We start from the raw sequence: 71,520 nt of genomic DNA, 5'->3' as shown, positions 1-71,520 counted from the left end.
TGCCTTAACAACAGACTCTAGCATTGTCAAAAAACTCTGTGTGCCCAGCTAGAAAATGATATTTCCCAGCATCCTTTGCAGTAGGGTTGGCTAATGGGATGCAAATGGAAGTTGCTGAATGAGACTTCTAAAAAAGCCCTCCAACAGGGGCTGACTCATCAAAAAGGCATGGGTCCTTTTGCTCTTCTACCTTCCTTTATTTTCTCCCTGGGGCTTGGGCCTGATGGCTGGAGATACAGTGGCCACCTTAGACCATGAGGTAATCTTGAAGATAGAAGCCACACACAAAAAGGGTGGTGGGATGGACAGAAAAAATAGTTCCTTAGTCTCTGATGACTGCAGAGCTACCACTCCAGTCTGGGTGATTTCCAGGTTTCTTTGATGGGAAATAGAAAATGAACCTCTACATTGCATAAACTACTAATATTTGGATTTTGTGATTTATGCCATCAAACATAATCTAACTGGTAGATCATGTATGTGATACTCAGACAAGACAGTGAATTAAAGACCATGTAGAAATGCGCAGGAAAGAAAAAGCAGGTTAGACTGCTGCATGAAGGAACGAAATGCTCTTTCATAAATATCATCAGGGAAATTTTCCACGTTTCTTTCAATGTCTTGAACTGGCAGTACAGGAGCCAAAGTAGATCAGCGCAGATACCACCCCTTGGGAGTCTATTAGCAATTGAACATCTCTGAATCGCACGGGAATGTTAATTCTGTGTGCTGAAGAGAAATATAAAAATAGTGCTCATTGTGATTAAGATCTAACAACTATAATTGAATAATTGTGAAGTTTAGAATATTTCAGGCAATTCAAAGAGTGTAATGTCTCAGCTACACAGATGCACACCCATTCTGTACAAAATACCCCCACAAAATTGCTGGAAAATAAATTTTTAAAAAATATATATTTAAAGCTCATGGTAGTCTCCATTCCTTTTGGTTCCTTAATTCTTCTAGAATTCTGTCCCCAGGTTGCCTGGCCAAAGAAGGGAGTGAGGGCTGAAATCCAGCTTGAATTTAATTCCAAAAGACTGCCCTGGGGTCAGGTGGGGTCAGCCTGGAAGCAGCGGCATGTTTCCCATTTGTTCACCCATAAGAGGCTTCCTTTAGAAATTGACACAATGATATTTGATGTACTAGCTGGTTCTCTGGTGGATACATGGGCCCACCTTATTCCTCTCGCCTGAAAACCACATGGATTTAGATGGCGTTGAAGAAGTTGAAGAACAGGAAAGCATCCTAGCAGTCCCTCCAAACAGCAGAGAAGACGGAGGAAGTACTTGGATGGATGGAAATAAAGACAAGAGGTACCGCAAGAAGACAAATATGGGTAACCCAGGCAGAGCCATATCCACTATATAAATATAATCCCCAATAGAAGAAAACATCTCACTTCCAAAAGAGACTAAGGAAATGAGGATGTGGCCAAAAGGGGAATACTGGGTTTCTTTAGAGCATCTCTTACTTTCTAGCAGCCCCTTGTGGTACTTGAAACAATCTACAGCTCTGGGCCTCTGTTCCAGGACCCACTCCCTGCTCTTGACCTTGAATACACTAGAACCCTGTCCTAGGCACAAGAATCTTAAAGACCTTGCAAGAAAAAGTTAATGGTAACCAAAATAAAACTAGCAGTGAGACTATTTCCTACATACCAGTGAAACTCAGTTCTGTAAGAGAACCAGTTAAGACTCTCTCTCCCCATCTTCCTCTCTAGCTCTCTAGCTCTTTTGCTATCTCTCTCTCTTCTTTCTCCAAACATTAATAAAATCCTACTGTGTACCAACCCTGTGACTGTGACTTAAGTAAGTAGATGATTACAACCATACCATACATTTGTAGGGCAGAGAGGTAGCCCATAGACAAGGGTCAAATCATGAAAGACTCTTCATATTCTGCTAAGAAATTTGAAGGAGATAGGGAGGCATGCAGTAGTCAGCAAAGATGTGATGTCATCAAATCTGTCACTTAGCTGTGCTCATTCTGGGAACAGGGTGAAGCTGGGTTAGCATGGATATAGGGGAGAATGACATATTAGGAGAGAGCAAAGCCAAGAGAGTCTGACCCAAGGCAAAGGTAGCAGACATAAAGAAAGAAGAGAACACACTGAAGAGATACTTACTAGTAGAACTGAAGGGCTTAGCAGATGGCTTAGCTTTCTACCTAAAGCAACCAAGCAGCTGGTAGTACCAGTAGCTGATGTTACCAAGGTAGGAGGTTTGGAGAAGAGTAGGGGTATAGAGATTGCAAGAGGGAGAATTTGATGAGGGCTCAAAATGGTTTACATGGGAAGAGCTTGGCATCTGGAGTCACTCCTGCACTGATGCCACATGATTCTAACTGTATTTTCTTAGACTGTATTCATCCATTAATCACACGGCCAAACTAACGACCAAAGCTATCTATATCTTCCCCCATAATCCAAATTTCAAAGGTACACAAAAATCACATTACAAACCCTCCAACCAGTCCCAAGTCCATATCCCCAGCCCCTCCTTTATCTAACTCACACATATGATGTCGGTTTCCCCCATCTTAAAGCAGCCCAAACAACCAGGGACAGCCCTTAAGTCCCAAAGCCTGCTAGAATTATTCAAACTAGTGGGTCCTATGACATCTACCTTGCCCTGCCTTGCCTTTATGGTAGAAATCCCAATAAGGTTGTATCTGTTCTACCTGTATTTTCTCCTTTTTATCTGCTTTCTGACCGACTCCGGTGCTTCCCATGTGGCCCTGCACAGTGTGCCCCCCCTCCTCTCAGGAAATGTAAGAAATAAGAATCTTCTTTCAATGGCATTTGACTTCATGTCATCACTCAGTCCTCTTTATATTTATAAATTAAGGGGAAAAATAATCACACATCTTCCTTTGTAATTCTAGACATGCTACTTTCTTTGAACTTTCTTTCATTTATCTAAAATATAAGAATAATAATAATGAGTTACTTCGTATGGTCGTCATGAGATTTACTTCAGATAGGTGATAACAGTCTTTGCACATTATGAACATGTTCATTATTATAATTAGCCCTCAAAAAACTGATCTGCTAGTGTGTTCTCAGCAAAATCAGCTTCTGACTTTTTTTTCCCCTGACAATATAGTCAACGAATCATTTTCATGAAGCATCATCCCTGTCCAGGTGAAGAATATATTCTCAGAACCAGGTAAATTCAAGCAACAGATACAGAGCTACAAGAAGTTGTTGAATTGTTTGGACTTACTTGATGCAGCATCACATACAAAACTGATTAATTTAGAAAGGGAAGATAAAAAGTGCTCCCTAGAATATAAAAGGATAGCTGGATTTGTGATCATTCTAGTTAGACCTTCTCAGGAGTCCAACTAAACAGAACTTGGCCATTAAGCCTTTGTTAAATGCAATTGCTAGTTTATAAAAATTTCCCACCAGATTCTTAATTGTTGCTCTAAACACAATAAATGGAATAAATAATGTTTCAGGAAGGAAGGGGAGACAATCTATGTAGAGAGGGAATAAACAGAACGAAAGAAAATAGAAATAGAGAAAGATATAGAGAAAAAAATAGAAATAGAAAAGAAAGAATAAATGGCCTTTTCCGTAAGCAAAATGGCATTATTGTTGTTCCAGGAAATAACAAACTTTCCACAGAGAGCTCTCCATAGTTTCAAGATGCTAACAGGAAAGGGTTTGTCCAAGACTGTTCAGAGAGTATTACAACCAAGATGGCGGAAATCTAGATTTCCTGAAACATTTAGTGCTAATTCCACTTGGTTCAGAACAAGAACAGATCATAGCAGGACAATGACCCGGGTGAGGTAAGTGAGATGCCAAGGGTGCAAAGTTTAAGGAGGCACTTGAGATTTCTGACTGTTAGTGCCCCCGATCCCCACCCCACAGCACAGCTACCAAAGATAAAGAATTTCCTTTCTAGCATCATTAACATAGAGAAGTTCCATCAAGTGGCTAGCCCTCAGCTGTAGCATAATCATAATGCAGACTATTGTGTGCTATACTCCACGCTGAAACATGCCTCTATGGATAGACTGGGTTCTTTGCCAAGTAGCCTCCATCAAAACCTAACGAGCGCCCTGAATTTGAAGAGGAATTGAGACTAAACAATGTTTGCTTATTCATACCAGAAGCGGAATAAATTCTCAATCTTAGTGAGGTGAAAGTCAATGTTTCTGAGAAATTCACCTCCACGTCTACAAATACAAATGTTGTCCTTATGACAGTAGCCACTACCCAACACCACCCATGTACTTAATTCCTATAATAAATAAAGCACTAGCTCAGGATTTTGCCACTATTTTCCTCCCCTGTTGCCTCACTCCAAGCTTGGACAGCTTGCCAGTAAAGCTCTGGGTTTCCCATGCATATATGGTCAATTAATTTACAATGAAGGCCACAAGAATATACAATGGGAAAAGGATAGTCTTCAATAAATGGCTCTGGGAATACTGGACAGACATACAAAAGAATAAAACTGAACCACTGTCTTACACCTTACACAAAAAGAACTCAAAATGGATTAAGAACTTGAATGTAAGACCTAAAACAAGAAAACACAGGCAGAGTGTGCCTGGGTGGCTCAGTGGGTTAAGCCTCTGCCTTTGGCTCAGGTCATGATCTCAGGGTCCTGGGAGCCCCACAGCCCTGCCCCCCTCTGCCTACTTGTGACCTCTGTCAAATAAATAAATAAATAAAATCTTTAAAAAAAAAAAAAAGAAAAGAAAACACAAGCAGTAAGTTCCTTTGACATAGGTCTTAGAGACTTTTTTTTTTTTAATCTGTCTTCAAAGGCAAGGGCAACAAAAGCAAAAATAAATAAGGGAGACTACAAACTAAAAAGTTTCTGGGGGTACCTGGGTGGTTCACTGGGTTAAGGCCTCTGCCTTCGGCTCAGGTCATGGTCTCGGGGTCCTGGGATAGAGTATCACATCAGGCTCTCTGCTCAGCAGGGATCCTGCTTCCCCCTCTCTCTCTGCCTGCCTCTCTGCCTACTTGTGAACTCTCTGCCAAATATATAAAGTCTTAAAAAAAAAAGTTTCTGCAAATCAACAGAAACCATCAACAAAATGAAAAAGAAACCTGCCTAATGGGAGAAGTTACTCGCAAATCATATATCTGGTAAAGAGCTAATATACAAAATATACAAAGAACTCAAAAAACTCAATAACAACAACAAAAACATCAGATTTTAAAATGGGCAGAGTATCTGTATGGATACATAAAAAGACATCTAGATGGCCACTGGGCACATGAAAAGATGCTCAACATCACTAATCATCAGGGAAATGCAAGTCAGTATCACTCTGGGATCTCCCTTACACCTGTCAAAATGCTATTACCAAAAAGACAAGAAATAGGGGCACCTGGGTGGCTCAGTAGGTTAAAGCCTCTGCCTTCCGCTTGGGTCATGATCCCAGGGGTCTTGGGATCAAGCCCCACATCGGGCTCTCTGCTCAGTGGGGAGCCTGCTTCCTCCTCTCTCTCTGCCTGCCTCTCTGCCTACTTGTGATCTCTGTCTGTCAAACAAATAAATAAAATCTTAAAAAAAAAAAGACAAGAAATAACAAATGTTGGTAAAGATGAAAAGGAAATCCTCTGTGCCTCATTGGTGAGAATGTAAAGGTGCAGCCAGCATGGAAAACAGTATGGAAGTTCCACAAAAAAATTAAAAATAGGCTGCCTGGGTGGCTCAGTGGGTTAAGCCTCTGCCTTCAGCTCAGGTCATGATCTCAGGGTCCTGAGATCAAGCCCCACATCGGGCTCTCTGCTCAGCAAGGAACCTGCTTCCTCCTCTCTCTCTGCCTGCTTCTCTGCCTACTTGTGATGTCTGTCTGTCAAATAGATAAATAAAATCTTTTTTAAAAAAATTAAAGATAGAAATACCGTATGAGGAGTGTTTTGTGGCTCAGTCGGTTAAGTGATCAGGTAGTGATCTTGGGGTTCTAGGATTGAGCAGCACGTCAGGCTCCCTGCTCAACGAGAAGTCTACTTCTCCCTCTCCCTCTGCCCCTCCCCTCACTCATGCTCTCTCTCTCAAATAAATAAATAAAATATTTTTTAAAACTCTTAATAAAGAAAGAATAAGAAATACCATATGATCAAACAATGCCATTTCTGGGTATCTATCCAAAGAAAACAGAACACTAACTCAAAAAGATATATGTACACTTAGGTTCACTACAGCATTTTTAATAATAGTTGAGATACAGAAACACCTAAGATGATGAATAAAGATATGGTGTGTGTGTGTGTGTGTGTGTGTGTGTATATATATATATATATATATATATATATATGAATGAAATCTTGCCATTTGTGACAGCATAGGTGGACCTTGAAGGTATTATGCTAGGTGAAATAAGTCAGAGAAAGACATACAGCACATGAGGGCACCTGGGTGGCTCAGTGGGTTAAAGCCTCTGCTTTCGGCTCAGGTCATGATCCCAGGGTCCTGGGATCGAGCCCCGCATCAGGCTCTCTGCTCAGCAGGGAGCCTGCTTCCTCCTCTCTCTCTGCCTGCCTCTCTGCCCACTTGTGATCTTCATCTGTCAAATAAATAAATAAAATCTTTAAAAAAAAACATATAGCACATGATCTCACTTACACATGGAATATAAAAAACAAAATAAACAAACTCATAGATACAAAGAATAGACTTGTGGTTACCAGAAGGAAGGAAAGTGGGGAAGGGATAAAATGAGTGAAGGGGATACAAACTGAAATAAGTGAAGAAGTACAAACTTTCAGTTATAAAATAAGCAAGTTATGTGAATGTAATGTATAGCACAGGGAGTAGAGTCAGTGATATTGTAGTAACCTTGTATGGGGACAGATAGACACTAGACTTACGGAGGTGATCATTATGCAATGTATACAAAGACTGAATCACTGTTGTACACTTGAAACTAATACAACATTGTATGTCAATTATACTTCAATTATTTAAAAAATTGGGGGTATTCAAAATAAGTAATGTAATTCTTCCCATAAGTCTGAAAGGAATGTTATGATAAATGAGGGCATTCAACAGAAGGTTTGATTTGGGGGGATTTAAGAAAAGCTCTATTTAAACACTTCCCAGTACTTCGCAAATGTGTCCTACTAAATACCTCCCATACAGAGACGTCTGGGTTGATTAGTCAGTTAAGCAGCTGCCTTCAGCTCAGGTCTTGATCCCTGGGTCCTGGGATCAAGTCCCACATAGGGCCCCTTGCTCAGCAGGGAGTCTGCTTCTCCCTCCGCCCGCCACTCCCCCTGATGGTAGGCTCTCTCTGACAAATAAATAAATAAAATCATTTTTTAAAAAAACCCTCTACAATCACTGTCATGATTGTTTTTCTTTTTCACTAGAGAAAAAAACAGCCATTATGTAATAGGCATTTTAGATTGGTGCACATAGGCGGGAGCTTTGGGATCAACACTGAATTTGGCCTCCAGAATTGCCAGAGACTTAAGTGCTGCTTTCTCAATTCTTCTGCTGCCTGCAACAAATATTTACTAGGCTTTTACTCTGAACTAGGCACTATTCTAGGAACCAGGATATATCAGTGAAGAAAACAGATATATATCTTGTAAGCATACAGCTTACATTCTAGCAGAGGAGACAAAAAATAACAATGAATATATCAATAAATTATATATGAGATACTTGTAAGTAAAGGAAAAAAGAAAAAGTAGAGCAGAGTAGGTGGAAAAGGAAGTGCTGGAGATAAGGGTAAGGGGCAGTGTCGGGGGACCAGGGGGCGGGTGGTACCAATGTCCACATTAAACAGGAGGTCAGGTTTGGCCTCGTGGGAAGAGTGAAATTGCAAAGACACATGGAAGAAATGAGGGAACTATCCAAGCATAGCTGGGGACGAGGATTCAAATTCAAAAGCTATAACATGAGTGGGTCCTTGTGTTCCAGCAACAGCAATGAGGCCAGTGAGGTTGGAAAGGAGTGAACAAAGGGAAGAGGAGAAGAAGTCAGAGAGATGGCAGAGACCAGACCTTGAAGGGCCTTGACTCCTATTTTCAACACTTGATGTTTTACTCTGAGTAAAATGGAGAACCATTATAGGGTTTTGAGCCGAGGGGGTAACTGCGATCTGACTTCATTTTAAAAAGATCACTCGGGCTGCAGTCTTGAAAACAGTCTACTGTGGGAGAGAAGAGAGCAGAGAAAGGTAGACCTAAGAGTAACCCGATGGGGCCTTGGTCCATGGTGGCAGCAAGGCAGGTGGTGAGAAGTGGCCAGATTATGAATCCATCTGGTTAGGCTTCAGGTAGAACCAAAGTCTTGGCAGATTAATTTCAGAGTGTGAGAAAAAGAGAGTTGTCAAGAATGACTCCAAGATTTGGAGCATAAGCAACTGGAAGGTTAGAGCTGTCAACACACAGATGAGGGAGACTGAAGACAGATCAAGCTTGAGGGAAGAAGTGAGAGTCAAGTTTTCAAGTTAAGAGGTCGGGGCACCTGGGTGGCTCAGTGGGTTAAGCCTCTGCCTTCAGCTCAGGTCAAGATCCCAGGGTCCTAGGATCGAGCCCCACATCTGGCTCTCTGCTCAGCAGGGAACCTACTGCCCCCTGCCATCCCCCTCCCACCTGCCTCTCTGCCTACTTGTGATCTCTGTCTGTCAAATAAATAAATTAAAAAATACATAATAAAGTTAAGAGGTCAACTATTTGACATTCACATGAAGATGCTGAGGATGCAGTTGGACACATGAATCTGTAGTTTAGGAAAAAGGACTGGCTTGGAAATATGCATTTAGAAATTGCCAGCACATAGATGGTATTTGATGCCATGAACTTAGATAAGACCAGGAAAAAAATGAGGTTCAGAATTTGCCTGGGGCACTCCAATATAAACAGAGTCCGGGAGAAGAGAAGGATTAGTAGAGAGACTGATTAAAATCAACCAGTAGGGATGTCTGGGTGGCTCAGTCAGTTAAGCATCTGCCTTCTGCTCCGGTCATGATCTCAACTTCCTGGGACCAAACCCTGCATCCAGCCCCACACTGGGCTCCCTGCTCCATGTGAAGCCTGCTTCTCCTTCTCCCTCTCCTCCCACTCATGCTCGCTCTCTCAAATAAATAAATAAATAAATAAACTCAACCAGTAGTGCAGGATGAAAATGAAGAGACGTTGATATCTTGGAAGCCCAGTTAAGAAAGTTGTTACAGGTTGGAATTATAGAGATCCCCGTACAACTTTTTTACTTGTTACAAAAAGGTTGCAACACTTATGAATGAATTTATTGTAAGTGATGGAAAACATGAAAATAGTCGCTTGAACTTGTGCTTTTTTAACAATGAAAAAAGGGGGATTAGATAGGTCAGAGCTAATGTACTTGTTCAAGAATGTCATCAGGAAGCCTGTTGCAGTGTCCTCGACTGCCATTTTTAGGACGTGATTTTGAATGTCATGGTCAAAAATGACTGCCGCCACCCTAGGAATTGTCTTCAAGTTCCAGGAAGGAAAAAATGGGAATCCTGGACAATGTAAGAAAGATAAAAACTTTTTCTCATCTTTGCCTTTTTTTTTTTTAAAGATTTTATTTATTTATTTGACAGAGAGAAATCACAAGTAGGCAGAGAGGCAGGCAGAGAGAGAGAGGAGGAAGCAGGCTCCCTGCTGAGCAGAGAGCCCGATGTGGGACTCGATCCCAGGACCCTGAGATCATGACCTGAGCCGAAGGCAGCGGCTTAACCCACTGAGCCACCCAGGCGCCCCATCATCTTTGCCTTTTTAATGCAATAAGGAAGTCCTCCCTAGAAACTACACCCACATCTGATTGGCCAGGATCATGTCACATGGCCAAACTCTAGCTGCAAGGGAATTTGAGTGCTTTGCCTTCCAACCTTGGTATTTTTAAAAAGCAACAAAAGCATACAGAAAGATGTTGAGTGAGCCAATCTATAATATCTGCTACAGAGATTAAGAAACCATGCAGAGATAAAGGTCTCATGACTGTAGAAGTAGATGGGAAGTCGGGAGATTCCAAGGCAGTATCTCTCTAATAAATGAGTGTTTCTTAATGAACTATATCTAAGAGTTATAACCAGATACTGCACTCCTGTTTCCATGTGCACCTTATTTTGCCTTTGTTTTGATCAATATCCAAGAATTTCACACATGACAGTACTTTCTTTTCTTTTCTTTCTTTTTTTTCTTTTAAACTCTCTTGGACCAATACTATTCTCACTTAAAATGCTATCAGCTAAAAGGATAACTTCAAGACCCAAACCAACTTTTAGCCTTAATACCACTTTTGGTTTATGGGAATGACTGGCCCTGTCCCTGCCTTTCAAAGATCTTCTATCTGTGGACTACAGCTATTAAATATTCATGAGCATGCTTTAAAAGGAAATGTCAATTCATGAGCCCTGGCTTATCGTTCTTTTGGCTTAGAATGCTCTTACCTTCTTCTCTCTCTGGAAAAAAGTCATTCAAAGGCCAGCTCTAACACTTCTCTGCAACACCCCCTTCATTGATTAAAGGCTCTTTTCTCTATACTCTGGTAATACTTTGAATTACATATCATACTACACTTTACCAACATTTGTAGGATGCATCTAAATTAACTCTTATAAGAAAACGTAAAGCATTAAAACTACATTAGAAGTATAAATGTCTCACAAAAATTATCTAAGCTTCTATCTTAAGAAACTAGAAAAGAACAAATTAAGCCTAAAGTAAGCAGAAGGAAAAAAGTAATAGAGTAGAAGTCAATAAAATAGAAGCAGGACAACAATAGAGAACAGATAAACAATGAAACCAAAAGCTGATTTTTTTGAAATTATTTTTAAAATTAACACACAACTGTGACTATCCTCAATTAAAAAAGTAAGAAGACACAAATTATCAATATCATGAATGAACAAGGAGAAAACACTACAGATCTTATAATAAAGAATAATAAGAATGTTATCAATAACTTCATGTTAATAAAGTCAAAAACTTTCTCCTAATACATTCATAACTGATACAGACAAATTCCTTCAAACACAAACTACCCAACTTACTCAAAAAGAATCAGACAGATTGAAGAGCCCTGTATTTATTAAAGAAATTGAATTCATAATTTGCAACGCTCCAACAAAGAAACTTCCAGGACCAGGTGGCTTCTATGGTGAATTATATAATATCAATTCTACACAAACTCTTCTAGAATATAGAGGAGAAGGAAACATGTCACAACTCATTATATAAAGCCACTTATTACCTTTATACAAACCAAGACAAAGAAATGACAAGAGTAGAAAATTACAATTATAGAAAACAGAAAAAAGTCAATATTCATCATGAACAAGGATGGAGTGTTATATATATACAGATATATATATATATATATCTTTTAGAACAGTGTATTCTGACTGTGCTTCAAGTAAAAAATGTTCTTGTTGAAAAAAAATAACTTTAACTGAGGGTACTTGTTTAAAATAAAGCATATCAGAGGGGAGGTAGGTGGATAGATGAGTGAAATAGGTGAAGGGGAATAGAGTACACTTAAAATGATGAGCACTGAGTAATATAAAGAATTGTTGGATCACTATATTGTACACCTGGAACTGAAAACACTGAATGTTATCTATACTATAATTAAAATTAAAAACAATAAAAAATAAAAATTTAAAAATTAGAATAAAAAATAAAAGACCCCTAGAACAAAAACAGACCCCAGCCATTAAGTACCTGAGGGGGGAACATTTTGATAAAGACACCTGAGGATTCTATAAGCAACCAGGACATTAGCTAAGTGACTGTACTATGCTGGCTAAGAGTCTTATTTTTTAATTTTTTAATTTTAAATTTTTTAAATTTTTTTTCAGTGTTCCAAGATTGTTTATGCACCACAGCCAGGGCTCCATGCAATACATGCCCTCCTTAATATCCACCACGAGACTCACCCTAACTCCCACCTCCCTCCCCTCCAAAACCCTCAATTTGTTTCTCAGTGTTCACAGTCTCTCATGGTTTGTCTCCCTCTCCGATTTCCCCCAACCACTTCTCCTCTCCTTCTCCCAGTGTCCTCCGTGTTATTCCTTATACTCCACAAGTAAATGAAACCTTGTGATAATTGACTTTCTCTGCTAGACTTATTTCACTCAGCATAATCTCCTGCAGTCATCCATGCTGATACAAAAGTTGGGTATTCATCCTTTCTGTTGGAGGCATAATACTCCATGTATATATGGACCATATCCTCTTTATCCATTCGCCTGTTGAAGGGCATCTTGGCTCAAGGAAATGTTGAAAAAGAAAAACAAAACTGGGAGCATCATGCTGCCTGATTTCAAGCTTTACTATAAAGCTGTGATCATTGCTGCTATAAATATTGGGGTACAGATGGCCCTTATTTTCACTACATCTGTATCTTTGGGGTCAATACCCAGTAGTGCAATTGCAGGGTCATAGGGAAGTTCTATTTTTAATTTCTTAAGGAATCTCCACACTTCTCCAAAGAGGCTGCACCAACATGCATTCCCACCAACAGTGTGAGAGGGTTCCCTTTTCTCCACATCCCCTCCAACACATGTTGTTTCCTGTCTTGCTAATTTTGGCCATTCTAACTGGTGTAAGGGGATATCTCAATGTGGTTTTATTTTTTTATTTTTTTTAAAGATTTTATTTATTTATTTGACAGACAGAGATCACAAGTAGGCAGAGAGGCAGGCAGAGAGAGAGGAGGAAGCAGGCTCCCCGCTGAGCAGAGAGCCCGATGTGGGGCTCGATCCCAGGACCCCTGGATCATGACCCGAGCCGAAGGCAGAGGCTTTAACCCACTGAGCCACCCAGGCTCCCCCTCAATGTGGTTTTAATTTGAATCTCCCTGAGGGCTAGTGATGATGAACATTTTTTCATGTGTCTGATAGCCATTTGTATGTCTTCATTGGAGAAGTGTCTGTTCATATCTTCTGCCCATTTTTTGATATGATTGTCTGTTTTGTGTGTGTTGAGTTTGAGAAGTTCTTTATAGATCCCGGATATCAATCTTTTGTCTGTACTGTCATTTGCAAATATCTTCTCCCATTCTATGGGTTGCCTCTTTGTTTTCTTGACTGTTTCCTTTGCTGTGCAGAAGCTTTTGATTTTGATGAAGTCCCAAAAGTTTATTTTCGCTTTTGTTTCCTTTGCCTTTGGAGACATATCTTGAAAGAAGTTGCTGTGGCTGATATCAAAGAGATTACTGCCTATGTTCTCCTCTAGGATTCTGATGGATTCCTATCTCATGTTGAGGTCTTTTATCCAAAAGAACCAAGATGCCCTTCAATGGATGAATGGCTAAGGAAGATGTGGTCCATATAAACCATGGAGTATCATGCCTCCATCAGAAAGGACGAATACCCAGCTTTTGTAGCAACATGGATGGGACTCGAAGAGATTATGCTGAGTGAAATAAATCAAGCAGAGATAGTCAATTATCATATGGTTTCACTTATTTGTGGAGCATAACAAATAGCATGGAGGACATGGGGAGTTAGAGAGGAGAAGGGAGTTGGGGGAAATTGGAAGGGGAGGTGAACCATGAGAGACTATGGACTCTGAAAAACAATCTGAGGGTTTTGAAGGGGCAGGGGGTGGGAGGTCGGGGTACCAGGTGGTGGGTATTAGAGAGGGCACAGATTGCATGGAGCACTGGGTGTGGTGCAAAAATAATGAATACTGTTCTGCTGAATATAAATAAAAAATAAATTTTAAAAAAGAAAAAAGCTGTGATCACCAAGACAGCATGGTACTGGCACAAAAAGACACAAAGACCAGTGGAACAGAGTAGAGAGACCAGATATGGACCTGCAACTCTATGGTCAACTAATGTTGTACAAAGCAGGAAAAAATATAACAGTGGAAAAAAGACAGCCTCTTCAATGAACTGTGCTGGGAAAATTGGACAGCTATGTATAGAAGAATGAAACTCGACCATTCTCTCACACTATACACAAAAATAAACTCAAAATGGTTAAAAGATCTCAGTGTGAGGCAGGAATCTATCAAAATCCAAGAGAACATAGTAACCTGTTTGACATCAGCCACAGCAACTTCTTTCAAGATATATCCCCAGAGGCAAAGGAAACAAAAGCGAAAATGAACTTTGGGACTTCATCAAGATCAAAAGTTTCTGCATAGCAAAGGAAACAGTCAACAAAACAAGGAGGCCCATTCCCATGGAATGGGAGAAGATATTGTCAAATGACACTACAGACAAAGGGCTGATATCCAAGATCTATAAGGAGAACTCCTCAAACTCAACACACATAAAACAGATAATCATATCAAAAAAATGGGCAGAAGACTCACAGACCTGTACCTCTGGGGCTAATAATACATTATATGTTTATTAAAAAATTAAAATATTTTTTAAAAAATGGGCAGAAGACACAGACACTTCTCCAAAGAGGGCATACAAATGGCTAACAGACACATGAAAAAATGTTCATCATCATTAGCCATCAGGGAGATTCAAATCAAAACCACATTAAGATACCACCTTACACCAGTTAAAATGGCCAAAATCAACAGGTCAGTAAACAACAAGAGTTGGAGAGGATGTGGAGAAAGGGGAACCCTCTTACACTGTTGATGGGAATGCAAGTTGGTGCAGCCTCTTTGGAGAAGTGTGGAGATTCCTTAAGAAATTAAAAATAGAGCTTCCCTATGACCCTGCAATTGCGCTACTGGGTATTGACCCCAAAGATACAGATGTAGTAAAAATAAGGGCCATCTGTACCCCAATGTTCATAGCAGCAATGGCCACAGTCTCCAAACTGTGGCAAAGAATCTTGTGGGGTAAAATCAAGTTGGTGATCAATAAAGCTGTTTCGAGAAGGAAAAGAACAATTCTTAACAAAATATTAGCATACTGAATCCAGCAATATATAAAAAGAATAATAAATTATAGTTAAGGGTATTTAACCCAGGAATGTAAGAATCCTTGACTTTTGGAAAGCAGTCAATGTAACTAACCAAACTAACAAATGAAAAAAGAGAAAGTATATGATAATCTCAAAAGATGCAGAAAAAAGCTTTCCTAATAAATTGTTTTCATTCAACTTTGTACTGGAATTCCTAACCAGCGCAATAAGGCAAGTAAAACAAAAAGGCATCCAAATTGGAAAGGAAGAAGTATAATTGTCTTTACTTATACATAACATCATTTTCTATGTAAAAAAAAAAATATGTTGAGTTAGTGTCAAGAACTATGAAGGGTCTAAGATTTTATTGTACTTGGAAGCTTACAGGTTGGACCACCACAGTTTCATGGATGCTTCCAGAAAATAAAAGAGACTCCTGGATCAGAAACAAGGGACTTTACTACCCACAATCCAGTAAACAGCATGAGCTTGATATTTATGTCAGTTTTCCCTGCATCCTGAACCCTGTAAGGGTAATGCAAAGTGGCCTGGGTGGGTGCTCAGAGGCAACGGTCCTCACAGGCAAGAACCTTGAGCTTAGGAAGCACCAGTGTTTTACGATAGGCTGCAAGCACATCTGACCAACATCTGTGCCAGAAGGGGACACCATCAAATAAATCTGCTTTCTGCTCTCGAGAGAAACTATTTCCAACTTCCGTGATGTAGAGATCTTATGTACTGTGTTACTTCTGAATCCCAGGGCCTGTAACAGCGCCTAGCTCAATAACATCTAAGGATGGGGGGTAAAATTGGGGGAGCATGGATGTGAAGGTGGCTATGAAGTGTGTGGAATCAAGCTAGGATAGGGGCTGGAAGAAGCAAGTCCACAGGTCTCGCTACCCCAGCCCTACCTTCCCATTCTCAAATGTTCCGACAACACTTTGTGTCCTCTAGTTGCAGGAAAGCTTTAGTTTTACCAGAAGTCTCCATTAAGCTATACTCATATCGTATAGATTATTCACGATATACTACTCCAGCTTTTTGTTACCCCCAAGTATAGACTGTGGCCCTCCACCCACCACCTTTTCTGCTAGGTGCTGCTCTGCTCTGTGATACCATGTTCCCCTCAGGTAATTAGCCAGTTGGAATCAACTCTGCCAGCTGCCTCAGTGAGGCTTAAATATTCTAGAGATCAACTAAACAAAGAAGAGGCTGTTCTCTAGTAGTATTTGTTGAGGAGATTAATTAAAAAATGACTTTCTGTGGCCAGATCATTACCATCATGTTCCTCATGCATTTTCCATATTTAGAAAACCGACCCTAACCCCTCTAGGGAAAAAAGAAAGGATTTCTAATAATCTCAGGCTAACGCAGGATACTTTGGAACTGTCTTCATACATGCCAGGTATTACATGCAACCCTGTGGGATGTTAAGCTCAGCCAAATGAAAAGTGTAATGGAATACTCAAGTCAGAGAAGAAAAAGGTTTTCTTCATTTCAAAGAGTTACTTAATTTCTAATCAAGTCTAAAACTTTGACCAACCCAACAATCTGCAGCTCGAGCACCACACAGAAAATTCTGGATCCAATTCTGTTTGGAGCAGTCAGCATGAAATGTAATGAAATTCAAAATAGACAGGATACACATGCTCCAGAGGGAAGTCATTAATACCCATGAATAATGATAAAGCAAAATACCATCTGCCAGGATAATGTGGCAAATCTTTTTAAAATTCCAATTAGCCTTTAAACCAGAAAAAGGGAGCAAATATGCTCCCCCTGCCATGTGAAACCATGTGTCCTTGATAACTCCATTGCTTTACATGTAGACTAAAATGTGGTTGATGGAAACATTACCCACATAGGAAGAGATTTTGGAAGATGCGTTCATTATTCCTTAGGACATTGGTGCTATTTATGTAGCTGGGTAGAACAGAACATTAAAATCTGCTAATAAGGCTATATTATACATATATTCACATATATTAAATTGTAGGGGTGAAAAAAATTGTGTTATTAGCACAGTATATTAATTTTGCTATAACAACGTGGTTGGGTTTAATCCTTGTATGTATTTGGAGTCAGAGATAATGAAGCATTTCTATTGCCATTATCCTGGGGGAAATTGCCTAGTTTATGATGGATTCAGGTATTTTAAGTCATTTTTTTGAGCTGCATTTTATGAGGCATATAACTATTAGAGTCATAATATTCATTATTAGAGCTATTGTAGTATAGCCTAAAAAGAAATTATTATAAACGTGTGAAATGCTTCTACACGCCAACTAGTCCATCACTTGTCTTTTGAAGTATCTCAAGAAGCAAAGCAACCTACTTCTGAACACGAACCCTTTCTCCGGATCTCTTGCTTTCCCATGGTCCCGTACGGTATAAACACTGGAATTAGTATATTCAGAATTTCTAGCCTTGGTGCTCTCATTACTCAGCTGTATGGTTTTTGCAAGTCACTTGGTTTCCTCCTCAAATGTCTTCCCTGCCTCAACGTGCTATCTTAAGAATCAAAAAAAGTAAATGTGAAAAGGATCTTTGACAGAGTTTTAAAACCATCTAATAGTCGTAACTGGGTGATGGGCATTAAGGAGGGCATGTGACATGACGGGTGCCGGGTGTTACACGCAACTGATGAATCACTCAAGGATATACATCTGAAACTAATGACATGGGCTAATAGGTGCGCTAATTGAATTCAAATAAAAAAACAAACCCTCCAAGAGTGAAAGTTGTTCTTACTGGCATGAGGAGATAAAATAGGCCACATTGTATTATATTAAGAGGTAGACTTATACATTAAAAAGGAGAATAGAAAGATCACTCTGCAGGCTGAGCGCCTTGTGTGGATGCTAGATCACGTCTCCTTCTTGGGGCTGGAATGGAAGCAGAGTCAATACCCAGCCTGCAATCCACATCTTCCAACTGAACTCCATGGAGGTGAACTTTGATCTTCAGGCTAATAGAATATGGGTATTAAGTTGGAATTATATTGGAGTAGGGTGCTACATTCCAATTACTAGTAACAATCATTTCCATCATCCAGAAATTGAAAATAAGTTAAAATGTTATCGTTTTTGTGGTTTTTATTTTATTTATTGGACAGAAGAGTGGGAGAGCCCAAGCAGGGTGAACAATAGAGGGACAGGGAGAAGCAGGCTTCCCGCTGAGCAGGGAGCCCGATGCAGGGCTTAATACCAGGACCCTGGGATCATGACCTGAGCCTAAGGAAGATGCTTAACCATCTGAGCCACCGAGGTGCCCCTCTAATTTTTGTTCAAGTCCTCAAGTCATTTAATTCAGCATGCTTTAGAACACAAAAACCAACATCTTCCCAACACTTAATATATTGCAGTGAGCAATGAAAGGCAGAGAAAACCCTAGAAAACTAGGGTTCCTAAAATAATGTGCAAATCAGGTGATTCAAAAATTTACTGGGACAATCATACAGGAAGACTTGGGCTTAATATCAACTTATTCCTGCATACCCTTTGGCCTTGCAAAACTTCATTTCTAGAATTCTGTCCTAGTGAAACACTACAATGTGTGCACAAGGACGTGTATGCAAAGAGCTTCATGAAGTCATTCCATAGCAAAGCCTGGGAACCATAAAGGCACCTAGGAACATGATCGCATTGATTCTAGAACCATTGATTCCCACCGCATTGACTCATGGGAACCATAAAGACACCTAGAGGAACATGATCGCATTGATTACATTCACATGTGGAACTGTAAAACATGAGGGAAGCCTGTCTACAGGGACTTCTCACAGAGATCTCTAAAACATAGCATTGAGAGAGAAGAGCAGCATCAAGTCTGATAAGGCTGTGTCAGTACAGTTTCATCAACTGTAACAGATGTGCCACTCTGGGAGATGCTGATGATGGGAAAGGCAAGAGGTAGAAGGGAACCTCTGTGCCTCCCGTTCAATTTGCTGTGAACCTAAAACTGCTCTAGGAAATAAAGTCTGTGGTTTTTTTAAAAAAAAAAAAAAAGGTCGGGGGAAGCACTTTAGAAAGCATTATGGAGGCATCTGGGTGACTCAGTTGGTTAAGCGTCTGACTCTTGGTTTCAGCTCAGGTCATGGTCTCAAGGTCATGGGATAGAGCCTTGCATTGGGCTCTGCACTCAGTGAGGAGTCTGCCGGAGGGTCTGTCCATCCCTCTCTCCCCCTCCAACCCAGTTCATGTGCACATGCTCTCTCCCATGCTCATGCTCTAAAATAAAAATAAATAACACCTTTTCCTAAAAACAGAAGTAAATCTCATTTAGGTAAAATACAAAGCAAAAATAGAGGTATCTGTATGTTATTATAAAAACAGATGCACAGAAGGGGAACTGGAAAGATAGAAGATGCGTTTCTGCTTCTGGGAACCAGCATGGGGACAGGGAAGAGGTTAGAATGAAAAAACTGTCATCTTTTGTATTACAACTATGTACCATGTTTGAAGGTTGTAGACAGTAAACGCAGTCGTGTACTCCTTCTGCAGGGGAGAAAAATACCATGCAATACGACGCTATTAAAATAAATAGTAGATCAGAGATGTAACCACGTACCCGTCATCTTTAAGACAAATCCTGGGTCTGAAAACTAACCAGCTCAAATAATGTTTCAATCTTAAATTTCCTATTGGTTTCATCGAAACCCTATTATGGAGTCCCACTGAAATGTTGCTAACAAAGCAAATTGCACAGGATGGCTTTAATTTCCGGGATTCAGCTAAAGACCAAAATGCTAGAACCTCAGCATAACTTTAAATTATATATATCATTTATTGAAATATAAAGATCTTCATTTACACGTTTTAAAACAAAAGCACAAATGGGGCATTTATTTTGTAATACATTTTTTTTTTTTTTTTTTATCAGTAGACCCTATTATGTCTCACACATTCGCCACACCACTATTTTGGAAACACTGACGTTATTTTTCTCTTTATTTTTCTAAAATATAAATTTTGGACATTCAAAAGTGCAACAGTCAATGTGCCTATGGGGAATATCACAGTCAAAAAAATATAAACCAAGGCAGTGATACAGCTCTGTCATAAATGTTTTGGCAGTATTCTCCAAGTCTACATAGAAATACATATATACATATTGATGTATAACATCATTTTATCTCACGTCCCTCTTCACAAAAATAGGACCATTTGTACAGATCGGCAGACCACATTTTAAGGACATCATCGACCATTCAAAAAAGTCACAAATTGTGTTTCTCAGGCCAGCTTTGATTGTCTTCATAAAAATAGGAAGCAGGGAGGATTGGCCAATTTTCATCTGGGGACTTTGCAGGAGGCCAAAAAGGAAAACAAATCTGTAATACACTGAATACACAGTAAAAAAATTTTTTTAAAAATGCAGTCACACATAAGCTCAGGTGGAGTATTCATTAGGACTGGAACGTACTCATCTGAGAATTTTCATCCAGCCTCATGATGTCATGCAGAACTCCAAGGAACATCAAAATGCAAAGCACCGGCAAAAGAAGGTTGTACAACAGACAGGGAGCGATCAACAGAATGCTTGAGCTGTGATTCTAGAAACACGAATGTATTTCAAGTCTAATTGGCTCTACAGAACCTAGTCAGATTTTGTGTTTTTAATTGGCCAATCTGGCTCAGTCTTCACACTCAGTATGAAAACGGGGGAGAAGAAAGTTGGGGCTTGCATTGAGACTGCACCCGTGGGGAGTCAAGGACCTTGTTTGTTACCGCTGCTGCGTCTTCCAACGCCATCACCTGCCAGGAACACACGCCGTGATTGCACTAATCACAGCCCAGGTTTTTTTCACACGGTGTCAGCAATTAAGCGCTACTGCAAAGAATGCCAATGCACCCACACCAATCAGTTTGACAGTTTGGATGATGTGACAATTTGTCCTGCTGTCTCACCCCACAATTTCGGCAAAACTTAAAAAATCATTTTTTCACCCAAATATCAACCTGGTGACACAGAGACTTGGGATACTGAATTGCATCATTTTCATGCATGCCTCAGGGGGCAAGTCCAGTGCCTCAATGCAGCTGGAAGCAGCGTCTTTACTCCTAGAGGACCTGCCAAACCAAGGTTTGACTCTCTCAGCCTCAGCTAAGACTGGAAAGTTAAACGAAAGGCAGCAATTGCTGGATGGAGGGCACTGAATGTCACTGACCCAGAGACAAGGATTTAAATAGTAGGCTTCTGGCATGGCTGACTTCTAGCCCAGTTCCAAATTTCAAATGATGTGTTTCCCATGGCAACTTCCTGGAACCTAAGCAGGAGTTTCCCAAACCTGGCTCATCAGAACAGCCAAGCAATTTATAAAAATACAAGGTTCCTGCTCCTGCCAGACTCGGTAATTCAGAGGCTCTAAGGTGGGGATCTAGAATTTGGTGATCCTGGTTACATTTGGGAACCAAGGACCTAAGCTAACACATACACCTGTGTGTTCTCCCAGCTGAACCAAAGGGGGCCATAGTCAAGGCATCCTTCTGACTCTTCTAGGGTTTGTAAAATTTTTAAAAAATACAGATGCTGGGATGCACCAGAGTCACCAGACATAAAAATGGCCTCTGCAAATTCAGTCTATTTTGCTGATGATTGTATTTTCCACTGGGTAATAACATGAGAAGTCACATTAGGCATGGGCTTATGCCTTCATATTGAGAACATTTCGGATTTAGGGGTTTTGTTTCTTTCAAATCCCATCACTTCAGAGGGCGATTAATTGTTTTTAGTACAATGGATTAGGGAACCTATTCAGTCCACAGTTTAAAACACTTGACTTCCTGGAAGACGCTACTTTTACTCTGTTCTCTATGTTCAACTAAATTTAATCCACTAAAGCTATTACCGTATTTTCTAGAGAAACATCGGTTATTTGATATAAATGTCAAAAACTGTCAAACTTGTCGCCTACTTAGTAAGAATTTTTTTTTTAATTGTGCTTTCTCTATAGGGAAAATGTGTTACACATTTAGCATTACCGATAACAGTAGTATTATAAACATAGATTACTATATGAAAATGAGCTGGTGGGCTTCTAAATGACCCAAATCTAGTAAACGAGATTGGTTAATTGTTATTCTTTATCTCTTTAACACTAAAAAAAAAAAAAAAGTGAAATACTATAGTACCAGTACCTTTTAAGGTTCAAAAGTGGTTTTGCATGTACTTCACAGAGGAGCTCAACAGCAGCTGATACCAGTTTTCAAGCAGAAGTACATGGATGGGACGAGTGGTCTCTTCAGAAGTCCAGAGAAGACAGTTAATACAAACCTGAACACATCCTCCATTAGACCTATTTACATAATTACAATACTGGAGTTTTCTCACAATTGAAGTTGTTGTGTCTGCTGGAATCTCACCAAATGCCCTTGACACACGGAGTTCACCGTCCGTGGCCTATCGCTTCCTTGTCCATCCAACTCCAGAGTTCACACGCTGCTGAGATGCTACTGAATCACAGCCAAGAGGTTAGGCGACAAAGTCCATCTCGAAATCTCCCATTCAGCCGTAGTGAGCAGGCTCCCTGAGGCCCTCGGCTGGGAACTTCTCCTGACGCCTCATCCAAGTCCTCCTCCCAAACTTCTGCACTGCAATAAAGTGGTTTGCTTAAAGGGATCCAAAGTGGCTCCAGGAGTGGAAGGTCCCCGCCGAAATCTCCCAGTCACAGGAAGCTGTCCTCTACCAGGTCTGAGGAGTCTATGCCAATGTCGTCCATCATGTCGATGTCCTCGATGGTTTCGTCCTCTCTCTTGATGAAGGTAGAGCTGCTGGAACCTGTCTCGATAGCGCTCTCTTCGGAGGTCTGCGAGCTGGATGAGGGAGAGGATGGGAAAGGTTAGGCCCAGGTGCAGACCCATGAGACTGGGATTGGGTGGGTAGCATGGGTCCCCCAAAGGCAAAGGAGCTCTTCCTGCACGATCTTTTGGCTTTCAACCTCGGGCCATCCGATCTGGCAGGATTCTGCTGCCAAGCCAGGAGGCTACTCATCACACATCACACCACAGTGGGCCCCGGGGCAAAACCCAGATCCCCAGGTCATCTCCACACGTCGGCCCTCCTCCTGTCAAATCTTCCAGCAGAGCTGTGACCATTTCTACGCTCCCTACTCAGTCCTAGTGGAAAAGAAAGCAAGCAGGGCCTGATCAGAAGACAATGAGGGAAGGAAAAGCACAGAGGGAAGAAATCAGCTGCAAACTATAGCCAGGCCAGTCACCTGCTGTCCCTGAAATTTCCCCAGTGTCCAAACAGTTCAGGATCTGAACCCATGCCCTGGGAATGCCTTCCTCCCTTTCCTCTTTACACCCTCTCCCCACCTCCCCCAGCCCTAGTCTGGAAGTCCCCGTGAAGGTTCTTTACCCTCTAGAGCAGAGGCTGAAAAGGAGTTGGAAAGCCGTAGGTCTGGAATCGTCCACCCCGCAGCAGCTGTCGAGAGTCCCACCAGTCACTTAACCCCGAGCTTGTTGTTCCCTGGCCTACAGAAAGGGATGTCAACAATACCTGATGCTATTCCTGTTGTCGGGGCAAATGAAGGTAATAACCATAAAGCACTGAGAACAGTACCTAGAACATACTACGTCTCAATAAATATTAGCTATTATTATTACTGTTATCACTCGAACTCCTACCTGAAAAGACCCTGAATAGAAGATATCATGGAGGGTGGCTGGGCAGCTCATTCGTTAGGTTGTCTGCCTTCAGCTCGGGTCATGATCCTAGGGTTCTGGGATCCAGCCTCGCACTGACCTCCCTGCTCGGAGGAAAACCTGCTTCTCCTTCTCCCATTCCCCGCCCCCTGCTGTGTTCCCTCTCTGTGTCTGTCAAATCAGTAATACCTTAAAAAAAAAAAAAAAGATATCAGGAAATAGTTAATTTTTCTTACATGTGATCATGCTGTTATGCTTAGAGTATCCTTATTTGTTTAAGATTTTAGTTATCTATCTGATGGAGTACATGTAGGTATAAGTGTGGGGGTGGGTGGGACAGAGGCAGAGAGGGAGAAGCAGGCCCCCCACTGAGCAGGGAGCCCAACATGGGGCTCGATCCCAGGACCGTGGGATCATGGACCTGAGCTGAAGGCACACGCTTAACCCAATGAGCCACCCAGGCACCCTGAGAGTATCCTTCTTCTCAGGGAGGTGTTTGCTGGAGTTTCTAATGCTTGAGCAAGAAAAGAGAAAGTATAGGTATATACGTGTCTGTGGTACACATACATCACATATATACGTAGTATAGATTAGATATATACATACAATAGGCATTAAGTATACATTATATACTTAGAGAAACCAAATGTTAACAACTACTAAAGCTGAGCGATAGATGTAATCTCTCAATTTTTCTGGACATTTACAATTGGTCATTAAGAGTTTTCGAAAAATAATGCTCCCTAGTCTCCAGCCTGTCATGGTTCCCTATCTGTGTTCCTGTCTCTGAACCCCTACTGCCTTATCATTTTCTTGCCTGGGATTGCAACAGATCTACATTGTCTTTTTGCCCCCCCACTCCACCCCCGACAGGTTATATGCTGACAGGCAGGCCCATCCGCTCTCCCCGCCAGGCTCCAGCAGCATGCTGGACACATCACGTAAGCCTCACTATGGACTGGCCAGCCAGAGCAGGGAGGCGCATGCGCGCGCGCGCACACACACACACACACACACCCCCACACACCCCTGCAGTGGCTCTCAATCCTGCCTGCTGTTTTCTTCCATGAGGACCAGGCTTGACAATCTCTGCCTCGTACCCCTCCTCTCCAGGTCAGTTCCATTTCCAAACAGAGAACTGAGCCTGGCCGGTAGGGGCCCATGGTAAAACAGTCTGCTGCCCTCCACCCCAAGGCCACTGCAGCCCAGAGAGCTCTTAGAGCCTGTGGGGTCCCCAAACTGAGGTTTCCTTTCACAACCCCACAGACTGGGCCCTTCCTCTGTCTCTGTTCTTCATTTGTATGCCACCCCCATCCCCAACTGATACCCTGGTCCGGGAGCCTCCTACCGAACCCCAGTCCACTGGGCTGGTCTCGATAATCCCATTGTCCTGACAGCCCTTCTCCGTGAGAGGCCAGACAGATCTACTTCCTAGAGCCCCCGCCAGTAGCTGGAGGCCTGAGTCAACCTTTGGATACGGACCCCAACCGAATGAGGACCTGCCTTTGTAAGACTTCTTTGGACACTGTGATTTGGACTAATGGTTCTTTGGACACTGTGATTTGGACTAATGGTTCTTTGGACACTGTGATTTGGACTAATGGCCCCTCCAGGGGGGACTCGACAGCTGAGTCCCGCAGTGGAGTCACCACACCGAGCACTGACACTCCTGGGCTTAGCCTGCTCCTCTCTGCCGCTGCATCTCACAGCCAGAATTCAGGGATGACCATGGAGGATCCTAATGCCAGGCTTCGTGGCGGACCCAGATCTGATGACTGGGCTTACTTCTGATTCCCTTCTTACCGACGGAGCACCCCAACACCCTCTACAGCAAGCAAGGCCCAGTCTTTCTCATGCCCACTCCCCTCCCAAGGACAAGCCTCCTGAGCCCAAGGAGGGGATTCCACAGGACCACTATGCCTTCCTAGACCCAGAACATCCCAACTCTGGCATCCCTACCCCCATGATGGACGGAACTGTATACTCCACCCCCCAAATTTACATGTTGAAGCCCTAATCCCCATTGTGATTTTATTTGGAGATAAGGCTTTTTTAGGAATTAAGGTTAAATGAGGTCATTAAAGTGGAGCCCTCACCCAAATGGAGTGGGGTCCTTGTAAGAGGAAGAGACACCTGCAAACCGCAAACAGAGAAAGACCACGTGAAGACACATTAAGACAACGGCCATCTGCAAGCCAAGGAGAGAGGCTTCAGGAAAAACCAAACCTGCCAACACCTTGATCCTGGACTTCCAGCCTCCAGAACAGTGAGAAAACAGATTTCTATTGTTTAAGCCCCCAAATCTATGATAGTGTGTAACAGCAGTCCAAGCTGACCAAGACGCTCCCCAAGCTCAGCCCACCTGTCAGAGCCACAGTTTCACCTGACCTGGGGTAGTCACTTGGGACATACTTTTTACAATTCAAAAATCAAACGTTACCACCCTCGCCAAAGTTCTGATAATCTAAGATGACAACTAGCTATCAGCTAAAATTAGTCTCTCCATGTAATAATAGATGTCAAATTCTGTAGTGCAGTCTCGTGCACCCCCAGAAAAGTTCTGGGCAATTTACCTATGTTACTTATTAATACAACTTCTTAACCCAACTTAGAAGCAAGACCTTTATATAACTGAAATATTATTCAGAATCCCTGACATACAAAATAACCAAAATGGATGGCAGATCCGGGGTCAAGTGCTACCACAGATAACCCAAAGCTCAGAGAAACACTTTGCTAGAAGAATATGAATGTATTTTTGTTATTGTCCTCAGCGAAGGTAAATCAGGGCACTCTGCTCAACCTCTCCTATTCTCATAGCACATTTCAAAAACCAAAGAACCCAACTATACTTCTTAAATTACCTGATTCATACCAATAGCAAAGGATGCTAAAATCACAAGGCTCCAAACTAATGATGCCTCATGCTTCTAAGTAACTGTACGTAGCAAACCAAATGACAGAGGAAGAAGGGACAAGAGTCTCCTGAATGAAGAGGGGGGGAAAGAAGGGAGAGAGAGACTCATACGAAACTTGGACCTGGAACCAAGGACCAGTATGATCACTTTCTCCTGCCTCTGTTCAAGGGCTATGCAAAGACCATGAGGAACTGGGACGCGGTTCTCTATTTCAGACTGTGTAAACTAATGGCTTTAGTCCTAGCTGGGTGTTAGCATCACCTTGTTAATTAATCAGTGGATCCAGGTGATGATCACTGGTGGCCATTCATGTCACAGAAGGGAAGACAGCTGGACAGTACATAGTTCCCAATGGCCGTACACACCAGCAGCTTTGAAGCACGCTTGCCCAAACTATGACCTGATCCACATCAAGGCTCTAGACTACCAGCTGACCCCAAATACAAAAGACAAAGCATGTGACAAGACACACTACAGGATGCACTCAGCGACATTCAGAATGTGGGAACATTACAGGCAGATGCTCCAGTTTCTTCACAAATACCATGCAAGGGGGTAAGAAGGGGCAGGACAAACATACAGAAACATAGCAACTAAATGCCATGTGTCACTTTTGTTTGGTTCTCAGAACAAAACAAATGCAAAACCGTATTTATGAGAGAATCGGGGAAATTTGAAGACCTGTGATCCTCTTAACAATTCATTGTCAACGGGGGGGGGGGGGCAAGATAATGATACTGCAGTTCTTTTTAATAACTTAGTAACTCCAGCTGTTTTTTTTAAAATAGAGCCTGTATCTTTTAGAGGCACCATAATGGAGTATTTATGGAGGAAATGATAGGATGTCTGGGATTTCCTTCAAGACAATCAGGAAGAGGAGAAACAGCTCCTTCGGGTAGTCTGGCCATGAGATCATAGATGCTCAAGCTGAGTGAGAGAACTGACAGTTCGCTAGTCGTCTGGAATGGGGCAGGTCAGAATCTTCCATGATGAGTTAAAAAGAAGGAAGAAATCAGCCAGGAGGCGCCTGGGCCGGGTTCCCAGAGATTCTAATAACCTGCTGGTCTGGGTGAAGTATGCAGATCAGTTTTCAAGTCTCCCCAGGTGCAGCTGGGGTTCAGATGATGCTAAGATGATGGTAACCATCAGTATCAAACTGCCCAGTCTAGCCTCCCTCGGCTCTCTCCCCCGTCCCAGGATCCATGCAGGAAACATCGGAGGCTTCCAGTATCTTGAGAATCAGGGCTGCAGTGGCTGATCAAACTACCTGGGGACTCGGGTTAGAGACTCTCCTCCTGCCCACTCTCACCTGGCCCAGCCCCATAGGGCCGCATTAGGACTGTCTAGGAGGCGTTTACAAGAGGAAGCCGACCCCTGGGGCCTCTGCAGCAGGGGGCGAGCCTCACCAGCAGGTGCCCTGGGGAGGGGAGCAGGGGCGGGGCTCTGCTGGAAGCCCTACCTGTGTCTGTTCCTCTTGCCCAGGTCTTCCTCCTCAGGGACGGGGTCGATGTCGGGCAGGGGGATGATGTAGCCGCTGTCCGCACTCAGCCGCTGCTCGTCCAGGCTGCCCTCCCAGTCCTTCAGCTTGTCTTCCTCGTTTTTGTAGGTGACGCCGATGTAGGCATTGTCGGCGTCCACGCGCATGCGCGCCACGGCGGGGTGGTCGCTCTTCAGGAAATCCAGGTGAATCTTCTCGTAACTCTGCAGACATGCATTTCACACGGTTAGCCACGTGTCACGGACCGAACTGCAGAAAGGACACTCAGACCTTAACTCCCACTTAACCAGGTGTGTCTCCAACTCGACCTTAACTCCCACTTAACCAGGTGTGTCTCCAACTCCCTCAAAGATACAGGATTTAGACAACTGAGAGTCTGATGTCAACCCATCTGCAGGTGTGGGCCATGGAGAAAGAGCCATCAATGACAGGGTCATCCTGCAGGAGAGATGTCTCATCCACCTGAAGATACAATGAGCCCGTTCTCTGAATCGGTAGCTAGGACTGTGTCCCCCACCATCCCCCGACGCACACACCCACTCCCTTCTCTGAGACTAGCAGGGCCCCTTCTGGTCCCCATTACAGTCTCTCTCCAGGGTTTCGATGCATCCCAGTAAGAGGTGACAAGGACTTCCACGGGGAGCACCATCCCTGGAAACTTCCTGATCCTAAATGCTGGAGAAAGGTATCTAACTCCAAACTCACAGACCTTTGATTGAAAAAGACCCCATTTTCAACAACAGTTCTAGTCTCTTCCCACCAACACGTCTTAGGAACCCCAGACAGAACTCCTTTGACGGACCTATCCTAATCTCCTTCTGCCTCCTCATTGCCTCACTTCTCGGCGTTGTAACAGGCGATGAAATAATCAAAAGATGGAAGTATTTAACTCTGTTCAGCACGCAACCTCCTAACACGGCTCCTCTTTGAGGAGCAGCAACAAATATGAAAACTACACAGAGTGACTCGGCTGACTTGCAGAAATGCAGTTTATAATGCAACTGCGTCTGTGGTTCCCTCCCAGCATCTCAGCAGAAGTTGTTTCATTCATTCATATATCCTGCTTGGTTCCATGAAATTACGTTTGTTCCTCTGAACAATGCTTCCTATTGCACCAAAAAAAAAAAAAAGAAAAAGAAAAAAAATAACAAAAATAACAAAAAAAAAACCCACACACAAACAGCTGGAGCCCCAGATAACAGCTGAGGTTGTTCCTTCTAGTCAGCTGGTAAAAGCTGGTAAAATCCAATTTCACATGGATTTAAGTACATTCAAATGAGCGACAGAATGGCTATGGATGCCCCGAGACTGCACGGTAGCTTCTGAGACTTCTAACTGCTCGGTAGCATCTGGAGAATCAAGTGCTTACAGGTGTGCACACTTAAGATGAAAGGGGAGCCCTGCAGAAAGGAAGGGTTTTCAGACGTCACTGCTACCAGGGGCCTGGGGAGCGCGCCACGATAAGCCAGGCCACAGGGTCAAACAATCTTTTTCCTCCTCTGAAAATGTCCCTTTAGAACAGTGCTGAGGGGTGCCCGGGTGGCTTAGTGGGTTAAGCCTCTGCCTTTGGCTCAGGTCATGATCTCAGGGTCCTGGGATCGAGTCCCGCATCGGGCTCTCTGCTCCGCAGGGAGCCTGCTTCCTCCTCTCTCTGCCTGCCTCTCTGCCTACTTGTGATCTCTGTCTGTCAAATAAATAAATAAAATATTTAAAACAGTGCTGAAAACAAACTGAGGGTTTTGGAAGGGAGAGGCATGGGGGGTGGGGTGAGCCTGGTGATCGGTATTAAGGAGCACACATGCATGGAGCACTGGGTGTGGTGCATTAACAATGAATCCCATAACAATGAACAAATACTAAATTTTTTAAAAATATACACATAAAATCTTTTGAAAATAAAATAAATAAAAATAAAATAAAAACAAAACAGTGCTGAACAGCGCGACTTGCCACAGAACCACCAGCTACAGACGTCTTCCCTCTGCCGGTTCCTTTCCACCCAACGTGAAGGGGCCCAGACCCACCTTCTTGTACTGTCCAGGCAGCAGATTCTCCACAATCTCACTCAGGTGATAGAAGGAGGGTCTCTTCTCTGGCTCACTGTGCCAGCACTTCACCATGATCTCGTAGCTGCAGGAGCACACAACCCGAGTGGGCTCGCGGAGCAGTGTCAGGGCACCCCTGCCCCCCACAGACCTCCCCCACCCCCCGGGCATGAACACAAGGCCCCCAAACGAGGGAGGGGGCTCACACTTCACTGGTGGCATGGTCGGGCTTGGCCATCCGGTAGCCGCTCTTGATCTTATTGTAGAAAGTCGAATCCACCATCATGCCAGGGTAGGGGGTGCCTCCTGAAAACCGAGGGAAACCACCTGGGTTAGCCAGCACGTGGGACACTGCTGAAACTCTCAGGGTGACACAGAACCTACAGAGAACGCCTGGGGATCCCCCCTTGGAAGTTCTGGTTCTTTCAAGGAAATTAAGCGTGATCGTCCCTTTGACTTCACAGGCTTTCGCAAACCTTGAACGTAACTAGGACTGAACGTTGGTCGAGTCCAGACACCTGAGGCACAAATTCTACATCTTTAGAAAGAGCACAAAAGTGTTTTTCAATGTATCGGACTACTGGATCTACAGACACAAAGCAAAATAGAGAATCAAGAGAAAATTCGGAACCATGGAAGGAAAAATTCTTTTCACCAAAATATTCAAGTAACTAGAGCCAAAGTCAAAGTGGGGGCTTAAAATATCTAGATAATTTTCTGCTTTTAATAGACTCTAAGACTCCGTGAAGCCCCCCACTGGGATGACCCACAGGGGCATCCGATCAGGGAGAACGGGGATCAAAAAAGGAGACGAAGAAGAGAGAAAATCCTTTCCTACAGTTCAGGAAACATTTCACTGTGTATGGCCAAGGTCAGATCAAGCTCAGCTTCCTCTCTAAAGCCTTCCAAAACTACCACAGGGCTCCCTTCTTTCTTCCAAGTTGAAACTGTTTATTGCCACATGGAGGTTTTGCCTCTCCAAAGGAGCTAAGGTCAGTGTCACAAATCACTCCTCCCTCCTCCCTCAGGGCCCTCGCCTGGCAGCGCGGGGTACCTGTATTATTTGGGACCTGGTGACCGGCTCACTAAATGACCAGATGGTCCCTCTCCTCTTCCAGAGCGATGACCAGGAAGGCTAGTCACTCCCATGCCCTCAGCATACTCCTTTTCACCTGAGTCTCGATCACCATGAAGCGACAGAGGCGACTCTCCGCCAGTGAACCTACTTAACCCACAGTCCCACTCAAAAACCAGCTGGGGAGTGGGTGTTCTAAGGAACACTTCCAGTGGGAGAAAGTCACTCTGACACAGCCCAAAGGAGAGGAGGGGCACAGCCCAGGGGTGAAGGTGCAGTCCTCCAAGACTCCCGGCTCAGTCCGCGTGGGTGTACACCAGCCACCGCAACCGTGCAATTCGTCATTCAAAGCAGCCATCGCACCCTTGACTCACAGCGGGCATCTTAGCATCATTTACACCCTGGAGCTCAGAAAACAGCGTTTCCCTTCCAGGGCTGTTGCAAAACCACCCAAATGAGCAGAGATGTCAGGCCCGTACCAAGAGAAAAGATCTCCCAGAGCAGAATGCCGTAAGACCAGACGTCACTCAGCGTGGTGTAGAGATTATCGAAGATGCTCTCGGGGGCCATCCACTTCACAGGGAGGAAGGTCTGCATGGGGAGAGGGAGGAAGTTAAACCCAGCGTCCCCGCTGATGACCCACAGCAGCAGAAATAATAGGGCTTCTCTTTGGACTAATAATAACTTGCACTAACAACCTAGCCCAGGAAATCTTTGTTTCTTGTTTGGCACTCCGCTCCCCACACTATTCTGAGCCTGGCATCTAGTAGGTGCTCAATAAATTATCTAATGAAGGACAGATGGTCAATGTCACCTCTTATGTCCTCCCAACGGAAAGCACCCAAAAATATTAACACTGAATGTTCACCCAAAGCGTAGGAGCCCTGAATGCCATCTGCAGATCTGACACAAGTCAGAGCAGTTCTCTCTGGAAATGAATGCATGTACACAGGCACGTAGGAGCAGTAGCTAACACTTGCTGAGTGCTTGTTGTGTACCAGGCACAGTTCTAAGCATCTGACATTTAAGTCACTGAATCACCTCGGCAATCCAGGAGACAGGTAGTGTTATCAGGTCACTGCTGACAGGGAAAACCACGGTAAACCAGGGTACAGAACAGGCAAGAAACTTCCCCCCCATCTCCAGGCTACTAAGTGCTCAAGCCAGTAGTCACGCCCAGGCCATCTGGCTACAGAGCCTACGCTTTGCATACTGATTCCCTGGAGCCCGTTCCTGGGTTTCATGGACTCCATGTTAAAAATGCGGACCCTGAGTGGCCAGAAGCGACATCTAGGTCTGGAGACTGAGTGAGGAAAGACGAGCATGCCCAGTGAGCGGAGGGATCACGTACGCTGCCTTTAGACACGTAGTTGGAATCATGCATGATGTCTCTGGCCAGACCAAAGTCACAGATCTTCACGATTTTCCCTTGCGCCAGGAGGACATTTCGGGCAGCCAGGTCCCGGTGGACGCACTGCATGGGAAGGGAAAACAACAGTCTGTCCGTCTGTCACTAGACAATGTCAGCCCTATGTGACTGGCCACCTACAGTGGTGCCAGGAGCTGCGTGGCACACTTCACAGAGGGTGTCCCAGCACAGAGCTCACCTCCTCCAGGCTCTCCCCCCAGCCACTCGCAAGATGGAGAAAGTTCTAGAACAGGGTAGATACCTGATGATACCAGACTCCCCACTATGCTTCAGGGAAAAGGAAGAGAGAAGCAGCCATTGCCACCAGCCTCTTGGAGATCAACACAGAACTCTGTTCCACGAACACACTCACGTTTTTCGAAGCCAAAAATTCCATTCCTCGCGCAACTTGATAGGTAAAACTCAACAAATCCAACAAAGTAAGGCCTTCTGAGTTATCGTCCGAAAGGAGGTTTTTGACTTCTGAGTCTGCAGAAAGGGAATGAAGGAAGTTGGCCTTAGAGGGCGGCGTGAAACATCCCCCACGGGTGCGCTCCCATGGTGCTGGGCTACTTGTCAGTGTGCGAAGGCTTGTCCAGAGAACAGACCTAAGATTTTTTTTCCTATAGCATTTCTGGACCTCATGGGCGGGTATGCAAGCCACGCCAAGGTTCTACCATTAAAAAGAAATCTGCAGAAATCTCTGGTTTACATACACATGTATCCATAAGGACCAGTCTAGTGGGTTCTCACACATCTTGTTGTTTGCCTCCCAAATTTCTTTTTTCAGCCTTAGTTAGCAAGTTACCTCAGCCACCTCACACACACACACACACATGCAAAATCTTCCATGATGAATATACATGAGGGCCCTTTGAAAAGGTAGTTTCTAGGAATCCCCCCCCACTTTTTTTTCCCTCTTTTTAAAGCCACCTTCACAGCGTTTGGCTCATTTCCTGAATAAAATCCAGCCCCCGTCAGACCAGAGGTAACAATCTTCAAAGGTCAGTGCCAAGGACTTTGCCTTTAGCACCTTTTGTAACTTGTCCACTTTCCCCAGTCAGTCCCATCTGGAGGAGTCCCAGGGTTTTCGAGGAAGGAGGTAATCTAGGCCAGCCGTTCTCATTTCTTTTTAAAAAATTTTCAGGCGAGTGAAGAGTAGCTGTAGCCATTCATGTTTTCCCAGCCAGCTAGGAGAAGGCCAGCAAGCCGAGGTCTGCCTGCCAGCGGGGCCCGGGCCGAGTATGAATCAGGTTCCCCCGACATCTGGAGCCAGGTCCAGCCTGGGAAGCAATGTCAACTATTTTTAACAACACGGGAGGGGAGAGGAAGCACTGGTTCCGACAGCTCCCATTGGCTCATCTTTTAAAAGGGCTTGGAAGTGTACCCACTTGGCAAAAACAAGTGAGTGGAACTTGGAACCGCGGCAATGGAAAATACTCTTGTGTACCGAGCTTTGCAAAACAAGCACATTCTTTTTTAACAGATTGTACCTTTCACTTAAGAACCCTACAAGCATTCAGAGCATATCGGTGATTTTCAAAATCATTTCCATGGCAGCTCAACACTTTTGTGAATTGACTAATGGGAGGGCTCAGGCCCATAACACTGAATCACAAGATATGTCAACATCAGACCCAATAGCAGCGTCCTCCCAGCTCCAAGCCCGGGATTAGACAGGAACCCGGGGTGGGGGGGGGGGGGGGCTATGCCCCGCCTCCCCTGCACAAGTGGGGTGGTCCATCTGCTTTGGGCATCGGCTAGACTCCCTGGAGTTTATTAATCAATGCAATCCTGCCACATGTTCATCTGTTTCGAAAGACGAGACAGACCTTCCTTCAAACAACAACAGACATACCCAACATCCTCAGCAGAAAAATACAACCTCCAATTGTCTACTTTCCAGTGTCTATCACAAAGTGGGTATTAACACAGCTCACAGCAAGGGCTACTGAACTCCTAGGTACTAGAGACTTAGAGAACTTGAAATTTTAAAAATAGTTACTAGGAACCAACAGAGGATAGCTAGCTTTCAATTTTGCAAACGGGGGGGGGGGGGAGGGGGGTAGAATCAGTGATCACCATACTTTCATTAAGAAAAAAAATAAAAAATAAAAAGACACATTAACACCAGGAAAAAAAAAAAGCTAATTATATCAGGATAAACCATTCTTTAAGAGGATTATGTTTAAAGTGTGAAAATACACTGCATTAATTGTTTATTCTTTTTGTCAAGTCACAGGCCATGAACTTCTGCAAGCACATCACAGATCCCTCCCACAGACACGCAGTTAGGGACCACAGGATGGCAGTTCCGCTCACCTTGTCTAATCACCTTCCTCTGAGGTTTCCGTTTGTTTTTTAGGGGTTTTTTGTTTTGTTTTGTTTTGTTTTTGTTTTTTTAAGCAGACTCCACACCCAGCCTGGAGCCCAACACAGGGCTTGATGACAGCTCAGAGATCAAGACCAGGACTGAGATCAAGAATCAGAGGCTTAACCGACTAAGCCACCCCCCGGCACCCCTTCCTCTGAGTATTTTAAGTGCAGGTTTCCCACGGCTATCTGAAAAGAGCGCACTCCTATGAGCAAAGAAGCAATTACTATTTTGTAAAACCCAAAAATCCTTTCCAAACTTCAGCATTATGAGAACACATACCAGTGCAGGTCTTTCTATAAAAGCAAAGTGGCAGAAGCCCAGTTTGTGGAGAGCAGGGGAAATCTGGATCGTATTAAACCACCGGCAGACCCAAGAATGAACAGTGACCATTTACCTAACACAGATTTCTTCTTGTAGGAGGCTGGGCGATCATACAGCGATCTCTGGATGTCCGAGTACTTAGAGACCTCCTTCCTCTCCAGCATGGGGACGTACTGTGTGGTGTCAGCCTGCTTCATGTCCATGTAGTCCCCGTTGTTTTCAAAAGATAAAATAACGTAACTGGAACAACAGAAGAAGAAACCTTGTTCAGGGTGCTGCCCCCCAGGGAGTGGCCATTTGACCTTGAAGCAGATGAGGCTGATGGTAACCAAGGCAGTGCAGTAGGTAAGGGGGCAGGCTCAGGGGCAGGGGGTGGGGAGTGGCGTCAAGCAAAAGCAAAAGCAAAACCAACATGTACCTCCCTCGTGAGGCAGTCCAGTGGGTGAGACGTGACCAGTAATCACACACACACTTGGGTCATCTCCACTCAGTGTGCCTGTCTTTATTCTCACTCCGTTTTTCAACTCACCTACCACAAAACCCGGGCTATGCAATCCCGGGACTTGGGCAGATGTTTCCTGCCCTCAATAAATTCAGTGCCAATTTGGGGTTCATCGAGTAACTCAGTATCAAGTGAACTTGCGCTTTCTGATCTTACAGAACTGGAAATCCACACACAACTTGACAGCTCCTTGTACGTTCCTGCGCGTGGGATTACTACCACCGGCTTGACCTCTAGGCCCAGGCTCAGTTAAGGGGCAGAATCTCGAAACGTGGGGGTCCTCGGGCAGTTTCTCACAAGATATCAGCAGGCAGCCTCCCTGGCCGGAGCCACGTCTTACAGGCCTGAAGTGGACCGAACCTTAACAGCCAAATAGCTCCCAGAATGAGTCCAATGACTCCAACTCTTGCTTCCATTCAAACCTCTCAGCAAGGCCTCCCACACCTACAGGCAGGGATGTCCGGGCTGTGTCAGGGGGTGACGGGCAGGGTAGTGGGGCTCTAAGTCTTGCTGGGTCTGCAGACATGGATTCTATGGGGACACGGGCTGTCTCCAGCGGTGAGGCTTGTGACTCTCAGCAACGCGTAACTCTGCACCCACCTCCGTGTGCTGTCATCCGCAGGGTTCAATCCGAAAATGTCCAGCTCCTTCTTCGGCTTCTCCGGGTGGCGGCTCAGGAAGCTATCCCTGTTCTTATGCAAATAGTTGACCAAATCCCCATAGAAGCAGTACTCCGTGATGATGTAAATAGGGCCTGTGGGAACCGAAAGCAGTTAAGCAATAGGCATAAAAATGAAGAACAGAAATGCCACGAAATGCTATGTTTGCCCCGACACGAGATGATTCTCAAAACGAGGAGCTTCCAACGATTCAGTGGACGTCAGGCAACTCCGTTCAGGGGACTTGTATTTGCTGGCATGTTCGGAGGCAGAGAGTTAAGGTCTTACATCCTCCCTCCCAGGTCGGGAAGCCTACCTGACTTGGTACAGGCTCCCAGCAAGTTCACAATGTTCAAATGTGGCCCCAGGTGAGTCATTATCTTCAGTTCCGACATGAGAGCTTGCTTCTCACTGGATCTGGCTGTGGCTGTTGAAGAATCAATCTCCCATCATTTCAAGCCCTTTACCTCCCAAAAAAACCCAGTAACGCGGCCAACCCCACGACCGGATAGCTTTTATTTACCGAAAGTCTAAAAGAGAAACACAGAGTAACTTGGTCTAATAACCCCTAGTCTTCAAGGTAAAAAGAAGTCACCAAAAATAACTCCTGATTTTCCAACATACAGGCAACGAGAATCATCTAAATGACCCGGAAGAAAAAAGAGCCTAAAGACACAGAAAACCTGGAATCGGAAAAAACCAAGATCTGGTCCTTAATGTGGCACACACTGGACTCACTTTGATTTAAAAAAAAAATCCCAGGAAAGGGCACTTACGTTTTAGCATCTTCACGGCTACTTTCATGACAGGCTGGGAACGGCTTAACCCATAGGCAGTTCCTTCAACCACTTTCCCAAACGCACCAGATCCCAGGATCCGACCTGCGAGCAATCAGAACCATTAACACGGGTGAAATGTAGCGCCATCCCCTTGGTTTTATTCAGCACAGTCAGCGGTAGGCTTGCCCCAAAGCGCAGGGGGCCAGTGGGGAGGCGGGGCAGGGGGGGAGGCTGTTCCTCCAGGATGGAGTAACCGTCATGATTCCTGCATGTCAGCAAGTTTGAGACCAGAACAGAGCCCACAGAAGGAAATCAGTGCAACTGCTTTCATCAAATACCATTTGCAAGGGAAAGGGATCCTCGGGCAGAAGTGAGGGTGGCGCATCATTCCCTGATGTGAGCTTTCTCCCAGCTCTAGTGCGGGGCCAGTCCGCAGGCTCCAAGGACCCCGTTCCTGTGGCTCTCTCGCCCAAAACCCCTGCTTCTCTACCCTTCAGTTCTCCACATGCGAACAGACACATCTTTTGCAGCAGTTAAGACCTTATCCACTGGAAATCCCTCCGAGACCTCACTGATTCCGAGGCGTGAAGAAGTGAACCTCAGGCTGGTGTCCTTGCCGCTGCTTGTCGGAAGGACCAGGAATGTCACAGGCTACTGCACCCCGGGAGCCACGCTTGGCTCCACGCTGGTGGTGACGTAAGTAAACAGCCGAGGGAAGACTTGGCTCATAAGGGACTAGCAACCAGCAGTGCGTGTGTGCACGTGTCCATGTGGGAGACTGTACCCAGAAACGTATGGCTGCCTTAGGGGAACACATAGGAGCAGAGACACACAGAAATGCCTCTCAGCATGTTAGGGGTGTCACCCTTTTCCCCCACATTTTACTACTTTAAGTCCTCTGCTCTTTCTGTAAAATTGACAGGGGGTAGGGGTGGTAGGGGTCCAATTGGTGGGAGGAAGAGATGATCGAGCTTCATTTCCAGGTACAAGTAGTTGACATTGAAGTAACTAGGACATCGTGTTTGATTTCAGTTAAGACGACCTAAACTTGCTGCACTTGGGAATAAGACAAGTGGGTCTAGTGTGTTCCCATGGACACAACCTCTAGTCTTTCACTTGTCTTTTTTTCTTTAAGTTCAATTTAGTTAATATATACTGTATTATTAGTTTCAGAAGTAGAATTTAGTGATCAGTTGCAAGTAACACCCAGTGCTCATTGTATCAAGTGCCCTCCTTAATCCCCATCACCCAATGACCCTACCCTATGCTCCTACCCACCTCCCCGGCCCAGAAACCTTGTTTTTTTTTCCTTACAGCTAAGAGTCTCTTATGGTTTGCCTCTTTCTCTGTTTTCATCTTATTTTCCCTTTGCTTCCCCCACCCCCCATGTTCATCTGCTTTTTGTCTTTGTCCTGTTTTCATTCAGCCATGATGTGATTTAAGAAAGAAATTCCTTGAACTAATTCACGTACTCAGTTCTCAGCCCTAGACTGAAATACCTGAAAAGTTTGCGGTAAGTTGGCTTCATTCTTTTTACATGTTTTGCTTTGGAAAGTACCTGTGTTTTTATATCCTATATACATTTCTAAAGAAGCATCTAATACATCCTCAGACTGGGCTAGATTGTAATACCCTGTGTGGTTGTCCTCATTCAATTCTTGTCTGTTCCTTTTCAGTCACATAAATTCATCTCATCAATTCGGTCACTGCCAAAGCCAAGCCATCTCAACGACTCTCTTTGGCAGGACATTCTCACATTCACCTCTCCTCTGTACATTCCAGCCCCCGTAAAATTTTCTTTAACCATAATCTGCTATAGACCAAGATTTTTATTTATGTTTTTATTTTTTTTAAGATTTTTTTATTTATTTATTTGAAAGAGCGCACAAGCAGGGGGAAAGGGCAGAGGGACATGAAGACTCCCTGCCGAGGGCGGAGCCTGATGCGGGACTCGATCCCAGGACCCCGAGATCATGGTCTGAGCCGAAATCAGAGATGTTTACCTGACTGAGCCACCTGGGTGCCCCTGGAACGAGATTTTTTTAATAAAAACCACGGCAGTGATATAATTCATTCATTTTCAAGACAGAAAAATATTTCTGAAAGCCAATTTCTATTGCCTAGCTCTAACTGAGTGTAAGTTCAGATCCCTAATCCCTGTACAAGGCTATAAAAGGTCATGTCCAAATCAAAGGGGAGTCAGGGGATCAGCCCAGGAGGCGCTTACCAAGCACAAGTCCATCTCTTGGAAACTCCCATCTCGAGTCATAAGGCAGCTGCATTGGGTCCACATAAATATATTCATGTCCATCAGGGCTGATGGATTCAATGACCCTCCAACGGATTTCATACCTCGGTTTCTACAAATGAGCACAACAGGTAGCTGGTGATTACCAAAGCCCAAAGGCGCCGAAGCTTGACCGCAGCCAAGCGACCAGAACACAGCAGGACTGACACATTCAACACATCGTTACTGAGCTCCTTCTCTGTGCCAAGCCCTGAACTAGACCGCCATTCTTCTTGTTCTTAGTGGCCTCAAGGGTTTTTGTTCTTGGAGAAAAATACCTACCTGTTTCCAAATGACAACCAGGACAATGAGTGAGACGATCACAATCACCAGCAGCACGAGGACCGCAGCGGCCACAGTGAGCTCGGATCGCAGTGCTGAAGGAGAAAGGCTGCGTGAGGTAGAAATTTCCACAAACACGCAGGAGGGCGGGAAGGTGATGTGGTTGTGTGTGGGTCGGAAACCTCTCCCTTCTGGGGGAGAAGCACCAAGGCTGCCTGGCTCATTTTAAGGATGGGTGATACCGCCTCTCAATCATCTAACATGATCTAACACTACCCAGATCTTCCCTTAGAAGAGAGGGAACAAAATTCCATCAGGGAAAAATAGCACTTGTTCCAAAGGTGCCACAACGTTAAACTTCTAGACAGAAGGTGGGCTGGAATGTAAAGACTGATAAATGGGACTGAAAGCCATGTAGGTTCGGTTTATTTTGAAAGGCTGCATTTTGTTTATATTATACTTTGGGCTTCGTTGATTTATTATTATTATTATTTTAAGAATGCAACCTGTCTCGACAGTTCCAAGGAGCAACAAGGCAGAAGATCCTCCTTCCCCATCATCCATCCCCGCACTCAGACTACAGAGACCGACCAGCTACCCTGCTAGACAGGCAGAATGCCTCGGATGCCTCCTCCAGATGCAGTTTGGGGTCAGAATCCGAAAGAAAGGGTTCCCTCATGGAAGCCCAGAGAAAGCCCTTTAAAAGCATTCAGAGCTGAATTTCTGCCTTGGGACCTTCATTCCTTTCAGACCCCATCTGGGATTCAAGGTTCTGCCTGCGTGAGAAAGGGCTTGGGTGTTGACTAAGAGCAACTCACTGGGAGCCACCAGCTTCAGCTCTCGGCTCTCAGCCCCAAGGGGGTTCTTGGCCAGACATCGGACAGCGATGGTCTCCTCCACTCTGGTGAATGTCACTCGTCCCTCTACAGTACTCCTGTCTCGGGGGTGGACCTCCGTGATGATGTTTGAGATATTGCTGGCCAAAATCGCCCATGAAGTTTCATTATTACACCTGGGGAGAAAAAGACATTCATTTAAAACCAGTTATCAGGATAATGGAGGTGAGCAAAGCAGAGAGAATCATCGACGGTGGCAGCCATTCTGACCTCGCCTGCATCTGCGGTTGCTACAAGTAGACTTTATTTTATGTGCATATTAACATGGAACTCATTTGCAAAGACCCAACAGAGGATAACCTATATGCGGATAATTCAAAGTTAACTGCTGATGAAGCAGGCAAAGTAGAAGTTAGTTCCATCAAATGTAACTACCAATTCCAAGCCTTGAACCCATGAGCCAATGGATCAGATCTACTTCAAGAATGTTTAACTATTCCAACTGCCCAGCCACTGTAAACGCCTGGCTCCCTCTTCTTCTCCCCACCTACACTGTCTCAGTAGGGTTGGAGTGATCCACTGGCTGAGTTATGAGACCTAGATTCCAGCCCCAGTCAAGATCCCAGTCCTGTCATTCTGCCCTAAGGGGGAGGTCTAGGACTCTCAGCCCCCAAGAGAAACAATCGAGGCTCCCAAACGTGGTCACCATGGGCACATTGCTCCAAGGCCCATCAGAAAAGGTGGACAGATGGTGGGTCAAAGAGGAACTGGTGAGTTAACTCCGTCCAGACAGCAGGTAGGCAAAGGGGGCAGTCACCGTGCACAAGACTGTCACTTCTGTTCACACGCCAGTCTAGCTACCAAATAAAGCTCACCCTGTAAGACCTAGAAGGTGAAGTGGGCCAGGTAGTAAAAATCCTCTCTTGGAGCTGTGGTCCTTTAAATTCATCTTCTTTTCTGATGAGGCACCCTTAGAGAAATCTGGTACGAGTTTGGAACCTCCTCCTTACAGTACTCATGACCACACAGGTGCACGGGCACGCATACCATCCACGCAGGCACGCCAGGCCTATGCTTAAGATCCTAGCCTGGAATTTATGGGACTTTGGCCCAGGAAGAATCACAAAAGAAGGGAAAGCCAAAGAAAGAAAATGCATCTCAAGTTCTTTGAATCAAGGAAGAAACATTCTGACCACCAATGAGAAAGAAACCTCTAGTTTCCGTACTTCTTAATATCCTTGCAAACCATCCACTCGATGTCAGGAAGTGGCGTCCCTTCAGCGGTGCATCTCACGGTCTGGCCCCCCGTAGTGCCATGGTGGTCGTCGACCAAGTCCAGAATGGAAGAGGGAACTGCCAAGAGGGGAAGGGCCATCAGAATCGAATGGTCTGGGTCCCGGAGCTCCTGTGAGCCCCAGTTTCATAATTCGTCTCCTCCCCACCCCCCCGCATTCGAAACTGTCAAGCGAGTAACCCCCAAGAAGGGGCTGAAAGCAGTTGCAGGCTCCACTCTGCATAGACCCACTTGGTTAAGAGCATTTTCACAGTTGCAGTGTTTAGGGATTTGTGTCCTGTGGTGTTCTAAATCTGGAGTGAGGAAAGCAAAGGCCCCTGTGGCTATTTGGCTTGAAAAGCAAGGAGGTTCTTAAAGCTGTCTTGGGGCTTGGGGTTTAACTAATGGATTCAGCCAGGGTATATAATGTAAAGCAGCATTTACCAAAGTGCATCTGTAGAATGTGACTAGCTCTTAAAGATTTTTTTTTTTAAATCCTTGCTCAAATAAATTAGAAATATGCTAGCATTTGTATCATAGGTTTACTGGGAGGGTTAAGGGAGCCTGTAAGAAGTCCTGGGCACATGGCAGGTATCCAGCGAACAAGGGCTGGACGTGAACATGGAGAGACTGAGGCACGCCCTCCTGGTAAGTAAGGGCCACTGCGCCGTGGATGCCAGTGAGGGGAGCTAAGCAAAAAGGCTAAAACTCTCCAGAACCACCTGAGGTCATCTGGACCAAAACCATCACTTTCCTCTTCCAAGAACTGGAGGAGCCAGACTGAGAAGCAGGTGGTGTTGTAAGCTAGGAATTCCCCCAGACTGTTACAGAGCAGCCCGGAACTTCCCAGAACTGTGTGAATTCGTAAGGCCAACAAAGCTCTCCCTGACAGGTGACGTCTACACCCACTGCATTTCCCATGAAGTGCTGTTTTTCTCTTCACCCGCTGGGAGGAAAATGCCAGGCTCTCCTTGGCCGTGGGGGGGAGGGGGGGCGCACTCATTCACACAGTCACTGGGCTACCATTAGCTTCATACTGCCTGACGCACCTTGAGTTAAGAGTTCAAAAGTATAGCTCTTCACATCGTCTTCGTTTTGAACGACAATTGTGTAATGACCACTGTCTTCCTCCTTAGCACGGATCAGCTTTAATTTGCTCCGATATCTGAAATGACAAGGACTCTGTGTCAGCAAGTCGGAGCCAAACAGATGCCAACTGTTCCAACAGTTACCATGTTCACGTTCAAGTCTGATTTTGTAAAAAGTAAAAACATACTCTTTTTTTTAGTCTGCATCATCACTTTTCTGGGATTTTCGGTGCCCTTTCTACACAGTGAAGGTCTGACTTACAGACACTTAATTCTCAAACGAAGACCATGTATCTTGATGAGCAACAGCTTATGTGGCTAGAACAGCAATCGGTTCTGTTAAGGCCTGACTTCTGAACAAAACAGACACATCCCAACTTTCCTTTTAAAAAAAAAACAAACAAAACAAAAACTTGATTTTTACCTTTTTAAAAATACCTGCTTCCCCTAATTATCCATCATTGAGGTGGTACAGCCAAACAATGGGGGCATTCTTGAAGAAAGAATGCTGACACAGTCTGCACACTGTCATGGAGAGATCTCCAGGACTTAACCTTCCTACTTGCTGGTATTTGCTTAAAGAAAACTCTAGAAGGTTTCAGAAGAATCTAATGAAACTAATAAAGGTTATTTCCCTCAGCTAGGGGAGGCAGAGAGACCAGGGCACATGGCGGCAGCAATGGAGCAAGGCTTCTTCCAATGCAACTTCTTTATGCTTCAATACCGATAAAGCAAAATATTGCATTGCCTATTAGAAGAAATTAGAAAAATCTATTTCTTCATACTTTATTAAAGGGAAGTTTCCCCTGAAGATTTCTTCCATGTATTATAAATGACATCTGGCTCTGTGTGTTTGTGTGGGTTCATCAATAAAGTATTTGCCCATTTGATTGCCCTTCTTTTTGAAGCCTCACAAGAGCGCCGCGGAGGCTTAGCAGGTTAAGTGTCTGCCTTCAACTCAGGTCATGATCTCCGAGTCCTGGGATCGAGCCTCGCACTGGGCTCCCTGCTCAGTGAGGAGCCTGCTTCTCCCGCTTCAACTCCCCCTGCTTGTGCTCTCTTGCTATGTCAAATAAAAATATCAATCTTTAAAATAAATGAATCTTTAAATAAACGAGTAAGTAAAACACCACAGTGCTGAAAAGCAACGGGATGGATGGGAAAAGCTCTGGTCACCAAGTGAGAAGAGCTGGGGCATCATGAAATCCTCCACGCCTCGGCGTCCTTACGTGTAGTGTGGGATAACTATCATGTGCTACAGTACAGTGTCCTTTCCAGAATGAATTCAATGAAATTATACGTGTGGAAGGATTTTGAAGCCCCAAAGTTATGCTGTAAACATAGTCTTCTAGCCCAAGATGCCAGGCACCAACACCGTTAATGGGAGCACAGGGGGCTGCTTTGTCCACCGGGGACCATGCGGGACGTGCTCCAGACCAGAACTTTCTGAGCGAGTCCCCGTAGGCACTCCTAGCTAGTCGTCACCACATGATCCTCTGTCATTCACTGTCTCCACTGGCTCAGCCAAGGAAACTGGCAGATCCACTAGTCCAAAGCTCCGGGGAAGCCATATCCCCCATTCAGTGCATTCATCCTTATGGTCCCTGGCCCACCATGGGAACTAGGCAAATCTGTGCTACGCGCTCTTGGATCACTTTCACAGGCAGCTTTCCCACACCTTTCCACTGGCGAGCTTTGTCTGGTCGTGACTCTCACTCTGGCCTGCGGAGAGCATGCCTACAAGCATCCCAAGGGTTAGCTGTACCAGGACTACCCTGCTCCTCTCTGACCTCACAGCCCTAGGTCAAGTTTGGCCCTGCCCATGTCTTTGCACACCTTCCCCTTGTGTCATCAGAAAAGCCCTCCAGATTCAGCACTCGACACTCTTAACATCACTGTACTCCAGAGGCTATAAAACTGTTTGCTCAGATACTACTTCTCAGTGACACATGGGATTTATCTCACAAAGAAGCAAGCAAGTCCCAAGGTGAAGTGAACCGAGGAGAGAGGGTCTGCCCTTCTTCCCTGAGGGCCAGAAAGAGAGGACTGACATGCGCCTCTCTGGCATGGTTTCTGATGACGGCACGGGGTCAGAAAACCTGGTGCAGGATGTGCCTTCTGCTCTGGGATTCCAATCAGAATTTAAAAACTGCAAGAGACGTCAAGACGTCAAGACATCAAGATGTCATCTGGTCTAATTCCCTGCCTTGAAGGACATAGATACTCTTAACCTTACTTTATAGACATGGAGACTGAGGCCAAGGTAACTTACTCCACCCCTACGTAAGAGATGGGGGCCGGAGACTGTCTCCTCGGGGAGTGAGAATCCATTTGCTCTAAACCAGGTCTAAGCAGCCACTACTCCTATCTCCAGCCGAAGCCTCCTTTGGGCAAATGTGTTTCTGATGAAACTAGCGATGTTTTGTTTCATGTAGGTTTAGGTGATGAATGGCCTCATCATACGTCATCTCCTTGCCATACAGATGGTGGATGTCATCAAGTATCTTCAGCTCAAGTGGGTCCCACTTGACTTCCTTCCTCCATCCTGTCCTGGATGCAGGAAATGGTCTTTCACTGGGAACACAGCTCTTTAGTTCCTTCTTCTCATTTTATTGTTAAATATTTATCAACAGTATCAGCCCAGGGCAATGGTTATCATGAAAGGCACCTGATTTCAAGTATCTCCCAGGTCAGACTGCTCATTTTCTAGATCCATCCATGTGTCACAGACCTGCATAAACCTCCGTCTATCCCGAGAGAAACAGTAAAAAGAAATGCATACGTGGGAAGGGTGTTTCTTTACCTGATTTCCTGAATCTTTTCTATGTCCGTGGTGATCTCTGTGAGATTTTCAATCAGAGTCAGATTGTCCTTCAGCCAGGATATCTTGGGAGGGGGGTAGGCCTGCACATCCACCACGAAATGTTTGACTTCATGTAGGTCGACAGCTTCCAACGGGCTGAAGTTGGGTTTGATTTCAATGAACCCTTTCTCTGTAGGGGGAAGAGTTTCCATTAAGTAACGATTACCAGAGTGGATCGCGAGCAGCAGGGACGACTGACATTTCAGAAAGCAGAAATGTACCATGGACAGAAATGGTGACTTTCTTCATCTCTTTGACCTCCCTGGTGGCCTGGCGGGCAGCACATTCGTAATCTCCACTATCTTTCACCGTGGCCTCGGGGACCGTCAGCGTATACACCAATTTGATGGACGGGACCTTGATTTCCTCCAGCATGGTGATGCCTTTGCCTTTCTACAGCAGGAGAGGAGGAAAACCAACTTTCAAAAACTAGCTCTGAAGAGTGAACCCTCATGTACGCTGCAGCCCATGGGTGGGGATGAGGAGCCAATGTAGGTTCCTAGATTGTAATGTCCTCCCCCCACCAACCCCACGGGGCTGTCGATAACAACGGGGAGCTGTGCATGCACTGGACAGAGGCTAATGGGAAATCTCTGTACCGACCACTCAATTTTACTACTCAGCTCTAAAAAAATAAAGTCTAATTAAAAAAAAATGTTCTTAGACTATCTCCTTAGAAAATTGAATTTTAAAAGGACATTAAATGACATAGTAAGGTGTCTGTGCTATGCTGTTAAAGGAAAAAGGATACGACAAAGTACTATTTAAAGCCTAATACCTGGTAATGATTACGTTTATTCTGTATACCAAGTACCGAAAGGACTCATCTTCCTAAAATATTAATGGTTATGTCCTGGGAAGTGCCTTCTCCTCTGTTTCTCTCAATTTTATAACATTATGACAATAAACCTGAATTGTTTTTATTACCTGATGAAAACTTTTGTTTTATAAAATTGATACTTATGTGTTTTGGGGCCAAAATGCAGGTACTGTGGTTTGGGGGGAAAATGTCTATTTTCAGTAAGTGAGCAGAATGTTTATGCTTTAAGGATTAAGGCCAATCAAGTATGAACAGTGAGACCAAACTTCCTCATAGCCAGGGAAGATGTATGCGTATCAGACTATGAATGTCTCTTCAATGCATGAGGTCCTAAGGTTGAATGTGAAAATGCCCAACTTCCAACTGATGCCCCAGAGAGAGAGGAGGAGGGGAAGCCAAAGCAGAGGAGAAAGAAATGGGTAAAAGGAGAGAAGCTATCAAATGCCAAAAATCGAACAGGGAGCAGAAATGTACAAATCAGGAGGGAAAGGGAATTAGACAGACAGACAGACAGACAGACAAAAACCATGTAGATAGAACCTTCCTATATCTTTCTGACTTGTGGGGAAGAAAAAGGCTCAGCGTACACCTTTATAGATTCTGCAGGTCTGCTGCAGCTAGCGTCTCCACCTCTCCCACTGCCCAAAGAGCCATTAAGTGATCTAGTAGAACAGGCTCACTGCAGAGATGGGAAGCTGAGTTCTTGAGAAGCCTGGGATCCTGCGCCACCAGTGACAGGTGTTCCAGGCCTGCTGGGCTCTTCTCCATGCCACCAAGAGCCCTACAGGTACCTACCACTTCTCCGGGGTACGTCCACTGAAGGTCGACCACCTCGTTGTTAAAGACAGCACAGGTGACCACAATCGTCTCCCCTGACTTATACACAGTTTTAAGAGCTTCCATTTCTAGATCAAGTTCTGATGTTGCTATTTAAAAGAAGAACAGACACAAGGACCTCAATACCCGTAATATAGTTAAGAACCATTTTAAGGTTTGGGTTTGCTTTCCTTTTTAAAACCCTGAAAAATATTTTTTTAAGCTTTTTGTGTGTTTGTTTTGGGGGAGGGGGCAAAGGAAGAGCGAGATCTTAAGCCCTGATGCGGGGTTCAGTCTCACAACCCCAAGAATATGACTCTGACTCCAAGGCAAAGGCAGATACTTAAACTGAGCCACCAAGCTGCCCATAAAAAAATAGTTTTCAAACCACTGTGATCAAGACAAGATATTTAAAGTCTCAGAAGCTTTAATTTTGTGCAGACATATGTAATTTGGCACAGTTATAAAATAGCACCCACACACACACACACACACATAAATACCTACACACGCAACAGTAACAATACTAAACCTAAATTCCAATGGAACAGAGCACCCCATCCCTGAGCATCTGAGTTGAGGATGGCTTTCCTCTTCTGCAACCAGCTTTATGGATGTATTTATTCATTTAATCAACCAGCCTTGACCAGCACTGATCTGGGCACTCTGCTCCTCCCCTACCCCCTCTCTCTCCCCGACCTGCTACTCAGCTATTCTCAGTTCTTTTCTAGAACCAAGCACAGCGCTGGCATAAAAAGGACCTTACCCAGCGTTCAGTAGCATTTGCTAACCCCAGACTTCTGACCCTGAACACACATTCTTCCTTCCCATTCACATGAACCACTCACATCAAAGGGAGGGCTACAGCAACAAGCTTCGCTCAGAATCAGAATCTTAAGTTATTGAAGTTAATCGAGGCATCTACCCCCCACAGGTGTGTGTTTGTATTTAGCGCCTCTGTAGTCAGGAATGTGGGTACAACAGTAAGAGGCTTATGCGAGAAAAGAATTCCTCACAGTATTTTGAAGTCAACTGATGAAATAGGAAATCTTACTGGGATAAAGTAGCATTTGCCGTTAGTAATGCTAAGCTTAGTATTACTTCAGACACAGATGGCAGCCTAACATTTTATGGCAAAGGTGGGGTGCGAAATCCCCCAAGATTTAGGGTCTCCATTACTAGGGACTATGATTTTTTTAAAATCCCATCCATATACATTGAATTATTCTTTTTTTAACTTTTATGTAAAGGAGAGAGAAGATTCAAGTACCTTTTAGAGCATAAACATTAAATGGAATGGTCTGGAACTTCTTCCCCCTAACGGTAGCTTCACAGATATAGGGCCCGACGCTGAATGTCCCATTGAAGCCCTGTCTGCTGTCATAGGAGGCGTGCACCACCCCGTCACTGCTTATCAAGGTGACCGGAGTCTCGGGGTCAGTCGTGCGACAAGGTATGATGGCAGAATCATCCTCCTCCACGATGACTAAATAATCGGTCATTCCCAAAGGTACAAAGGCTACATCTGGGTCTGTGGTTTGGCGAAGAGAGAAAAACACGTTAGGCATTAACCACCTTTACCTACTATGCTCAGAAAAATTATCTCACTGGCATGAAATCGCATTAGGTATGAGTGATACCTTCACCTATATCCAGAATGTTCACAATGATATTAACCATCCTAAGAGCTAGAAGGCTGTTTTGTATGAACAAAATATAAAATATAGTATGAACAACAAAATAAAACAAAGTATGAACCCCACCAATATACCTGTACCCTAGTGGTGAAAAAAAAAAAAAAAAAAGGCTGGTGATGACTATAAATTAGCTAGGAGTTGGAATCAAAATTTAGGCACTACTGAAAAAATGATAAATCACCAAGTCTATTCGAAACAAGAGAAAATATTCCTAATTTCAAAAATTCCTATTGCCTATAGTCAGTATCACTGAAAAGTAGTACAGAGGATCTATTAAAAAATAATCTGTCAAGTAATAAACAGAATTTACAGTTCCACAGCCTGAGAATTTTATTTCCAAAAGAAAACCAGCTATGTAAGCTACTACAGTAAGGAGTTCTAAGGGTGTCAAACGTTGGGTTCTGAAGGGCCCCTTACTCTCCACCGGTACAGATAAGAAGATCTCTAACTGACAGCAGTTCAGAGCCTACTTGGATGACGTTTGTGCTGAGGGGAAGGGAGGAACAAGAATTTTTTTTGGACAATCTTAAGAGATCAAAACAAACAAAAGATCAAAACACCATATGCCTTTAACAAGCCCATATTCCATTCTCTTCAAAGCAGGAGGCATTTATGTGTGAACAAAGCTGGGGTGACATTCTAAATGCCTACCCTTCTTAAAACAAAACCTTTTATTTTTAGGAAGGAGGGTCCAGACAGTTAAGAGTGTCATGAAAAGAGGGTCTAGATCCCATGGGCCGCCCACAGTTACAGAGGACAAGAAGAGCAGCCGATTTGGGGGCTGGGGGGAACTTACAAGGAAAAGGCAGAAAGATAGGAAGATATACTTCAGAGACCCCCTTACCTCACCTCTGCCAAAACAGGATGGCAAGAGTTATCAACAGTTTGTATATCTGTCTGCTTTAAGCCAAGTAATCCAACTATAGCCTCTTTTAATTTAAGTACGAAGACTGCTGTTACCTGAGTTCATGTTCAGAGTTCCACATCCCTGAACTCCGTTCGTCAAGATTTCAGCAAAGCTACAAATTCATCTCAGGTTAAAATATACAGTTTGATATTTCTAACACAACAGCCAAGGCTTCCTTTAAAAATGCAAGTCAATGGGACGCCTGGGTGGCTCAGTTGGTTGGACGACTGCCTTCGGCTCAGGTCATGATCCCGGAGTCCCGGGATCGAGTCCCGCATCAGGCTCCCAGCTCCATGGGGAGTCTGCTTCGCTCTCTGACCTTCTCCTCACTCATGCTCTCTCTCATTGTCTCTCTCTCAAATAAATAAATAAAATCTTTAAAAAAAAAAATAAATAAAAATGCAAGTCATCCCTATCATTATGCACTATCTATGTGATGTTTGAATAACATCATGGCCCTCCTTTAAACAACTGTCCTTGGTAGAAGCCAATATACACAGATAGAGATGAATACAGAGATGGATCCAGACAGAGATGGATACAGATAGAGACAGATACAGATACAGACAGAGACAGATACAGACAGAGACGGATACAGATAGAGACAGATACAGAGACAGATACAGACAGAGATGGATACAGATAGAGACAGATACAGACAGAGATGGACAAGACATAGATAGAGATAGAGATGGATACAGACAGAGATGGTATAGACTCAGAGACACAGAGAGACAGAGAGGCACAAAGGAACATCGAAGACACAAGACACAGATACAGATGGGGATTTCGATCACTGCAAGGAGGGCATGGGGAATACTAGCTGGGTGGCAAACCAAATGAATCTCAAGCTCATGGCTAAGCCTGGCTGATTAACGGGTCGACTGGGAGAAGCACCACACTGTCCTCCACTCTAAGGGCAGGCTCTGAAACCCATCACACCCCAAGGCCATGCCATTCGGAGGGGCCACTAGCCAAGGGCTGTGGGGCACTGGGGTTCCTCAGCCTCTTAGACTTTCTCAACACAGAGTTCTAGGACTCATCTACTCTACCTTCCTTCCTTCTCTCCTCCATTTAAGGTCACACAGACAACATAGGTAGACAGCCCTTCCAGGCAGGCTCTGTGGGATCCTTCACAGGCTGCCCCCTCCTCAATCCCTAGTGTGCTTCATCCCATTTTAACTCCTGTCTTGGCACCTGCTTCTCACCGGTCAGAGACAGCATCATCAGTATCAATCTGCCCCGAATTTTAATCAAAAGGAGAAACTCCCCCTAATTAATCAAAAATATGTATTTCATTCCATCTGAAAAAAAATGGCCTGGTTATTGAGAAGCTAGTAAAAGAAACGATAAGCAGCTCCAAGACAGGATCTACCTACTTGCTTTTCGTGTCCCCAACACTTCTGCCCTGACACACAATAAATAAACCAACACACTTGTCAAACTTGGCTGAACCGAAACGAGGTCATTTCAGATTTTTTGCAGAACGTGAATAAAACATGCTATGGCACAAATGATTTCTAAAACTTCACGCGGTTTCCAAACGTCCCCCACAAATATTTCTTGATAATGGTCTCCCAAGCGACCTTGGTTTAATGTGCGTTCTCTCGTACTTTCCAAGTTTTCTCCCTTACACATTTATGATGTTCCTATTTCTCCAGACGCTAACCGGGCTGGCGGGGCGGGGGGACCACGAGCGGGGTTCGGGGGGAGGAGGGGGCCCCCCGCACAGCTCACCTGGCACATAGATGTAGATGTGTCTGCCTTCGAGCTCCATTTCCTCCGTCTGCGTGTGGTTGTAATAGCAAGTGTACAGGCCCGTGTGCGCCGCGGACGCATTGACCACTTCCAGCACAGTCACAAAGAGGCCACTGTTGTTCTCCTCATTTCTGATTTCCACATTGGGGTTCTCTTCTTCAGACATGGGGTACTGCCAGCTCACTTCACTCTCCCCAAAGCATCTCAGAGAAAAGGACGAATTCAGCTGCACGACCTTTTCATTTTCATTTGGAAGGATCGAGGGTAATGAAAGCTGGCAGAGGATTAGGCTGGGCCCTGTAAAAGGAAACGGGCTCTGAATAGGCGCCGCCAGAAAGGACCGTCTCACCCAGGGAACTGACAGCGGCAACAGCCGCGGCTTACGGGAACAATGACCGTTTCTGCGCAAAAATCCGTTAGCCTGGATGCCCATGAAAGGCCCCCCATTCTAACAGCCGCCGCATCTGCTGAGAGCAGCAAATGCTCCAAAGGCCTCAGAAGCCTCACCCCACCCGGGGATTCACCCCAGCGAACAGTCAGATGGCAGAGAGGACGCCTGATTCCCATTCCGTGTTTCAGACTCCCATGTGTGACCATAAAATATCCCAAGAGGGCGGAGACGCGAGCACATGTGGCTCCTTCAGTGTCCACAGGCCCTGCAGGCGCTCCCCTTCGTATGCAATGGGGTGAGGACAGGGCCAGGGAGGCTGCACAAGGCACAAAGCAGGTTTGTGCTCAAGAACTAGAATCTTCCATTCTGCACGACACTCGGGCATGCCTTCTCGCTAATGGCCTCCCAGAAACCCAAGCAGGAGGATAGAGATTTTTTTTTTTTAAGATTTTATTTATTTATTTGAGAGAGAGACAGTGAGAGAGAGCATGAGCGAGGAGAAGGTCAGAGAGAGAAGCAGACTCCCCGTGGAGCTGGGAGCCCAATGTGGGACTCAATCCAGGGACTCCAGGATTATGACCTGAGCCGAAGGCAGGCGCCTGAGCCGCCCAGGCGTCCCGGATGATAGAGATTTTAATTTTAACTTAGTTTTATTTATAAGTAGGCTCTGCACCCAACGCAGGGCTTGAACTCATGACCCTGAGATGAAGCGTGGCCCGCTCTATCTACTGACTGAGCCAACCTGAGAGCTCCCGGATTTTAACATTTTTAAGGGAGAATATTTAAAGTCCAAGAGTTAAAACTCAAAGTTCATCTTAGAGCCTAAAACTTTAGTCCCGCTTCCCCTATAAAACAGAAGAGATATTTTGACTTCATTATTAATCAGTGGTCTATGACCTTCTTTGGAGCCCAACCCAACTGCACTATGCGCCCACGGTGACTTGTAGCTCCAGGCTGAAGTCACGAGTACCTCTGGTCACCCACTCCTGCAGGCGGGGTATCCTTGGTGGAATTTGGAACTACCGAGCCCCTGACCTTGCTTCCTGCTAACATGCCCATATAGGTAAGCCCTACAGACACGAACAGACTTAACTCCTCCCGCCAGAAAAACACTGGGCTCACAGTGAACATCTGTGATGTACAAACATCTGGATGCACACTAAAAAGTGCTAGTAAATGTTCCCACAAATGGTCCCAATAATATCCTCCTGGTAGAAAATGTCAGTAAGATTTTCCCAAGAGTCAAATATTCTACCAATCAGATTCCAAGGGGAAAGGCGGCTCCAAGATTTTTCCAGCAATCTAAGCATGTTCCACTTAAAGACAGGTATGATTCCCTGGACATGAATTATTTCCTTCAAACATTCGTAAGTCTCCGGAAACCCATGTCCCAGGGAAAAAGCATGGTGGGCAAAATTTAGGCTATTATTCCTACCACGTTTCCATGCCAGGATTATACGTGTATTAGAATTACCACTGGTGAGCATTCCTTAACTGGAGTTAACACGATACAGCAAAGGGATCTGAAGGTCTGTGGTCATTCTACATTAACTTCTCATCATTTTAGACTTCCCTCCCCGCTTTTGGACTGTGTTTGCTGAGCACTGGGAACACACTCCCAGAGCACAGAACTTAGAAGGCAAGGCTTCCCCCAGAACAAGGAAATCAGAGAGTACTGGGATCCTTACCTGGCAGGAGACAGCCTAAGATCAGCAGGGCCACAAGGGAGGTCCCCATCATTCCAGAAAACTGGAAAATCAAACGTCAAACAGAAGCAGCGTTAGCCAATAAAACCACCAGTGAGCCTCGTTCTTTTTGTGCTTTGCAATATGGAAAACGTTAACAGCATCATGTTAGTCGAAAATACCTCGCCTTAAGATTCATGGTTAAAGCCGTTAAGATACCTAAAAAAGAATCCCACGGCCCAAAGGGACCCCAGGATCATGACAGGAGCCATCTGAAGCTGAAACCCTTTTGGATCGCACACAGCTTCCAAATTCCAGAAAAGTCTGGCTTTTATGGTCTCAGAATGCATCCAAGTGTATAGAAGATCTGTTCCTTCTAACCCACTGAAATGAAGATTGTGAAAGCACACGTTATTTACTCAACTTCCATTAATGGAGCTGTTTTCGCTCCAAATAGGTTGTCAATGGCATGTTTTGCTACAGAGAGTACATGGTGAAGTCCACATCCTCCACAACCTTTGCAAAAAAAAAGATGCTTTGGCTACAGCAAGTTGTTTTTTGTTTTTTTTTTTTTTAATCGAGGAGCCTTTCTGATGTCATGTTTTTTAAAGTCAAAACCCATGTCAATTGAAGGACGTCCCTCTGCCGTGCAGAGGTGTGGATGGGGTGGGGCGGGGGGAGGAGCAGTGGGGATGCAAGCCTTAGGATATCCCACCAAAAAAAATCACCTAAGTCTTAGCCTGGGATGTCCTGGGTCCCTGCCTTGCTCAAAACCCCAAAGCATGCAATGGAAGGCCTTCATGGGATTTCATTTGTTCCACGACTAGCTTTGGAAACTAAGATGTGTTCATGATTCCTGAGTCAACTGGCCTAAAACAGACAAACCAAGGAAACACAACAACAACAAAAAGCTCCATGTATGCTTGTGGTTAGCCCCTCATTGTGCATTTTTGCTTTCAGATGGCCCAATATGCACAACCCAGATTTCTGCTACATCAAATTCTACCGTGAAAATGCAGGAGGAAGACAGAGTGAAAGGCAGAATGCTGGCAGGGGGCGGGGAGGGGAGGCTTGGACAGGAAACACATGCTAAATCTGTACGCCATGTCTATTAATAATAACCCTGAGACATACTTGATTTTAATTAAAAGTGCCAGCTGAGGCTCAGAGAAGTTTAGCAAGTCACCCCAAGTCACACAGTGAGCGCTAAAGCCAGAATTCTAACACGAAGTCTGTGTGATGCAAAAGCCTTGCTCTCTCCAATTCACCATATGGTCTCCCTCAAGGGAAGGTCAGTGCTTCAGCCTTGTGTGTCTCCTCCTCCCTCTCCCAGCACTATTTCCTCATGCAAATTGGGGCCCTGCTTCCCTTCTCTGCTCACCCTAGTGAGAGAAATACAATTGCAGTGCTTGAACCCAAATGCAATTTGCACAATGCTGGCTCGCTGATGGCTTCTGAGGCTCCTGGCATGTACCCGGGAGCTTGAGGGGGGCAGGGGTTGCAGGGTTTCCTCACTGCTGTGGTGACGGGCACAGCAGGTCCCCGAGCCAGGCCAGCCAGCCTGATTTACCACAATTAGCAGTAACGGCCTGTGTGTTTGTACATATAAATATCAGCCTCCCACTGATAATCCACTTAGCCAACTTCAAAGGAGCCCTCCAGAGCCAGCTTGATGTCTTGGGTTTTATCACATTTATATCCTGTATTTCTGGAGCAGGACTTGCCAATGGTGCATCTTTAAAGCATTCCCGAGCTTAGGAGAAGGGCTCTGAGGAGCGTTTTGCCCTGGGCCAGCCCCACCAGCTTTCCTTCTGTGCCTACAGATACAGCAACTCTGCTGCCAGGGAGGAATCTTTAGTGACAAGCTACGTGGGCAATGAGAGCGAGACCAGAGAGCCAATGATAACGATCCCAACACTGAGAATCAACATGTATTTGCCGAAGACTTCCAACTCCCTTCTCTGATAAGAGTAGTTCCCTGGCTAAAAACCCAGGCATATTTGGGAAGTTTCGCGTCATTACTCATATGCAACTCAAGACAATTTCATCGTGAGTAACTGCAGCATTTGCCCTACAGGGAGGCAATGGAAAACAACAGGAGAGGATGGCCTCCTTGCCTACTGGGCACATAGCAAGGATCTCGAAGAGTCTGGCTCGTTATTTCTGGGGCTTGTCCACCCAGGGGGTAAACGCTAACCCGTCATCAGTAGACCCCACCCACCCACCCATCCTGGAGCATATCCAATAGTCAGATGCGCAAACACAAGTAACTGTACAGATTCAGAGAAAGGAGTCAGCAAGAACAAACCACTTTGCAAGGAGAGCAGCGGACTTCATCCAAATCTGTTTTGTTAAAAAATCATAATCGTATCTTCTCATGCCAGCTACAAGTTGGTTTCAGGCTTCATCCTCTAGAACCACAACGCAGAAATCATGGCCAAGAGTTAAGAGAAACAAACAGGGAAAAGAGATGCGTGCCACGTTCTCGCTCAGGCCAAGGGACCCGTGGTTCCTCCATGGCATTCCCTGGTCTTTCTCATTCCTTGTCTCCGAAGTACGATGGAAACCGCTTTGGACTAGGTTCATCCTATATCGATGCTTACTTAGTTCATCTCTCTGAACCTCTGGCTCTTCTTCTATTACAGGGAATGTTAACACCTAACTTGCTGGCTTGCCTTGCCACATTTAAGACTAAGTTACAGTTTAGTCAAGTGCGCTTTGAAAACTGCAGCCATTGGTTTTTATATCGACCTAAGAATCCTGCAGACTCCGAAGATGTTTTATGAAGATTTATTATTTACTTGAAAGAGCTGAGAAAGAGCATGAGTGGGAGGAGCAGAGGGAGAGGGAAAGAGAGAGAATCCCAGCAGACTCTGTGCTCAGCACGGAGCTGACACAGGGCTGGATCTCACAAACCCGAGACCATGACCTGAGCTGAAATCAAGAGTCAGTGGGACACTCAACCGACAGTGCCACCCAGGTGACCCTCTGCCCAAATGTCTGAGATGAAAAGAACGTCAGAATAACTCCTTGAACTTCTACTTATTGAGAAAGTCAGACCCAGAGGCCTTTGAACTTGCCCTTCATCGCCTGCATACTGAAGACGAGGATCTAAACTCAGCTTAGATGAAGGCCTGCTGCTGGACGATCAAGGCAGGCTGTTTTAATTCGAACCAGCACACATGATCACATTAGAAAAAGAAATCTGTTTGCACCCACTGTCCTTAAGGGGCTTCCACCCCCCTGTTCTGCAAACACAAGTGAAGAGCCTTGGAAGGCAACTCAATAACCAAAAGACAACATGCTAAACTAGAGAGTAAACAGAGCTTGGGCACTATTTCGAGAAGTGAGAGCAGGCTGGCCTTCTCAGAAATCCAGAAAGCTAGCCTCCAGATCGCCTTCGGCTCAACGCACCCCGCCGCAGAGCCGCTGAATCTTGAATTTCACCCCACCCTGGCATGATTAAAGGCCACAGGAGACTCTCTCACGGTCCCCAAAGCCACTGACAACCTCAAGATTCAGATTTCCGAGGCTCGGTTAATTTCAGCTCTAAGTTAATTCTAACTGTGAAAATTACATATCCCACTTTATCCCTGCGACGAACGTTCTAGCCCATCTCGTAGCTCTAGCCCCAGCAATCCAAAATGCGGGTCGACCCCGGTGGCAACTTCACGGGAGGGTGTGTTTACCGGGATCCGCACCCCACCAGATGGCGTTTTGCCGTTCTGATCTCCCTGCGTGCGTTCCATCAGACGTTCCAGGGATGGGTGGTGGCTGGAGTATTATTTCACACGGGAGCATTTTATGGGACAATCGGAGCCCGTAAACCTTTCTGCTCTTCTGCACCAGATACTTAGCCACCAGCCACCAACTGAAAGGAGACTTCCTCTTCATTGTCGCCAAACTGGTGTGACTCAGTGAGACAAACAAAGCTGGGTGTAGTCGCTTACGGTGCACCTGAACCCAAGATCACCAAGCTCCTGACTCCAGCGCCGCACTCATTAAGGGATATGCAAATACCCACGCAGCTTCTGGACAGATCTGCTCTGAGAGTCAGACGTGGTATGGCTGCAGCTTGCTCACTACACAAATGTAAAGAACAAACTAAGGCAAAAACTACACAAAAGCCCACAAAACAAACGCGATCAGCCCCGTGATTTCTGCAGCTTTGCAGTAAGAAACGCGTCGTCACCTCCCACCTGGTTACCAGGCAGGGAATGCATCTTCCTCAAGCCACAACTTGATTAGAATCTCCGCGAAGCCCATTCCCAGAGGGTCGTTGCAGTTCTCAAGTATAGCCAGCAGATGACAGTGTTGGTCCAAGGACGCACGTCCCAGACTCCGTGGAGACAAACACACACACCGCTGGAAGTTCTGTGCTAAAATGTCCCAAATCTTAACTTCCAATCTCTTCCCTTCTCCCATCGTACTTTAGGTGTCACGGTGACCTCAGTCCAGAGCCCAGAGAATGGAAGCAGGAAGAGGCAAACTGTTGCCGAAAATGCTCCACTGTCCTCGGAGCCCTGGGAGAATTTGGGGAGGCGGGGACAGGCACCACCAGCACCGTCGCTGCGAGCGAGCCGGCTAGGGCCGCGGGGCCTCGGGAGCCCGGAAGACGGCGCTGCCACGCCGGGCCGCACAAGTTCCGAGGGTTCGGCAGGAAAAGCCCCTCGAGAAGAGATCGGGGGATCCGGGGCTTTGTTTCCCCCACGCTCTCGCCACCCCGGGGATGGCGCACACCCGCAGGAGAGAAACGACCTGGCCCGCGCCGGGTGGCCGACTGCGACGCCACGACCCTGGCCAGGCAACCCATCAGTTCTCAGGCCACTGTCACCCATCGCAAAAAAACCAAAACCCGCCCGGCGGGGGCCGCGACGGTCGCGCAGCCGAGAACCGCGGGCGGACTGGAAACGACTGTTCCCGTGGCTCAACAGCGTAGGGTCGCAAAACAGCCAAGGACCGCCCGCGCCGGAGACCCTGTGAGGGTCTCTGAAATCCTCGGCCACCCCCAAAAGCACCCGGGACCTCATCCCCTGCGCCCTCCTCCGCTGGTCCCACACTCAATCACGACGACGCCCCCAGCGAATCCCCAAACCCTGCACGCCGCCCCCCGAGCTCCTCCCGACCCACACGCACCGTGCCTGCAGGCGTCTGTCCGAGGCCCTGGGGCCGCGGCGAAGCTGAAAGGGTCGGTCCGCCCGGGGCCCTCGAGCCCAGCGCCGCGCTCTGACGGGTCCGCCTCGCCGAGCGCCAGAGGCAGGAGGAGAACCGGGCGCGCGCTCTGGACGGCCACTAGAGGGCGCAGCGGCCCCGCGAATCTTCCCGGGCCCCGCCGGCCGCTCCGGCTCCCGGTCCGGGTCCGGGTCCGGGTCCGGGTCCGGGTCCCCGACAGCGCCTCCCGGCCCGGCGGCCCGACCACCTTCGCCGGGGAAGTTCCGCACAGTCCCGCCTCCGGCCCCGCTGCTGCACACGAACCCGCGCCGGCCGCTTCCCTTCCCGCCGCCCCCACTCTCTCGGCCGCTGTCACTCCGGGGCCGGTGGTGACGACCGCCCGCTCGGCCGGAGCTGAACGTCCCGACCGGCCGCACTCCCGGCCTCAGAGCGGCGGAGGCCGCGGCGCTCGGAGCACGACGCTGGGCGTTTGCATTGTTTTCGGCGGAGACCTGAGAGGGGGCCGGGAGGGGTGGGAGGGAGAGCGGCCGGGGTTTAGGGTTACAGCCGCGCGCCAGCGCCTCCTATGGGCCCGAGAGCCACACGGTCGCGGGCAGCCGCTGGCAGAGGCGGCCGCGGAGCGCTGAGACTGCGACCCCTCCTCGTCTTTAAAGAACCGAACCTTCCCCCCTGCCACACACACCTCCCATGGTCGCTTCTGTCCCCGCTGCCCAGTGCACTCTCGCGCCCGCGCGCGCCCCTCGCTTCCCTCTCTCCGGGAAGGGGAGGACTGCCGTTGGCTGGGAGTGGAGCGCCCCAAACCCGAGGTCCTGTGTAGCTACTCCAACCTATTTTCCAACAGATTCCCGACTCTCTGTTCCGCTTTAAACAAAAGGAAACGCCGCAGAGCCACTTCACCATTAGACATGCAGCGGCAGAGCCCGACCAGGGCGCAGCAGAGAAAAGCAATTTGCCCGGAGCATGCATCCCGCGCGGGACCTACCCCCTCGCACCCCGACGGCTGAGGCTGCTCGAGGGCCCCTCGAACCAAGACTCAAGGAACGCTGAGAGCCGCACCTTTCCGTCACCGACCAGGTTTTAGCTTCTCCCCCGGAACTGCCACTCGTCCATCAGCAACACGCACCCTGTCGCAGCTCCCGGAGGCCAGAGGGAGTCCACCCGCTGGAGTCTGCACGAAGGCGCTGGCCACCACGTCTGCAGGACGCGTCCAGGCGCTGCGCGCCGCCCACGGCCGGTCCCCAGGAGGCACAAAACGGGCCCGCCTCGGCGCCAGACGAGTTTGCAGCTGGAAAGCCCGGCCCGTTGCCCCTCCCCCTGCACCCCTCCCCAGTCCGCGCCCCAGGAAGAAAGCGACCTGGGGCCGGGAGCCGAGGTTCTGCTTCGAGTTGCTCTCGGTCCACTTAACAACTGGTGCAAGGCCCGAGGGTCAGCTACCCACTCCTTCCCGGCCCCTCCCCCACCCCCAGCCCCACCCCCCACCCTCCACCCTCCACTCCCGCTGTGGGGACTCACCCAAGCTACAACTGGGGTCAAACCAAAAACACCACTGTGTAAGAGGCTCGAAGCGGGGACTGACCAGGGTGTCAAAACGGGGATGGACGGGCCTCGCCTGTCGGGGAGCGGAGGAAGGGCCCCTTTATCATAGGAGAGTGTAAAGAGGGAAACCAAGAAAGAGGAAACCAAAAGGAAAAGAAAACTGGGAAGGAATGCAAAGCAGAAGCGCCAGGGTTCGAGTGGGTCAGAAGCGGGTGAAGGGTGGGCGATGTTAAAGCCGAAGCCACCAGGGCTGCGGCTGAGGAGGCAAGCCCGGAGTGACTCTCCCGGCCCTCCAGCAGCCCGGACGCTCGCTGGGTTGAGGGGTGCTAGTCCCGTGAGCTGTGCGCCTGACTGTCCTGCCCGTGTGCTCTGGATATCTCCCTGCCCTAAAAAGCTGCCTAGTTCTGGTCGCGAGCGACTGCGGCGAGACGAGGCGGCCCAAAACGTTGAGCAATTCGGCTGCGGAGCCAAAAATCCATTTCCCACACAGCGCAGCCCGCGGCTTTTCCAGGCAGCTGGGCCGGGCTCGGGGCAGTCCGGACCTGATAAAGGCCATCCACACTCCCTCTCGAGCCCGGGTTTGCCTCTCACCCTGGCAGATGGGGTGAGTGGCAAGTTCTTCCAAGCACTCGTTCTGCAATCCTGAGGTCTTAGCAGGGCTAGGGGAAGCAGAGAGAGGGACGGGCGCTCCGGCTGCTGGCAAGACGCACAGCCAACAGACAGACGGCCCAGCACTTCTTCCCGTCGGAGACGTTTGGCCAGGACACTGGCAGCACTGGCAACACCTGGCCAGGCGGCCCGGTTCCTGGCCCCCGGGGCAGTCGTACTCGGGCCCCTCTGGCTCTGAGCTGGCTGCGACCCTTTCCGAACAGAACCTCTGATCCCAGTTGTTTCCGAGCCAAACCGACGCCGCCCGTTTCCCCGGCACAACCGGGAGAAGTTAATATCACAAGTAAAAACCGACTTCCATGAGGACGGACGGAAGAGGAAGGAGGGGTGCGAGGAGAGGGCTCCGAAGCAGGCAAGGGGGCCGGAGCAAAGAGTGAAATCGGGGCACTGGAGAGGCTGAAGCAGCGCAGGGCGAGTGCAGGCGGCGAGTGCCACGCGAGGAAAGGGACACGCAAGGGGGGCGGGTCTTGAACTCAGGTGCCCGGAGGAAGGTGACGAGGCCAGTTCGCCTACCATCTTTCTCTTACCTGGGAAACAAGTTTTCCCGTTCCGAGTCGTCCCTAACTTCCCCTAAGAAAAGTTCTGCACTTTTCTGGCGATCCTCCTCCTTTCCTTCCTGTGACCGACCGGGACTGGGCAGCAGAAGCAGCCCGGGCTTTGCAAATAAAAAAAATTAAAAAAAAAAAAAAAAGATTCCACCGAGGAAAGGGGACGCGCAGAGACGAGTGGGGGTGGGGACCACAGCGCACAATGAGGGCCCCTTGGAGCGCAGTACGAAATTCCTCAAACCCACTTGCTGGAATGCGAGGCGACGACGACTTCTTCACTCGGGGCCAAATGTGTTTGTCATTACTCCAGACCGCCTGCCCGCCCGCGCCGCCTGCGCCCCCGCACTCGGGCGCGCAAACCCAGCGCACTGCGGGACTGGCGCCCGCTCTCCCTCACACTTCACTGATCCCGCAAACGGCTGGGGAGTCCCCCCCAAACGCTCGCCCCCGTCCGCGCCCCCTCTGCTCGTCTTGCAGCCGCCCGGGTTGTGCTGTGTCTGGCCCCGGCTCGCACCCGGCGCTCTGCGCCGTCCAGTAATTACGCGCCCTCGGCCGGCGCCATGTGCCCCCGGCTGGCATCTGAGGTCCAGCCCTCTCCAGCCGAGCCCTTCACGCCTCCCCTCGTTGCAACCCCCTTCCGCGCCCCACTCGGCGCTCCTCTCCCTCCGCCTCCCCCAGCCTCCAGCCGCGCTCCACACCACCCGCCGCAGCGCTGTCCCGCCAAACCGCGGGCGAGGAATGAAAATACTCATTAAAAACCTGTCGCCTTCCAGGACCTACTGCCAAGAAGAGGGCAAACACCTCTGCCCCCACTCCCAGCATTACTTGGTGCTCGTCCCAGTATACGCGAATACCACCCCCAACCCCAAAAGAAACCTCAAAAATGTAAGCCTAAACAATTTCGTTGGGAGGCTATAGAGTTGTTAGAAAAACACTGCTTTTAAAAATAGGTCTGGAAAATGTGTTTTTTTTTTTTTAATCCCTAGACTTTCTAGCTCTCGGTAATCTTTCCTCCAAGTGAAGTTTATTAAACATAAATGACTCTCGGGACACATAGCTGGAATTCAACTTTTTTTTCCTCATCGCCCAGAGTTTGAGTCAAGTTTCTTCTCTTCGAGCCCAAAGGGCCTGATAAGGAACTTCTCTTACAGACAAAAATCATTTTTTTTCTCCTTTCTTACCTTCTCCTCCTATGTCAATTCGTAATGAAAATCCTACATATGGAGTTGAAAGTGTCCACGGTTTCCAGTCCTCTCCTGAAGTCCCCTCCTCTGTTTTTCTCCCTCTAGCTCCAACTGTAATGGGCTCAAAAACCGCGTTTTGTAATTGATTCAATGTTATAGTCCATCCTTCTAAAACTAATCATTTGCTCTAAGTAAATAGCTGTCAGGAAATGAAGCGCCCCCCCCCCTTGGCCTCTTCAAAATAAAAGTTTCTCTCGAACTCCGTGCGCTCTGAATCTCCACGCAGCCAGATCGCGCCTTCGCTTTTTGCTCTTACGCAATCAGGGGGTCCAGTCCCAACCCCCAGACTTCGACAACAACTGGGGGGCGGGGAGCAGACCAGATGGGGTGGGGGTGGTGGAAGGGGGAGGTGTTGATGTTCTGCCGGGAAAGAGGTTCGTGAAAATACAAACTGCCCATCATTTCCAGCATGAGTTCGCCTCCTGATTTAGGGGGTTATTTTCCTACGCTGCTATATTGTTCTGCATGCTCTTTGAGAGAAAGAAAAAGAACTTGTGAAATTTCATTTAATGCCCAGGAATAGTATACATCTGGAGTCGAGAACATCCCTTCTGTAGAAATGCTTAGCCCAGCTAGACGGGGCTGCCCGGAGAGGTCTCCAACCGGTTGCGTCTTTACAACTTGGGGTCTTTTAGGGAAAGTGCGGGGTAGTTGCTAATCCCTTAATGTGATTAGGCAAACTCTTGAGTCCCATATGAAGATGATGGTCTTTGTTTTTGGTTTTGTTTTGTTTTGCTTTGAAAACGGGTTTGAAACAAGGTACAAAGAACTGAGGGTCTTTGGCGTAGGTTTGGAACGTTCTCCAACAGAATGACCTTTACTCCCTCGGAGCCACTTATCTTGTCGAGTCTTTGTTTTCGGGGTAATCTGGGCGAGGTTGCCCTGGCTTCTATCACTCACACAAAAAGGCTCAGGGTTGGGCGTTTGAGGAATCGTCCACAACAAATCTGCCACCTCCTCGTTCAGGGGAGGTTCGCTTCCCCGTGCTCCCTCCCGCCGCAAGGGACGGACTTTACCGATGCCCTAGGGTTGAGCGGAGCCCCAAATCCTATCCCCAAGCTCCAGGCAAGAGACTGTACAAGCAGAAAACGATTCTGCTCACGAAGGAAAGGGGGCGCTCACGCTCCAGGAACCAGACCAGGCGCAGTTGGGCTTCCAAGGGACGGAGGGGGAGGGGAGCGCATTCACCTTCCCCGCCTTCTCTAATTTTGAGTTCTCCTGTTGGATGAAGGGGTCATTTTTTTACCTCCATCCCCCCCCCCCCCCCCCACACACACACACACAGTCTCAGAAGGGTTTCGACGTCCGGGTTGAGCCTGGAACGTCGGACAGTCATCAACCTCCTTCCTCAGGAGGGTGGACAAGAAGAGCCGGCAGGAGAGGGTCACAGAAAGGTGTGGGGTCCTGTGCTGCTCTGGGATGGGTTCCTGGGGTGTCAGGCTCGGGAAGACGCCTGGGGCTGGGCTAGGGGCCCCATTCCCCCCAGCTCTTCTGCGCGCCCGCCTCTCGTGCATCTTCAGTTCGGGTGACTGCATTGCTCACTATTACTTCCACATGTTCCTTCAGGAAATCATTGAAGGCAAATATATGAACAGCCCCTTGTTCGGAATGCTAACAGAATACCGTAATGTTTGTAGATAATGAACCGGGAGGCATGACCCTCCTCCCCACCCCCCAAAAAAATTATAGTGCGGAATAATAGGAAAAGGTGGGTGCTGGCTTTCAGGCTATTAATAAAAACAATTTGAGATCTAAGTTTTTGTATCAAATACCCTAAACTAAAAAGTAGGAAGCAAGGTAGGGAGCCTACCCAGGAAGGCCTGCTTTGCTCTGGGAAACTGCTTGCCCGGTCGCGCCGGGGTCTCCCGAACCCTGGGCTCCCAGCCCACAAACGGTAACTTCACAGTTCATTTCAGAGATGCTTAAAGGGGGCCCGAAAAGCAGGCTGGGCGGGGACGTCTTCGGGTAGTAACTCCTCGCCGAGTTTGAAGCATGGAGAATGGATGAGCCAGCGAGCACCCAGTTGTCCTTCTGGTAGTAATTACCTGCCTAATTTGAATGATGCCTTTGTTATGATCATTAACAAACATTTGCTAAAGGTTTCCATGTGTGACATTCCAGAAGGTTTAAAGGACTGGGATGCTGACTCCCGGGATAGCGCACCGGTGGGGGGTGGCGCAGGGAAGCAAATGGTTGGGGGGCGGGGGGAGGGGATTTCGGCGAGTCTGGGCCGAGCGAAGCTGGAGAGAGGTCAACATCTGCGTCCCCGGCAAAAGCAAAATAAACCCGGTGGCCGGGAGCAACTTCGGGCCTGCAGGCCCTCGAAAAGAGGCAGTTCGTGCCTTAAAACCAGCCCGGCCCCTGCCGCCACCACCCACCCGCGCCTCCCACGGCTCAAAGGCGGGTTTGAATCTGGCCGTTCTCCCTGCGCCGCGGGTCCGAGCCTTCGCGACAGGACTGGTCTGCCGCGTAGTCAGCCCGGGAGGCGGCGGGGCGGGGGGGGAGAATGGAAGCGGGGGAGGCGAGCCGCTCTCTTCCCGTGTTGTTCTAAGATCTTTCCAGATTGCTCCCTGGGCGCCCGGGGTCCTGGGTGGTCCTGGAGCGGCCGCGGGCAAGAGGTGCCGCGGGCCAAGGCGGACTGCGAGGTCCTTTCTCCTGTCCCCGGGCTCCGGCCCCTGGCACCGCAGGGGACCAGGCCACCCGGTGCGCGCCGAGGGGTGACTTTCGCCGACGTGGGCAGCTGTGCGCAGGTCCCAGCCCAAACCGGGTTTTTATTTTTAACCTCTTGTGTTTTTTTCCCTTGAGGAATCATCACGAGGTTAAAAAGGAGTCTTCTCTCACCAAACCGCGAGTCGGGGGGTTGGGGGGGGGGCGCTGCGGCCCTCTGGGAAGGAGGCTTCACTCCAGAGTGGAGCTGGGCCGAGAAGTTGGGGAAAGTCGCAGGGCGCACGGCCGTTCTCGCGTGGCCTCGCTCGTCCAGGCCCCGAGGCGACACGACATTGGGTCAAGGGTAGCAAAGAGATGTGTAGAGCCAACCATCAGAAAGAGGGCCTGACGAACTCCGCACAACCAAAACAAAATGGTCCCTGAAAGCAAAACAAAATCTCCCCCGCCCCGCTCCCGGGCTCGGGCCTGCGGCCCCCCAACTCCTCCGTAACCCCGGCCGCAGCCCTGGGCGGCGCACCTTTGGCTCTCGTGGGCGTTCCCCGCTGAGCTGGGGTTTTGTTTCTTCTCCCTACTCCCCTGCTCTACGGCTCCACCCCCAATTCTGGCTTCCTTCGAGAATTCAGAAGGTCCTTTTGCTTTACAAGACTTGGGTTGTAGCCGTTCTCCAAACCGTTCGTTGTGCAAATCACAGTTTAAAAAACTTGTGATTCCCCCCTCCCCAAAATGAGATTGATGGAATGGGCCGCATTTCTAGGTTCGCAATTTGAAAATGCAAACCGCCAAAACGGCGCTAACCACCCCTTCCTCCCTCCACCCCTTCGCTACTTGCCTGCGCCTGGAAGAGCCGCCTCCCTGGGCCCCGCAAAGGGACCTTCCTCGGGAAGGCTCCGACGAGGCGTGTGGATGTGGCGCACAGATGTGGGGTCCCCGCGGGGAGAGGGAGGGAGGGCGGCGAGGACCCCGCCCTTGCCTCCTGGGTCTGTCCTGGCCGGCGGAGGCTTGGAAGCTTGCTCTGAGCCTCTTTGCATGCTCAGTATGCAGAGAGGCTCAACTTTTGAACAAGAGGAAGAGCTCTCCAGGAGGGTCCAGACCAGCATGTGTAACTTGGGGGTTGGAGTTGTCTGTCCAGCACCCCCCCCCCCCCGCACATCTCCTCTCCTTGGCAGTTACTGTTTGGCTAAAGGTGCAGCGTCTCTTCTGGGTTCCTTGGGTCTTTCTGTCCAGAGATTTGGGTCTAGGAAGAAGCAGACAGAGCAGTTCCTGTGGGCAAGCGACCAGCTTCAAATGCTCCTAAGGTCCCTAACCGTGCCGCCTGCTTACAGACCTCCCAGAGGTCGGGAGACCCGGAGGTCTGTTTTGTGGCCCGGCCCTGGCCAGGTGGGCCTACACGCTTCCGAGTTGAGAAAGGCGCGGTAGGACTGAACCCCTTCTAGATCTGGATTTTAGGGCACCCTTTTCCTAGGGAGAGAGCCCCACTTCCTCCATCTCAGGGCACTTGGGGGCCTCCCATCCCCCCATTTCCTTCTTTTTAGGATTTAGCTTTTAGTTACTTTTAATTTGAAAACCTATGTGAGGGGAGGGAGAGGGAACGAAGAGTTGGGAGGTCTGCTCCTTATTACCGGCCGGAGCGGCCAGCTTTCCAACACACAGCTGTGGCTCGGGGAGGGCTGGGAGGGCTGGCTGTGCTTAGGTCAGCCTGACTGAAGAAAGGGCCTTGTCCTCGGCAAGTCCCAGGAGTACAGCAAGGCTCTGTGATGTTTAAAAAAAAAAAAAAAAAAAAAAAATCCTGCAGAGGCGTTGTGAAGCAGAAAGCCACTGGGACCTGCGTCCTACAATTACATTAAGTATAGTACCTATGTTTGAAAATGGGCCCCATTATTTAATCAGGGTATTATTTAATCCCCAAGGCAACCCTGTGGCGTGTGCATGATTACCCCCCATGAGCAAACAAAGTCAGAGGAGTTAAGCAATTTGCATAGAGCAGTGCCTCGATGTGCCTACCGCGGTCCTGACTCCAGGTATGGTGTCATCTGGTCAAGACAGGTCATGGTTCCGAGCCTCCATTTCCCTGTGTATGTGAATGGGCACACTGTCTGCCTTAAGTCCCCGCATCATTGTGAAGATCAAGTGAGATGAGGTCTGTGTGGCTCAGTGGGTTAAACATCCGCCTTTGGCTCAGGTCATGATCTCAGGGTCCTGGGATCGAGCCCCGCATTGGGCTCTCTGCTCAATAGGGAGCCTGCTTCCCCCTCTCTCTGCCTGCCTCTCTGCCTACTTGTGATACCTCTGTCAAATAAATAAGTAAGATCTTTTTAAAAAAAAAAAAAAGTGAGATGAGGTCTGTAAAGCCCAGCGAAAAGCTAAATAACTGATCCTTCTCTCGCTTCTTCAGGCTTTTCCACCGCATCATCACTGCCGGTTCCCTTGGATTGGCCTCAAGAGATGGGGGAAAGCCAGTCCAGTTTTCTATTTCATATTCTCAATCAAGGATGGGTGGGGGTGTCATGTCTCTCAGCTGTCACTACTCCAAGTCTCAGGCTCTCCTAAGAAAATGAGCCCGAGGGCAGCTCAATGAGCCCGAGGGGTGGCTGAGTCGTTAAACTTCTGCCTTCTGCTCAGGTCAGGATCCCAGCATCCTGGGACTGAGCCCCATATAGGGCTCCCTGCTCAGCAGGGAGCCTGCTTCTCCTTCTCCAGCTCCCCTGTGCTTGTGTGTTTCCTCTCTCCCTGTCTCTCTCCGTCATAAATAAATACAATCCTTAAAGAAAGAAAGACGGAGGGAGGGAGGAAGAAAATGACCCGGAGGCGAGAGGGCTAGAGAAGACAGAGCGAGGAAGGATAAAGAGAGGAACTGGAAATGAGAAGCCGGCCTGGCCTCACCAGCCAGAGGGGCTGCAGGAAAGCCAGGAAGAAGGAAAGGGGGGGGGGGACTCGGTGCAGAGAATTTGGGGTAAGGATCAGTGAGGGAAACCCTTGTCTGTCTTGTGGGGCTGTGCACCAGACGCCCTAACTTTTTTTTTTTTTTAATAATGAACTGTCTGGTTTTTTTTAAAGATTTTATTTATTTATTTGACAGAGACCACAAGTAGGCAGAGCAACAGGCAGAGAGAGAGAGGGAGAAGCAGGCTCCCTGCTGAGCAGAGAGCCCGATGTGGGGCTAGATCCCAGGAGCAGAGGCTTTAACCCACTGAGCCACCCAGGCACCCCCAGACGCCCTGACTTTGACAGGATGCACCCGCTGGGGCAAGATATCCCCAAGCATGCACCTCATGCATGGCTCTCCTCTCCCACCAGACTCCCTCTCCCCTTAATCTTGGTTTTGGAAGAGTTTCTTTTTCCATTTTTTTAACCCATCAAAAACTCATGGTATGTGCCAGCCAGAGTTTCTTCTCGGCTTTGGAGAGTCCATTCATTGAGACAAGAAACACTTACTGAGCATCTGCCTTGTGTCTTGGCTCTAGGTTAGGCATTAGTGATACGGTAGTAAGCAGAATGGATATGGTCCTTGCCTTCAGGAAGTTGCTAGAATATTCCTGTCTGGCCACCAAAGTTTCCCCCTTTGCAACCTCACTGCTGAATCTTGAGAGAGCACCCATTGGGACAACCTTCACTGCTTTGTGAGACTCTTATGAAGATGGCAGAGAAAGCAGACCAGGCACCATCTTCAATCACAGGCCACATAACCTTCCGAACTCTCCAGAATGTTTACAACTGAGATCTCCAGCCTGGGCTGGGAGAAACTCCAATCCAATCCAATATACCCATATGGCCCTGCCTGCAGAGTTTGTAGCCTGGTTAAACCATCGATCAGTGAAACATACAGTTGCACTACAGCGCTGTACTCAAATTTTAGAGGAGCGCAGCGACAAGGGAGCATGTAGAAGGAGCCTAGCCCAACCTGGGGGCCAGAGGGGCAGGAGACATCTTCTCCTTGTGACAGTCTGGCTGGAGAGGAATCTCTTGTGCAGAGACTTGGAAGTGAGAGAGAGCACAAGGTCATCGAATGGCTGGAACTTGGAAAGGACCAGATGGAGAGGAGTGAGAAGGAGGCCTAATCGTGGGCCTTCGGGCCCTGTAGAATCTGGTCTTAATTCTAGGGAAGTACTAGGATTGGTTTAAGGAAGGACAAGACTCGACCAGAGCTGATTTTTAGGCCAGATCAGACTACAGGATGCCTGGAGGCAGGGAGGCCACCACTGTAATCTGGCAGGAGAGGATGCTTCCCTGGCCCCAGGGTTCCCAGCAGGGAGTTTGGAGAAAGTGAATGTGAAAGGGGAACGTAGGACGCACACCCCTCCTGCAGGCGCTGTTCCTCAGTTGGGGCACAAAAGGAACACAAATTTGGGAAGGAAAATGATGTGCCCACTGTTAAACATGGTACATTTGAAAAAGCTCTGGAAGGCAAGAGTCAAAAGAGGAGAAAATCCAGAACAGAACTGCCAGTAACTCCAGCATTTCCCGGTGGGCAGAGCAGAGGCTAAGAAAGGACCTCCGGGAATCCTCTGTCTCCTGAATATTCAGTCGTCATCCCTGATCCCCGATACAATACAGGGGATTGTATGGGAGTTAGTTGAATTTAAAGAGCCCTCTACACTTACTTAAGTTCAGTGTTATAAATTCTGCTCAGACACACCTGGTAGTTTTGTACCGTGAGAACTTGATTAGACAGCTGACAATACTAGATTATGGTTTCTGTCAGTCATACTCTTAAAAATACATGTGCATTCAGATTTGGATTCAGATCACCCAAAGACCCAAGTGGGGTTGAAGCCAGATCCTTGTCCTAAGGACATTCAAGTTCTAGCTCTACCCCTCACCCCCAGCCCTCACCATGCACTGGAAAGATTGAGGCAGAGCTTACTCTCAGGGACCAAAAGAAAAATATGATTTCAGGGACAAAGATTGCATATTGTCCCCTAGTAATCTTTCTCCCTTTCTTCTCCATAACTGAGCCTCTGATTGTTTTGCTTCCTGGGACAAAGCCTTTGTTTCATGTCTCTTTTACAGCTAGATGTGGTCATGAAGAAAAGTTTAGGCCAATGGTATATAAGCAGAATTTTGGGGTGTAATTGCGGACAAGTGTCCCTAATGGTAAAGGGGACATCTTTCTCAATCTGGTCTTTTTGCTGGATGGAAAGCAGATGTATGACTGGCCCTTCAGCGGCCATCTTAGACTATGAGGCAACCTTGAAAGTGGAAACCAAGCACTATCGCCCAATAAATGGAAGGTCCCTGACCGGGTAAGCTTCAAACACACCCTCCGAGACTACCCATTGAAAACAAAACTATCTCATTAAGCCTTTTATGTTGAGTTTTTCTATTACCAGCAGCTTGGCTTGATGCTAACCAACAAAATCACAAAGCGTTCGTTCATTCTAACTACAAACAAAATCACCTTCGCCCAAAAATGAAAACTGGGGATAGAAGGGTTGAAACACATACACAGTGGCATGACATCCCCGGTAAGCCTACAAGGCTGGGATGTGTCCCTGGTGACGTACATACTCATATTAACAGTATCCCTGCGAATCTAAGCCTGTGTGTGTGTGTGTGTGTGTGTGTGTGTGTGTGTGTGTGTTACATTCAGGCATTCTGCTTATTCAAGTTAATTTGTCTCTGGATAATAATGGAAAAGGGACTCTGGCAGACGAAAGCACTGATTAGTTCCCTCTCCCCCATCCTTTCTCCTGGTCTCCTATTTTCATTCTTCATTGCTTTCTTGATCTCACCCTTCATCATATTCCTACAGTCCGCACACTTCTGGCTCTCTCAGCCCACTCATATTCTTGCAGGGCGCCTGGGTGGCTCAGTGGGTTAAGCCTCTGCCTTCAACTCAGGGTCCTGGGATCGGCTCTCTGCTCCGTGGGGAGCCTTCTCCCCACCCCCCCCTGCTTGCCTCTCTACCTACTTGTGATCTCT

At 46.9% G+C, this 71,520-nt stretch overlaps 1 protein-coding gene across 5 annotated transcripts; it reads right to left on the bottom strand.

Annotated features, from left to right (window-relative positions):
* Nucleotides 1-21,350: 21,350 nt before the first annotated feature.
* Nucleotides 21,351-66,453, bottom strand: PDGFRA (platelet derived growth factor receptor alpha). 5 transcript variants are annotated; one of them, XM_032334299.1, is made up of 23 exons: nt 66,431-66,453; nt 53,769-53,829; nt 51,669-51,986; nt 48,598-48,858; nt 47,307-47,437; nt 45,913-46,084; nt 45,632-45,821; nt 42,790-42,905; nt 41,694-41,820; nt 40,450-40,643; nt 39,632-39,726; nt 39,290-39,422; nt 37,060-37,164; nt 36,600-36,710; nt 36,225-36,378; nt 35,196-35,362; nt 32,798-32,913; nt 32,368-32,490; nt 31,496-31,607; nt 30,148-30,247; nt 29,921-30,026; nt 27,858-28,099; nt 21,351-22,646 (listed from the first exon to the last, which is right to left on the bottom strand). In XM_032334299.1, the coding sequence occupies exons 2-23, from the start codon at nt 53,818-53,820 to the stop codon at nt 22,499-22,501; spliced, it is 3,273 nt and encodes a 1,090-aa protein (XP_032190190.1). In that variant the 5' UTR covers nt 53,821-53,829; nt 66,431-66,453; the 3' UTR covers nt 21,351-22,498. The 5 variants fall into 5 exon arrangements, with proteins under 5 accessions (XP_032190190.1, XP_032190187.1, XP_032190191.1 ...); XM_032334296.1 differs by lacking the exon at nt 66,431-66,453 and adding an exon at nt 62,872-63,096; XM_032334300.1 differs by lacking the exon at nt 66,431-66,453 and adding an exon at nt 61,670-61,769.
* Nucleotides 66,454-71,520: the final 5,067 nt, after the last annotated feature.

Source organism: Mustela erminea, chromosome 2 (assembly GCF_009829155.1).
Source record: "Mustela erminea isolate mMusErm1 chromosome 2, mMusErm1.Pri, whole genome shotgun sequence".
Lineage (NCBI taxonomy): Eukaryota > Metazoa > Chordata > Mammalia > Carnivora > Mustelidae > Mustela > Mustela erminea.
This window is presented reverse-complemented; position numbering and strand designations above follow the sequence as displayed.

Excerpts from the sequence above, each read along its gene's own strand:
- PDGFRA (XM_032334299.1), bottom strand. The coding sequence starts at position 53,820 with ATGATGGGGACCTCCCTTGTGGCCCTGCTGATCTTAGGCTGTCTCCTG. Across the intron at positions 39,727-40,449 it reads GCTGAAGCTGGTGGCTCCCA|CACTGCGATCCGAGCTCACT; the intron begins GTGAGTTGCTCT and ends TTTCTCCTTCAG. Across the intron at positions 31,608-32,367 it reads ACTACGTGTCTAAAGGCAGC|ACCTTCCTCCCTGTGAAGTG; the intron begins GTACGTGATCCC and ends CTCCCCATGCAG.